Source organism: Crocuta crocuta, unplaced genomic scaffold, assembly GCF_008692635.1.
Source record: "Crocuta crocuta isolate KB4526 unplaced genomic scaffold, BGI_CrCroc_1.0 scaffold328, whole genome shotgun sequence".
Classification (NCBI taxonomy): domain Eukaryota; kingdom Metazoa; phylum Chordata; class Mammalia; order Carnivora; family Hyaenidae; genus Crocuta; species Crocuta crocuta.
In genome coordinates this window covers 992577-1064665 of record NW_027529645.1, presented here as the reverse complement: position 1 = coordinate 1064665, position 72089 = coordinate 992577, and the positions used below count along the sequence as shown (strand labels likewise).

General features: G+C 40.7%; 2 protein-coding genes and 1 pseudogene across 4 annotated transcripts in view; 2 read left to right on the top strand and 1 right to left on the bottom strand.

Moving 5' to 3' along the window:
• The window catches only part of MXI1 (MAX interactor 1, dimerization protein), a 78899-nt gene extending 66853 nt beyond the window's left edge, over window positions 1–12046 (top strand). For both annotated transcript variants that reach the window (XM_077762433.1, XM_077762434.1), the window contains exons 4-6: window positions 3971–4085; window positions 4700–4871; window positions 9488–12046. In XM_077762433.1, coding sequence (XP_077618559.1) covers window positions 3971–4085; window positions 4700–4871; window positions 9488–9651 — 451 coding nt within the window. In that variant the 3' untranslated portion in view covers window positions 9652–12046. The remainder of the gene's footprint in view (window positions 1–3970; window positions 4086–4699; window positions 4872–9487) is intronic.
• A 6205-nt stretch (window positions 12047–18251) lies between these two features.
• On the bottom strand, window positions 18252–51070 carry SMNDC1 (survival motor neuron domain containing 1). Of its 2 annotated transcripts, XM_077762431.1 has the most exons (8): window positions 50778–51070; window positions 31573–31887; window positions 29681–30131; window positions 28293–28412; window positions 23334–23476; window positions 22572–22733; window positions 20191–20344; window positions 18252–19515 (listed from the first exon to the last, which is right to left on the bottom strand). In XM_077762431.1, exons 4-8 carry the CDS (start codon window positions 28410–28412, stop codon window positions 19378–19380), a joined length of 717 nt encoding a protein of 238 aa, XP_077618557.1. In that variant the 5' UTR covers window positions 29681–30131; window positions 31573–31887; window positions 50778–51070; the 3' UTR covers window positions 18252–19377. The 2 variants fall into 2 exon arrangements, with proteins under 2 accessions (XP_077618557.1, XP_077618558.1); XM_077762432.1 differs by lacking the exons at window positions 29681–30131; window positions 31573–31887; window positions 50778–51070 and adding an exon at window positions 25460–25647 and having other exon boundaries at window positions 28293–28378.
• LOC144230225 (protein FAM136A pseudogene) lies at window positions 37306–37697 on the top strand (annotated as a pseudogene).
• Window positions 51071–72089: the final 21019 nt, after the last annotated feature.

Below are 72089 nucleotides of genomic sequence, written 5' to 3'. Positions count from 1 at the left end.
ATGACTTTCATGAATCCTCGTTCTCTATGTCAACTCTTCCACAACTTGGAGACTTGAAAAATACCATCTTAAGTTACTTGCAGTTTTTTTTTCTCAGTGCATAAAGATTTTCAAATCAAACCAAGGGCTTTTTTTCTTCTGTCTCTTGTCCTCTTTTCCTTCTCCAGTGTCTTACAGCCAGCCCATGATTTGGCAACCCCTTACAGGAGGCTCCTGAGCCACCAGTCACATGAGAATGAAGGCAAGAAAAGAAAGGACCAGATGGCATCAAAAGATATGCCTTTCTAGGTCGTTGGTGGTTAAGCTTACAATCTGGTTACCAGCAGGGAGACTATGGGGGAAAGGGTGAGAGCAGCATAGTACCACTGTAAGGGAAGAATTTTGCCATACAATTTGTTTCAATAATTTGCTCGGAGAGAAAAAATTTACACATAAAGGTGAATGAATTTTCTGATTTAACTTCCCAGCTTACAGTCACAGGGTATCACGTTGATTGCTCTTGGAAGGGTGAATTTACCTAAAACTGGCATAATTAGCGCATGTGGAAAACTGTGTGCGGTATTTGGATGGCAGCTTTGAAAAGTATGGCTCCCACTTGGTCAGTTGCTGGCCTTCAACTACCATTAAACCTTTTGTTACTCTATTCTCTAAATTCCTGACTGACTTATAAGTAAAAAAAAAAACTGAAGGAAATGACATTTGGCTCTCACAGATAGACCTTTCCCCTCAGAACGGAGGACATCATTTACCACTCATTCTTCATACTCTTCTCTATTTTGATGAATTGTATTTACAAAACATGGAAAATGGCCTCACTGGCCTTTGTGAGACATGAAACTCAGAGTATGTTTTCTTAAGCTATAACTTGGAGCACATTTGTAATTATTTGAAGAAATGTTTGATAGTGGCTAATAAAAAATATTTTAGAGGGCAGTCTGCCTTCCCTGTTCATCTAGCCATCTTACATATTGACTCCCTTGGCCTGGGCAAATTCTGATTTGACAGCGCTATTGCAGCAGATCAGACTGCTGAACTTGGCTGATATTTCCTTACAAAATTCCAACTTAGTTGTTTTTCCCTGAAAGAAAAAAAGTTAAGGTATTTTTATTTTTAGGTTTAAATTTGATTTCAGTATATGAACTCGAGTCCTTTACTCTTTTAATCTTGAAAAGTGTTGCTCTCTCAGAGACAAATTCAGTATCTCTCAAGTCCAAAGTCAAATTTTAGCTTCTCTTGTAAGTCTGCTTTCTCCAATACAATCTCTCCTTTTATTCAGATTCTCTTGCCCTTGATTTCTGTATGACTCATTTCATTATGAACCAAATGAAACAAAACAATATATGTTTCATTCGGTAATCTAGATTATAAATTCTTAAAGTACATTTTTTTTTTTTTTTTTTTACTTCTACCACTCAAGCGTGTGCCATATTGCTGAATACATGAAAGTCAGGTAGTAAATATACGTCTCAATGATAAGAAGAAAGAAAAAACATAGACATTTTAATATTATGTTAGTTGATTTCTGCCTAGATTTTAATGTGACTGTAAATCACAAAACAGAAAACTGACCCACCCATTTTTTTCCTTGATGTAAAGTAAGGAGTCATTCTGAAATTTCTTAAACTCAGTGTAAAAGATACTTTCTATATATTTCTGGGTTTAAGTAATTTAAACAAAATTGCCAAATTATTCTTGCCATATATGTTAACTTTACTAGTTAGTTGCTCTGTTAACTTTTTTAGATGACTGAATTCAGAGCCCCCTTTGTAGCCTCTTAATTATTAGCTGGACAACCACCAGTCTTTGTCTCCACCTTCCAGTAATTTCATGAGTGCAGTCCTTAAGGATATGCTATAATAATCCTAATGAAGAGGTTAAAGGATTTTTTAGTATGGATTTCTTTTGTGGGGGTTTTTTTTTTTGTTTGCTTTGTTTTTTTGTTGTTTTAGTCTGCTCAGCAAGAGCACTTTGTGATCATGTGAATCTTCATTTAAGAGGTTTTCCACTTAAAATTGAGAATTTTGCTAAAGGTTCTATGATTTGAGGTAGCACAGCAGGGGGGCAGAGTGACCTTTAAATTGTTAAATTTGAAATTGAAGTTGGGGCACCTGGGTAGCTCAGTCAGTTAAGCAACCAGGTCATGATCTCCTGTGTCATGGGCTAGAGCTCCTCATCAGGCTTTATCCTGACAGCTTGGAGCCTGAAGCCTCCTTCAGATTTTGTGTCTCCCTCTCTCTCTACCCCTCCCCCTCTAGCACTCTATTTCTCAAAAATAAATGTTAAAAATTTTAAAAATTGTTAAATCTCTTTAAAGGGAATCCATTGATACACCTTTAAATTAGGGAAATTTTTAAAATTCCTTTATATCAGGTATGTCAGATTTCAGCTTGGAGCCAAGTTGATAGGATATGGGGAAAGTAAATCCATGAGACTCTGTGCTAGCATTTTCAGGAGAAAATTTCCCTAACTTGCCCAAAGGATGGGCAGATTAAAGGTTTCAGTTATTGAACTCTGTAAAGAGATTTGGAATGGAAATACTAATGGACCTCTAACTATAGTGGAGGTAGTGGGTACTGTAAGAATCTTGACAGTTCATCACCAAACCTCTGATCTCATTCCCCTTAATCATTTTGCTTGTCTGTGACATAATTGGTTGCTTATTGCCTTTTCTTACCCCTCTTTCAAATTGCTAGCATTTGAGAATTTCACTTGGCATTATTTCTTGTATATTAAGACAGAAGCATAGTATGGTGAGTGAACTAGTAAAACCATTTTGGCCCCACTTGAGAAGGTGATGTGTTTTATTCCTGGTGCAATTGAAATAGTTGCTAAATGTTCAGTTATAGCTCTTTAAGGAATAAAGGTGAACTGTGAACACATTTGTGGATTTTATTTTCAGATATACTTTTAATTGCTGAATTATATTATGCCTGTGAAGCACAGAACCAGAGATTGTTTTAGGGTACAACTATGTACCCAGAACCCTCATCATGGGTCATCATGATCATAGTACCTTTAGGATGTGGGGAAAGTAAATCCATGAGACTCTGTGCTAGCATTTTCAGGAGAAAATTTCCCTAACTTGCCCAAAGGATGGGTGGATTAAAGAAATGCAGTGACTTTCAGTAAAGAATTTTGTCACCTTTTTCTCATGTGTAGCAGACTGGAGGTGGGGTAATGAGAGAGAGAGAGGAGAGGGACAAAGAAATAAAAATTAAAAACTAATGAGGTGGTACATTTAGATATTAGGAAGTAAAGGACTGTTTTATAGGTGGTTGTTTCAGTGGCTGAAATTGACCACAGAGCCACATATTTTGCCAACCCCTGTCCTAGCTGATAACAAAGTTTTGCTGTTCATGATGTGTTGGATCATATGAAGTTGCCATTTTTATAAGTGAGAATTGGCCGAATATCAGAAACTTTTTATGGTTCAACCTAATACATAATAACATGTAACATGGTAGGATGGCTACAGTTGTAGGGACAGGTATGTGTTTGGGTGTGTGCAAAAGATGGGAGGGAGGAAATGGAAATTTGTGAGCATTTTCAACCCTCTGGGGGTACTCCAGCTGAAGACCTAACTCTCTAGCCTGTGGTTCTAGGCATTCAAAATCAAATACAATTAATTGCCCCAGTCTGCTTTCCTAGTTACGCATTAATACAGCTGGAGACACTTTATGGGGTGGGTTAAAAATTAAATCATCTCTGACAGAGATTACCATTGGGGATAATAATCTAAAGTGAGTGTGTCTACAGAGTACAACAGAAATGGCAGAGACTGAAAACCAGTAGCCATGACTATATTTGCAGATATTTAGAAACTGAAGAATTAGGGACGTAACATGGGTATAGACTAAATAATGTATGAATTATTATTTGTCTTAAAATAGGTTTTAGAATGTTTCTAGTAGCAAATTCAGGCTGTGCTGATTTGATTTTTTTTTTTCTTTTCTTTTTTGGTCTGTCTTAGACGAGCTCATCTGCGCCTGTGTTTAGAACGCTTAAAAGTTCTGATTCCACTAGGACCAGACTGTACCAGGCACACAACACTTGGTTTGCTCAACAAAGCCAAAGCACACATCAAGGTGAGAATTTCTGCTTTCGTATTTGTACATGATTGTCTCGGCCCTTGTTTCATTTTGAGTAGTGATTCCTATTCATAAACATCAACTAGCCCACCGTTCCCTCCTTAATCACTGACCTCACGAGAAATCTTTCTGAAAACTTACCAGCTAATCTGATGGGAACGTAACCTGATTAAACTAAATTGTTGTGACAGCATGGCTATTTGAGGAGCTGGGAATACTAAGAAAATAACAATTACTCTGCTGATCTCCAGAAGGAAGGCAGTTGTGCCCTCTGGTGGAGATGAGTTTATTTGGCTCTGTGTCTCAGTATTTTTCCATCAAACTACAGCACAGAGCAAGTTTCTTTTTCATGGAGATAACTTTACAGACTTTGAGAATTCCATACTGTTCTTGTAATGTAGCATTCATTATACACAAAAAAGTGAAGAAAGAAGTATTCTTGATGTTTAAAAATAAGTATTTATGTATGTTTTTATATACACATACACACATATACTTGTGTATTCATATTTCTCTGCCAAAGAAGAAATGTTTTAAGATGTTAGGTAGAAATCAACTTTATTGTTTGTAATGGACTGTACACACACTGAAGTATAATTTTATCATTTTAGAAACTTGAAGAAGCCGAAAGGAAGAGCCAGCACCAGCTAGAGAACTTGGAACGAGAACAGAGATTTTTAAAGCGGCGACTGGAACAGCTGCAGGGTCCTCAGGAGATGGAACGAATACGAATGGACAGCATTGGATCAACTATTTCTTCAGATCGTTCTGATTCAGAGCGAGGTAGGCAGTGTACTTCTTCCCTAATGAAATACTAAGCATCCCTGTATCTAAATTTAGGCAGGGTAAGTTGGAAAGCACTGTATTTGCTTTCTTCGTTGTAGCTAATACTGCAGCATTCTAGATTTTGTGCAATCACAACATTGTCTAGTGATGCCTGTATGAACTATAGAACTCTTTTCCTTCATTATGTAGATTATTAACTTTCACTCTGAAACAATTTTAAACTTACATAAAAGTTTTTTCTGTAGAAAATTGTAGAGTTCTCATATGCCCTTTTCCCAGGTTTCCCTAATGTTAACACAGTCATAATACAACTATTATAACCAGAAAACTAATATTCATGTAATGCTTTTAATTAATCTGTATACCTTATTCAAATTTCACAAGTTTTCCCACTAGTGTCCTTTAGGATCCTGTGCAGGATTCAACATTGCAGTAGATAGTTCCTCAGTCTTTTATGACCATGACGCCTTTTTAAAAAAATTTTTTTTAACATTATTTTTTGAGAGACAGAGCATGATTGGGGGCGGGGGGAGGGAGAGAGAGAGAGAGACAGACAGACAGACAGACCAGAGCAAGCTCTAGACTCTGAGATGTCAGCACTGAGCCCAACTCAGGGCTTGAACCATGAACTGAGAGATCATGACCTGAGCCAAAGTCAGCCACTTAACCACCTGATCCACTTGGGTGCCCCAACCATGACACTTCTGAAGAGCATTGGTTAGTTATTTTATACAGAGTTTCTCTGGTGTCTGATGTTCTCTCATTATTAAATTGAGGTTATACATTTGGGGGGAAGAAATATCACAAAAGTGATGTTGTGCTCTTCACAATTCATTATGTCAGGAAGATACATGATGCTGATATGTTTTGTTACCGATGATATAAATTTTTATGTCTGTATTTTAAAGTACCACACCCTTCATTTATCTCTCCATCTGTCTCATAACATTTGTCTTTGGCAGAATGAAAGAACAAGAATTAACCAAAAAATTGTTTGAATATTACTGATCTATTCTCCCACCACATCAAGTTTCATAGTGCAATAAAGATCCCAGAGGTGAACTCTCATGATTTTAAGCTTTACATTTGGGAAAACAGCTCATGAGATCTTGAGGGTTCTAAAACAGAAAAAGAATTGTTTGTAAAATATCTTTTGACTTTTTATTATGGAAATTTTCAAACATATATAAAAGTAGAATTGAATATTGAATTGTCATGTGCCCATCATCCAGTTTGAACAGCTATCAACATTCTTGTTTCATCTGTTCTCTATCCCCTCATCCTCACCATTTTTTCTGGAATGTTTTAAATCAAACCCCAGATAACATTAATCATTTTGTCCCTAAATAGTTCAGTATGTATCTTTAATAAATAGGACTTAAAAAATAATCATAATGCTGTTATAGCCCACAAAATCAATGAAATCAGATAATCTTATTTAATGTCTGATAATCCAATTTCTGATAGATTTTCTCAAAGATGGCATTTTACGTTCATTAGGGTCCAAAGTCCATTTTGCATTTGTTTTTGTCTTTTAAGGTACTTTTAATCTGTAATAGTTTTCCCTTCCCCATTTCTTTTCCCTAGTGCTATTTATTTGTTGTAGAAACGGAGTTATTTTTCTTATAGAATTCTCACATTCTGGATTTGGCTGATTGAATCCTCATGGTGTCATTTAACGTGTTCTTCTGTCCTTATTTCTGGTAAACTGGTTGGTGGAATCTAGTGGCTTGATTAAATTCAGGTTCTTTTTTGAGGCAAGAATAATTTGTAGGTGACGCTGATACATTTATGCAAATATTCAACCTTTTACTTAATAGTTTTAGCAACCATTAGTGATTGCCCCAATTATTTTTTTTTAACTCATGCTTTGTCTTAGTGTACTGTTTCTTTCTTATTTTATTTCTGAGATAGAGAGAGAGAGAGAGAGACAGCGACAGCGACAGCATGAGCAGGGGAGGGTCAGGGAGAGAGGGAGACACAGAATCCGAAACAGGCTCCCGGCTCTGAGCTGTCAGCACAGAGCCCGATGCGTGCCCCAATTATTATTTTATTGATATTACAAATAGTATTTTCTAATTCTATGATTCTTCTTGCATTTACTAACTTTTTTTTATAAAGAAGAACTTTTTGGGGGTGCCCGAGTGGCTAGGTTGGTTAAGCATCTGACTTCAGTTCAGGTCATCATTTTGAGGTTCATGAGTTTGAGCCCTTTGTCAAGCTGTCTGCTGTCAGCACAGAGCCTGCTTCAGATCCTGTCTCTCTCTCTCTTTCTCTCTCTCTCTCTGCCCCTCCCCATCCTCTTTCTCGCTCTCAAAAAAAAAAAAAAAAACATTTCTTCATCAACTTTTTTGGTTACTCCAAAATAAAGTCCATATATGGAAGATGGGATAGCTTCTTTTTTTAAACTTCTGTGTTTTTGTTTTTTAGTCAGTTTTCTGAATAATGAATCAGTGTCTTAGCAACCTCCAGAGGTAACAGGGTTTTTTGTTTTGTCATTTGTTTTTGATTATCTTATGAACTCATAGATTTTCATGTATTGACTGTTCTAACCCATTGTAGTCATTCTTTTTATCCTTTTAAAAATTTTTTTTAGAAAGAGCATGAGCCAGGGAGAGGGGCAGAGAGAGACTCTTAAGCAGGCTCCGCACTCAGAGCAGAGCCCAACAGAGGGCTCAGTTCCACAACCCTGGGATCGTGACCTGAGCCAAAATCAAGAGTCAGATGCCCAACCAGCCGAGCCACCCAGGCGAACCTTTATTCTTTTTAATACTCAAATTTCCCATATTCCATAGAATGAATTCCATTTCAAATTGATTTTTGATCCCTTTTAACAGAACCCTAGGAGTCCTTGGGTTTGTTGTTTTTATTGTTATTTTGATGTGTTAAGTTTATTTTCACATGGCACTCAGTTTCAAAGAACAAAAGTTTATTAGAGGCAATAGCAAGAACCTCAACAACATGCTACATTTATGAATGATACTGAAGTGTAGCAGAAATAACCCTGAATTAGGAGGCAGACCTTGATCCTAGTCTTTCTTCTACTGGTTACTAGCTGTGTGGCTTTGTCAGGTCTTCTGCTTTAGCTACTCTTTCTGCTGTTAACTCCTCTTTGTACCTACCCCACCTCCAAATTTGACTAAAGGTGTATCTTCATTATAGTTCTCATTTTTTTAGTAATCCCAGTGTAGTACCTCTTTTCCCTATTCTTATCTGGAAGCCCTCTTTCCCAGTATTACAGGGGACTTGTAGTAATATCTCTAGTCCATTTGGCTAGAGCAGTCTCTCATTTTACTTTATTATGATTGAGTGCAGCATGCTCTGTTGGGTAGGGTGTCTTGATTTTATTTTCCAGTTGTAGGTTGGAGGAGTATTCTGTGATACCAGGAAACACTAAATAGCCTGTGAAGCATTATGGATGTAAAACAAATAGTTATGAATTCATAGGATTGTTTGGACAGCTTGTTTGGACAGATGCCTGCATTTTAGAAACAGATTTCTAAAACTTTTTGAAGCAACAAGCCCTTTTGAAAATTATACTCTTTGAAATAACTTACTCTGTCTTCTTGGGCTCAGCACGAATCCAGTTTTCCTAAAGCAGAGTTGTGATCAGTGTGAACCCTTAGAGTCAGTGCCAAATATGAAACATCAGACTTTGGGTTTAAAAGAATTGAATAATCTTGAGTTCATTCTAGCTGTTATGGAAGAGAACAATTTTTCAACTGCTCTGTTTTTTAAAATGCATGTTGCATTTTATGTATTATTGGTGACTGTATGTGTAGTATTTAACAAACTACTTGTTTGATTATTGGTCATATATGTATTTAGGGATTTTTTAAAAATCACATTTGATATTTGAAGTAAAGTTAAATACCACCATTGAAATGTCTTTACTATAATCTTTACTATAGATATCACTATAATCCAGAGACTTTTCAGGCTTATACCCTCATTTCAAGCTATGTTTGATACAAGAAAATTAAATTGAATTGAAGGCAGATACCTCAGAGTTCACTTTGTAATGACTGGCTTAGTTTGGTTATTGAATACACAGAGGTCTTTATGGTGAATCCTAGAAGTCTGCAGAATTGTCTGTAGAATGATACCACCAAAGACGAGAAGAAATGGATAATGGACAATGGATAACTTTTCTAGTTCACCTATACTGTTTATACTTTTTTCCCTCTCTAAGGCAACTCTGATTAATAAACAGCACTGAGAATTAGTTTCTAGTTTAATGCAAAACAGATGTTGTTAAACCACTTGGGGTTGGATCTTTTAATATTAAGTACTAATTCCCAAATAGGCCAAATGCTTTTGGTGGGAGGTCCAGACGGACTGGTGTCAAAGGCTTTAGAAAACTTGCTGCCTAAATTGAGACCACCACTGGATACCAGACATTCCCCTTTGCAAAAATACATCCCTGTGTCTCTTCACCTTTGATAACTTCTGTTCTCCAGGGTTCACTGATAATAGGCTTGTATAACAATTATTTTAAAAAATCATTTTACATTACAAAAAGTAACCACTTTTTCTTATATCCTTTTCTCATTAATTTTTGAAAGTGCCTGTATGCTAGATTACTAATGCTCTTCCTTTTTTCTCTTTGGCAGAGGAGATTGAAGTGGATGTTGAAAGCACAGAGTTCTCCCATGGAGAAGTGGACAATATCAGTACCACCAGCATCAGTGACATTGATGACCACAGCAGCCTGCAGAGTATTGGGAGTGACGAGGGTTACTCCAGTGCCAGTGTCAAACTTTCATTCACTTCCTAGAACCCAGCATGACATAACAGTGCAGGGCAAAATATTCACTGGGCCAATTCAATCCAAACAATCTCTTAAATTGGGTTCATGATGAAGTCTCCTCTTTAAAACTAAACAAAATGATACTTGAACAAAAGGGTCAAAAGACCTCTATTTAAGCAAATACTTAGCAAAAAGTGGGGCAGAGCCTCCCCAGCAGAACAAATACTCATTCGTATTTGAAAATCACAGTTTCTAATGGCAGCAGAAAACTTCTGTGAAATTTTCTTGATTTAGTTTATTTGAAAGAGGACATCAGAGATTCTGTCCTCTTTTCTTCTCTAGTTTGCTCATACTGCAATGGGTAGACACATTTAAGGACGGGGTTATGAACCCTTCCCGAGTTTTAATGGTCCTAAAAACAAACCTATATAGTAATGAGAAGACAAGATAATCAGGCATTAATCTTAGATAGCTAAAGAGCTATTAAAACTCAGCCTGGGACAGCTTATCATGAAGCCTGTGGATGATCAATTCTTGAAAAAACAAAAAACAAAAAAACAAGCTCATTTCATGCTCTGCAAAAGGAGAGACTCCCATGAAGCCTTTTGAAAGGGATCATCATGCAGCTCAGCTTTCTGTTGGATTCCATGCTAAGCAAGCTAACCTTATCCTGCATTGTTAGCAGTAGGGCACCCAACCGCCAGCTCAACAGTCAGCCGCCCTTAGGCCCTTGGGCAGCATGGGGGCCGTCTGTGTATGACAGCCTCTACACACAGGGCCTATAATTCGGATTGAGGGGCCAGAAGGAAAAAGCTCTCCATGCCTCTGTGTCTGCGTGGGCCAGAAGAGTTGTGCAACGCAGATTAGCAGGTCAGGGTCTGAGCCACGGCAGCATTTTTATTTCAGATTTTGATAACTGTTTGTATGTGTTGAAAACCAAAATGACATCTTTTTAAAGCTTGTCCATAAAAAACATAGATGTCTTTTATAGTGGAAAAACATGGGAAAAAAATCATCTATTTTGATGCAGCATTTGATAATGATAAAACACCTCACACCTCACTCTTTATAGTGCACAAAATGAATGAGGTCTGGGCTAGGTAGAAGAAAGGTCAATGCTGTTTTTATTTTCTTTTAGAATCATTACCTTTACCAGCTTTTAACCATCTGATATCTATAGTAGACACACTATAATACTTAACATAGTTAAGTTTGGCACTTGTCTCATTTTATTGTAAAGATTTACTTCCATTTTCCTACAGGCAGTCTCTCTCCTTCCTCACAGTCCCACTGTGCAGGTGCTATTGTTGCTCTTCTCAATATTTTCAGAAATGTTTTAAGTGAAATTTCTTTTCTAACCTGCACTTTGATGTCATGTGTTCCCTTTGTCTTTCAAAATCCAAGGTTCCCCCCTGGCCCTCTCCTTTACCCCAGGAAGCCTTCTTGGACACCTTACCCCTGGCTCTTTGGACTTTGTATACTTTAAATAATTTAACTACCCTTAATTACTTAAAAAAAAAAAAAAAGCTTTATGATTTTCATAACTTATTGCTGATTTTAATGGGTTGTTAATTTCAGTCCTGTAGTTTTATTTTGTTTAGATAGGGCTGGCCAAGGAAAAAGAAAATAAAGACAACCATATTTAGCAGTGCAGTTGAGTTGTGTGTGTAATGTTAGACTATCCTTTGTAAGTAGCACTTTAACAGCTTTCACTGCTTCTCTGTATGAAGTGTACCATCTTGGCCATACACAAGGCCTCCGCATATACTTACTTGTTTTTTGTGCTTTTCCTGTGCCTCCAAAAATATTTTATCCTTGACTGTGCTATGTTTGAGTGGAAGAAATTCTTTGAAGTAGATGTGTGAAAAACTGCATGCCTTTAGAAGCCCATTATTAGAACTTGCTAACTTCAGGTGCTGGGGACTTAATGAAAAACATGACAAATTCATTTCTCTGGGCCCAGGTAAATTATTTCTGGTTTTACTTATAATTACTCCTGGCTGGGTCAAAATGTTGCTCTATATATTTGCTTTCTTTTGACTTTCCCAAGGGAGACAGTTCAAAGACTCTGCTAACTACCATGGAAAGAAAATGGAAGCCAATGATTAAGTTTCCATTTTGTTACTCCCATGGCGTTCACATACATCACTTGCCTAGGGCTGGAATTTTGGACTTCATTCAGGAGAACTTGAGGTGCTGCCATTTTGTTGTATATGTACAGGTTGGTGGGCTGGGAAGCCTTTGTCATGAATCTATAGTACCTATTTCAACTGCCCCCTAAATTACTCCTTCCCTGGGTTTGTTTTCCTTGCGGGAGGGGAATGGATTGTATGATGAGTAAAAAGTATTAATTTTTTAAAAGACAAATCGACTTTGAAGATATAAAAGTTAATTGCAAGAAATAAAAATTGTGAATGAAGAATACCCGAGTGCTTTTTGTACCACCCTTCTCTATGAAGGAAAAAATATGAATGAGCATCCACACCTTGAGAAGCAATGATCTCCTAAGTTGATACTACTTCAGTAGTCCAGAATTAATGGCCATTTGAATCATTGCCATTTCCTGTTCTGTGATTTAAACAGGTGCCTTCTTGACTGATAGAACTCCATGTAACCTAACTACAGATGGTTTAATGTACCCAATAATCTTAACTGCTTCAGGTAGGACACCAAGTCATTTGTTATTATCTGTTCTTAATAACTTTTGAGGGAATCCCTTTGGCTACACTATCATTTAAATTGAAAATAAGTCTGCAAGTTCCCATTTAGTCCCCACACACTAACCTGCGTTAAGGTACCCTTTATATAAAATGCCTAAGTAGTATATTAATATATAGAGGTTAAGTCCTTTTTCAGTGCATATTTATTACCAAAGAAGATTCTAATGAAGTCAAACTGTAGTTTCTGATTAGAATAGGTATGAGAATTCTGGAAGAAATGCCTAGTCCCCATGACAATGACAGCTTTTAGCATTATGAAGGGATTCCAGAAGGCAGGATTATTGAGCCAAATCTCCTAACCTAAAACCACACTGCTTCCTGGGTTATTTCTCATGAGAAAATTGTTTAACCTCTTGGGGAAGGTTCTTTGGTAAGTTTGTTTTCTTCCACTTGAAGAAGCAACTAGCTGCCTTTTCCCTTTCTTCTATTATCCTTCCACTTCAGAAATTCCATACTCCCTACCAACAATAGCATAATGTGGGAAGAACAGGGTTTTTTGGGTCACATTTAAATCCTAGTTCTAATATTTGCTAAGAACTCCAGGCAAGTTACTTAACTTCTTCATGGAGGCTGTTTCCTCCTGAAAAGTTGTTATAAATACTACCTCTATCTTGAAAGGTTGTTAAGGATTAAAAGTGATTTATGTAAATCCCCACACATACTCAATCTAGGAGTTTGTAGCACCAAAAGGAAAATAAGAGGTATGTACTTCTCTACTTTGATAAATGCAACCTTCTCATTTTTTCATCTTTCATCTTGAATTTTAGTTATTCTGACTCTGGGTCTGACAGAAAAAGACTATTTCTATAAAATGGTTCATTTTCACAAAATTCCATGACAGGTTATACTTTGTAAGAAGTCAATTTTTGATGTCCTATAGAATTTTTTAAATAAAGACTTTATAAGATTGATGTATCAGCGGTTTTAGTGATTACCTACCTGGTCTTTCTAAAAAAAAAAAGACTAACCTGAGCTTGAGTATGTTAAACACTAATAGTAACCATTGCATAATGCCCTAGTTATTATTAAGTGTTGGCCTTGCCAAGAAAAAAAAATCTTGGTTCCTGTACTAGATCTAATAGGAAACTGGTTTTCTTGTGGAATACATCTGAGTCTTTTAAATAATAAGTGTAGCTCAAAATACATATACTGGCTGACAACCTCACTTCTTGGTTCTGTTCTACCTTTCTATACAGTCATAAATTATTAGGGGAAATGGCTTAGATGAAGCTTTTTTAAAGTATTGCCAACTACCCATAATTTTGAAATTTTTTCCATTTCCTCAAGCTCTTAACTGTTATGGAGGAATGCTTAAAGTCTTTATTGGTAGGGCAATAACGGGCATATTTATCTTAGATTTTCACACCAGGGAATCAAACAGCATTGTAGAATATAAAAGCCATTAAAATATCTCTAAAATACATGTAAAAAATACAGATAGATTTAAGAAGCCAGTCGCTTCTTATTTAGCAGCGCTATCACACTCTGAAAGCTATGTCAACTAAACCGGACAGTGCTTTTGGAGGGAAAACTTGACAAAAGAATCAAAGGGATATTTATTCCTTCCTGCATACTTCTGAGCAATGAATGAACAATTGGACAGTTACCGTCTATTAAAGACTAGCCTAGCTGCAGGTCTCAGGCTTCAACTCTAGTTTTCCCAGGATAGAGAATCAAGTGTTTCCTCCAAGCCTGAATTATTTTCTCTGGTTAGAAATGCACTGCATCTTGCTAAAGTCAGTACAGGGCTTGAAAGAGGAAAAATAAAAGCACCTCAGTTTTCACCAAGAAAAGGAAACCATGAGCCAGCCAAATAATAAATATGACTTTGGGCCTCAGGTTGACAAAGTAGCTCTTGAAAAAAAGGAACCTTTCCTCGTAATGTGTGTAACTATGTCTTCTTTAGTGATCTTAAAAAACTGGGAGAACAAATTACAATTGTAATAATTTCAGGAACTTGAGTCTGTACTGGTTTTGTAAAAATGAATTGGTGAAGTGCTTGGTGTAAGGAAATTGTCCATTTTTATTTCCTGGGAACTGGAAGATTATCCAAACTTCGGTATTTTTAGCTAGTTCAGCTGTCAACTACCAATATTATTCTCAGATCTACCCCCTCAAGTCTACAAAAGTACCACCTTTATACATAAGCTGAAAGGCAGAAAAGGCAATTGAAGAACCTCACAGAACTCTAACACCCTCATCCTGTTTTTTCTTTTGGTTAGTCCAAAACAAATTCCTAAAATGTAAATATTGGTCTCTGTGCCTCTTAAGGTATTTCTTAAGAACATGTCTATACATAAAAATCACAGTGTTAGGGGATTCAATTACTTGGGTTTTTCTTTGTTTAAACTATGGTATTACCTGTTCTTACTGCCTGCTAGGCTCTTCCTCTCCACTGTAATAAAAATTCAGTTTAACTTGCAACTCAAAAATCCTAGACATAAAGAATGTTTACATTTACTGTTGAACAGGTAAATTACCATTTATACTAACTGGTTGCTTCATAGTATGACACAAATACTACAATTCAGATATTTATTGAATTTTATATTCTAACAAATATAAAAACTTACTAGTTTTAAGTTTTTTCCCCCTTTGTCTTTCAGTTTATATCCAAATTGAGGCAAAATACCAAACCAGAGCTTTAAAAATATATTTTGGTTAAATCTGCACATCATTATCTTTCACCTTTTATAATTACAACCTACAGACACACGATTTATAAAACTATGATTTTTGTTTGTAAACCTGATGGTTTTCCCTTGTTATTTTTTGTTTAAAGTTCATTTATTTTGAGAGGGAGACAGCACATGCATGAGCGTGGGGGGGTAGGGGTGGAGGTGGGCGAGGGGGACAGATTCCGAGCAGGCCATGTGCTGTCAGCACAGAGGCCTACAAGAAACTCAAACCGAGGAACTGTGAGATCATGACCTGAGCCAACATGGAGTCTGTACACAACCTACCGAGCCACCCAGGCACCTCCCCCTATCCAGGGCACCTGAGTGGCTCAGTTGGTTAAGCTTACAACTTCAGCTCAGGTCATGATCTTCCTTCCAGTTTGTGAGGTCGAGTCCCATTTGGGGCTCTGTGCTGACAGCTCAGAGCCTGGAGCCTGCTTTGGATTGTATCTCCTTCTCTCTCTGCCCCTCCCCGACTCACACTCTCAAAAATTTAAAAAAGGCAGATTCACTCATCACTCAGCATTAACACTGCATTGTAATGGAACACACCCACAAGCACATACACATGCACACCTTTCATTGTGACAAAGCATTTAAAATAATGAGTTGTTACAATAAATGGATGCACTTCATTTGGTTTGATGCCTAACCTTTGTATCTTCGAAAACATCCAGTTACTAGTTTTTTTCCTTCATTTCAAAACTTTCTACATTTAATCTAAAACATGGTTATAGGACAGGGTTGCACATCATAATCACCTGTGGTGTTTATCTCAAAATACACTTTGGCCTAGATAGGTCTGGAATAGGTCCCAGATCCAGGAATTCCTCTTTAATTTTAAGCAAGCATTAGGGGTAACTATTATAAGTTTGTACCCTCTTCCCATTACAGATATGCCCTTGTAATATTCTAACGCAAAATCTTAAACTTCTAGTATGTACTTAATACAGAACTTTGGTAATTTGATAACATTTCAATAATACATTTTAATTCGGGGCTTCACATTATAAGCAATGGGCATTATAATTCATTATACTGTGAATTTTCATTGTTTCTTATAATATTTATTTTTTAGACGGGGGAGGGGCAGAGAGGGAGGGAGAATCCCAAGCAGACTCCAAGCTGTGCACATGGAGCCTGACTGTGAAGCTTGAACCATGGGATGATGATGACCTGAGCTGAAATCAAGAGTCAGATGCTTTAACCAACTGAGCCACCCAGGTGCCCCTGAATTGTCATTGTTAAGGTTAGGGAAAAAAGATAACGATTACTGCTTGCACAGTAATAGCAAACACTTTTACAGTATTTACCGTATGTCAGGTATCCTACCAACTAAGCACTTTACACATATTAACTCACTCATCTACAACCTAATGAAATATTTTCATTCTACAGCTGAGGAAACTAAGACAAAGAAGAGTTATGCACACAGGTTACAAATGAGGGGCCAGTCTGGCACCCAAGTCCTCTATGCCCCTTCTACATGTTAATTACAAAAGCATTTATTGGGGCACCTGGGTGGCTGTCAGTTAAGCGTCTCAGTTAAGATCATGAGCTGAGTCAGTTAAGCTCAGGTCATGATCTCACAGTTTGTGGGTTCAAGCCCCGCACTGGGCTCTGCTGACAGCTCAGAGCGTGGAGCCTGCTTCAGATTCCGTGTCTGCCTCTCTCTCTGTCCCTCCCCCACTCGTTCTGTTTCTCAAGAATGAATGTTTTTAAAAAAAAAAAAAAAAAAAATTTATCTGTGACATTAAAATCTTAAATGTAGTTATTTATTTTGGGAGGATTGGGACTGTTCTTTCCTTGAAATGGTCAGTAACAAAGTCAAATTTCAAGTTTTGAGAATATCCAAGACAGCTGCTTGGGGGCTGTACGTGACAAATGGTTTATTCAGTCAGGTTCAGAGCTTCAAAACTCCCTTCTTGACAGAGGGGAAACTACATTACATTTCATAACAGCTTCATAAGACCGTATCCTATCTAAGAGTAGTGAAATCAGGGGCGCCTGGGTGGCTCAGTCGGTTGGGCGGCCGACTGCAGCTCAGGTCATGAGCTCACAGTTCGTAGGTTCGAGCCCTGCGTCAGGCTCTTTGCTGACAGCTAGCTCAGAGCCTGGTGCTTGTTTCGGACTCTGTGTCTCCATCTCTGACCCTCCCCTGCTCATGCTGTGTCTCTCTCAGAAATAAAAAAAAAAAGTGAAATCAGCCACCTTCATTTATAAAATACCACTGGTATCATGCTTCTCATGAAAACCTCACACTAGAAGACAGGTACACCATCTCCCTAGAGATCCTTTTAGTTTAGTCCAGAAACACCATCATCATCTCGACACTAGGACTTTTCAAAGGGCCACTTACAGGTCCTTCACACAAAGACTCCTGTGTGCTGAATTTTTTAAATGTTTTATATGGTATGGTCGTTTTTATTCCTTTTCTCTCCTACAAAGCCCCTCCCAGGAGAATTAAATGTGCAGAAAGGAAGGCCCTTGGGTCAAAGGGGATACAAGTCTCAACACAAGGGTCTTGCCCACACAAACACCGGGTGAATTACTATTCCAACAAACATGCCAAGGTAATCTCAACAAAACATGTTTTGTGTGGTGACACAATTGTACCAAGTATCCTTCCAAGTGCTTTTTAATTTAAAGTTCCCTTGCAATCCATCCTTCAAAGATACTCTTCCTAGTTCTTAAGATGTTTGTTACACTGGTTACAAGAACAGTATATTTTTAGGAGTTCTTCAGGCTAAGTAGCCCTTTTCTGCTGTAATTATTGCCATGTATTTAAGGAAGGCTTCACCTTTCATTCGGTCCTACATGTTCTACCCTGTGGCCATAAATTATAGAAAGGAAAACAGTGATCCTCCTGGGTTGGGAGAGAGGTGAAGGAGCAAAATAAAGAACTCTACTTCTCACCACTGTCCTCCTAAGTTTCAGTTTGCCACAATAATTAAAATTCATTAAATTAAAATTTTTATTTTCCCCTTTTACCAAAAATTTACAAACACCTCTATATATAAACACAAGCCCTTAAATAAAAATAGTTTGTCCTTTAGGACCCAATTTTTTATGTCTAATGGATGTACGTAAGGATTTACTGAAACCTTTATCACAAACATACTCAATATTCTCTTCTCTGTGGAAATGATGAATGAAAATACACTGAAGCTTAATCACTAGATCAATGCTGCCAGGTAAGACTTCACCACCCTTCTGTTAACACATCCCGGAGATTTTAAAAACACTTTATTTAATAAAAGTTAAACATACAAAAAACTGAAATTAACACATATCCTAAAAATCACCATCTTCCATTAACAGGAAGACACTTTACTATGCATATATTTGGCTTAAACTCAGGATAACTGTGATGTTCACTTATACCAACAAATGCTGACAACTTGATCTAGTTAACAAAAATTACAAACTCAGCTACATGAACATAATATACAGGGAAATTATGGTCAGATTAATGCACAAGAAATACAGTAAATTTTTAATGATGAAACATTCAGTACTCTTGTTCATTAATTTAGCCTTGGTTTTTTTGTTTTTTGTTTTTTTACAAAAATAGTATCTACACTGTATACAGGGCTATACATCAGCTTTTTGTTTTCTTATATAAACATTACACATCCAAAAAATGGTACCACTACCGTAAGGGAAAAATCAACACAGAAAAAGAGCAAACATTTAAAAAAAAACAAAACAAAACAAAAAAAAACCACCCTAGAAAAGGTAGCAGGTCCTAAACATGGTTTCTTAGATAAAATTAAAACTCCGTGGAAAGACTAGAAGAGCTGAATCAATTTTAGAGATAGCCTAATAGGCTTAGCAAATTATTGAAGGAAAAACCTCAAAACAAAGTTTGACATTTACAAATTAACGTATGTCTAGGCTTAATTAGGCAACAGCCAGGTTTACACTGAAGATAAAAGAGCTCCTTAGCAGGTTGGTATTTTGCCTTGATGTTCCAGTGAATTGCTACAATATGTGGCAAGTTCAAAGCATCTGAGTATTCCAAGTTAGGACTGTACAAAATGTATACACCATCCATTAAGTAAGGGCCTGATATTAGGAAGATCAACAATTCATCTAAGTGCTGTATTGCAGCATCTATCTAGAAAAGTTGCTTTATTCAACAAACTTTGAGGAAACTGTGGTAGTAGTAACAAAAGGTAAATGAATAGCAGTTATCAAATGCAATTTCTTCAAGTTTCATTCTATTGAAGTCAAACAAGGACGACAATGGTATCTTCCTTACTCATCTAACAAATAATTTACCTTTAGAAAAATATAAGGATAAAAAGGTAAATGTAAAGCCCTGCAGAGATGAAATCCAACAGTTTTTCTGATTATTGAGGCATCAAATGCCTGACATTGTATTTAGAGGTATCTTGATATTGTGTCATAGGTTTATCAGCAATTCCACAAGTTCCTACTCCAACTTTGCCAGTTACACTCTCAGGTGAAGCAAAAATACTCCTTTTTACCTAGTGGAAATAAAAGAAAAACCACTTTGATTAGTTTTGGTGGGGGGAATTTCTATGATACACGTAAGAAGTACAGTACACATCAAGAGAACTGGAGTGCTCTTTTAAATAAAATCTACCAGGGACCCCCAGCAGATAAAGCAGGTTAACAGAAGAGGTAGGATTCATCACACTCCCTCTAAGTGGTAGGTAAGGTAGCAAACAGTTCTTCAAATTTTAGTTTATAGAAGGGTAAATGATCTAGATCTTCTCTAATTCCTGAGATAAACTCTCTCATAAGTGTTTCTATTGCAAAAACAGTGGCTAATGGGTATTGTGCAATAAGCTAAACAGAAGATTGAAGAGGATTATGAATTTAAGATCCAGCTATGATTTTTTTAAGCCTATGTACCACCTTTTTCATTTCATTTTTTTAATGCTTATTTCTGAGACAGAGACAGGGTGAGTGGGGGAGGGGCAGAGAGAGAGGGATACATAGAATCTGAAGCAGGCTCTAGGCTCTGAGCTGTCAGCAGAGCCTGATGCAGGGCTCAAACCCACAAATCATAAGATCATTACCTGATCTGAAATCGGATGCTTAACTGATCCAGCCACCCAGGCTCAATCATTTTAAAGTTATTTTAATGACAGTTTTACTTTTCACATTTATGAAGTATGATGGAAAGATTTACTAACCTGGCCTTTTTTGTTTTTAGAATAGGCTCTATTGTTGAACTGTTGCCATTTCACCTTCTGGTCCTCTCTTTCCTGCTCAAGTTCTTTTATTCTCTGTGCTTTTTTCAAAGCTTTCTTCTTTTTATATTCACGCTGCTGGGCAATCATTTCTTTTCTGTGTGGATATAACAGCTAAATGTCAACTCTTAAGATTTAGTAGATGATTTCCTTAGAGATATTTAGCAGTGCCAAACAAAACTAACAACAAAACCAGAACAACAAAAAACCCCATAATATACCTACACACTCCATGAACAGAAGCACTAAACATCAACAATGCCAATCACTCAGTATTACTATGAAGTGTTATTTGAAATACACAGCATCCTTGGAAGCTTTCAAGCCATATCTGTAATCTATTACCCATTCAAATCAAATATTTAAACAGGACTTTTTGACATTTACATTGCTTTTGCCAGGTGTGTTTTAGAAATAAGTTTTAACATTAACAGTGGTCTAAGCCTTTATCCTTTTCTAAATGGATAGATAGCAAGTTTACTATGACGCATTTAGCAAAAGTATATAAACTATTTCATCTAGACTAGAAGAGTACAGCAGCACAAAGGAAAATCACAGCTTAAAATTCTTAAAGACAAAAACTGGGGTTTTTCAAAAACACTCCTGCATCTAGGATCAGAGCCTAATGCTCTCAATAATTTCTGCTCAGTTTACGTACTGACTTCTCACCAAAAGAAGATAATGTCTTCTGTATCATATAATCACAACTACGAAGCTAAATGTGACTTTTTTTACACAGATGTCAAAGACTAAAAAGGGAGAGGTTATATTGTTCTACAATCTGATTTTTTAAAAAATTTTTGTCATGTTTATTTTTGAGAGAGAGAGACAGCACGAGCGGGGAAAGGGAAGGGGAGGGGGGGGAGACAGACAGAGAGAGAGAGAGAGACAGACAGACACACTCACACACAGACACACACACACAGACACACACACGCACGCACGCACGCACACACACACGCCCGCCCCCAACCCAAGCAGGCTCCAGGCTGAGCTGTTAGCAAAGAGCCCGATGTGGGGCTTGAACCAACAAACTGCATGATCATGACCTACGCCAAAGTCAGACGCTTAACAGACTGAGTCACTCAGGCACCCCTACAATCTGAATTTCTTATTGGGATACTCAAGTGATATAATTTCCCCAAGTTCAGATATATTTACTTCTGTAGCCACTTAAGTTACTTGTGAGGGGTGCCTGGGTGGCTCAGTCAGTTAAGTGTCCAACTCTTGATTTCAGCTCAGGTCTTAATTTCAGAGTCCTGAGTTCAAGCCTCACATTGAGGCTTAAACCAAACAACAACAAAAAACTGTTGAAAAATCCAAAAAGAGAGAAAATTGTGGCAAATATGCGTAAGTTTACTAAAATGTTAACTCTACCTCAAATACAGGTCCAGCCATATCCTTCTGTACCCTCCTACTGCTGCTCTCAGGGTTCAGGACACCGTTATCTCACATCTGGATCACTGCATTAGCTGTCCGGGATTATTCAAAAGCTCAACTATGATCACATTATCTCCTCTATTTGAAATACAACAGTGGCTGTCAAGCTCTTGGTGATTTGGCCTCAACCTCTCTCTAACCTCTTTTGTCAAAGCACTGATCTTCAAGCCCTAAATTTTCACTACAGGAATTTGTTTCTGTTACCTCCATGTCCCCACTTGTTTTCTTTTTTTGAAGTAAACATTTACTAAACTCTTACAACATTATAAAGAACTGGACCACATGCTTTATTAATGCTAATACTTATGCTTACAACCCTACAAAATAGATACTATCAACCCTGTTTACAAATGAGGAAAGAAGTTAAGAAGTTTAATCAAGGTCATACCTTCAAATTCATTTACCTGGCTAACTCCTTTTCTTTTCAAATCTCAGTTTGGATGTCATTTTCTCAAAGAAATTTGCCCTGATGACTAAAATATAGTTTAGGTATCTTTGTTCCCTTGAAGTACCCATTATGTTCCCTTAATAACTTCTATAATTTACTATTAAAGTTCTTTAATTTTGTGTTTTCTTCTCTAGACTATAAACTCAATCAGGACAAGGTCCAAGTTGGTTGTATTCACTACGGTATAACCCCAGCACCTGGTTTAGTGAGAGGTACATATTATCTTCTTAATAAGTGTTTACTGAATGCCTAAGTGGGAACCAAAATGTCTTCACTTTACCTAGGCGTACACATACATACACAGCTATCTTCAAAACAACGGTAAGGAGTATCATAACCTTCTCACCCTAATCTAGCCTGCATGAATTCCACAGACTACCTAAAATACCAAAATGGGGAAGATTACACTTAAACTGCTAACGTCAAAGTCACTTACTTTGACATGGGCTTGTTGCCACTGTCCTCCTTTGCCTTCCTTCCTTCTTCCACAGGCTTGAGGTTCAACAATGGAGTCACTTCAGCATTGCCATAGCCAGCAAAGGTGATTGCAGCGGTGCCGTTTTCTTCATCTATCTCCTCAATCTCGGCTTCATAACACCTGTAAAGATATCATGACTGTAAGCAGGTGAGTAAAGGTTTAGTACTCAGCCTATTAAGACTTTACACTGCAGTGATTCAACTATTACATGTGTCTAAAATGGAGCTTCTGTAATCAGTTGGCTCTTTGGTAAAGACAATACAAACAGTGGTTGGAGTTAGTCATCTACTATCAAAAAGGGGGTCCTAATTAAAATATTGTCAGGAAAGTCTCCTACATGTCTATTAAACATGCTTTAGTCAATCTCTTTGAGAAAAGATATTTCTAACAGGAATAATCTGAGTGTTTCTCATGTAAGTCTAAGACAGCCAACTATTCAATTTTCAACCTGAGGAAGAAATTTAGATTACTTTTTAACTATCCATTCATTTTCCTCTGCTTTTTCTTTCTACTAGGATGTAAGTCCACCAACTGCCCCAAAATTAATTCTAAAGCTAAAGACTTAACGGTCTTAGTGGTAACCACCCAAGAATCAAATTTACTTTACAAATCACACTAGCTATACATAAAGATTAAAACAGGTAGTTCAAACTGAATAAAAACTTCTTACCATTGTATTTTATTATTTCATGTTATAGTTAGAGTTTTTTCTACACTTACTGTCCATCTTCACTCCAGATTGCCATACACTTGTCTCCTACTTTCCATGAATGAGTGGGCTGAGTAGAAGCAAAACTGTCTGAACTTGCAAGAGTTTCAGAAGGCTGAGTTGACAGAAGGTCTTTGGTTAGTTCTATAACTTCCTAAAACAAAACAAAAAAACAACAAAATAAAACCATAGCATTATTTTTATAATTTGCTTATCACCTTTCAACAGGTTTTTATTTTGATGACTTTAGGTCTCATACCATAAAGCACCTATTAAGTATGCTACATAAGTCTGCTTGCAGTTCATAACAATACTATCACATAGGTACTCTGATTATCCTCATGTAGAAACTAAGATACAATATTTTATACAGTGGTGGAACCGGGATTTAAACCTAGACAGTTGCCTTTCAACTTTAATTAACCTCAAATACTAATAGAAAATGGCAGACTTAAGCTTATACCACGCATTATTTCTTTTTTCTTTTCTTTTTTTTTTTTTAAAGTAAGCTCTACACACAACATGGGGTTTGAACTCCTCACCCTATTATCAGGAGTCACTTGTTCTATTGACTAAGCCAGCAAGGTGCCCTGACCATGCATTATTTCTAAGCTCCTATTTTAGCTAAAGAGATCTAATATGAGAAAGAGTTGATTATGAGAGACTGAACTACATTCAAGATCACTTTTATCTCCTATCTTTGTCACATGTATTTCATGCAACTGGACTGTTATACAGGGCATTGCTTGGCAGTAGTATTAACTCTCTAGCCAACATGTTCCCCACCCCCAACAGAAGACAGACAAAACCCAAAACACCTGAAGCAACTTATTAGTAATTTCCTGCTCATACATATTACTAAAATATTATAAGCATACAGAAAAAGCCAATAGTCTTCCTAGTCATTTATTACATTTATTATATGACTTACCCCATCCAGGTAAGCAAATTACCAGGTTAGATTTAAAATATTCTAAAAAGCACATCAGCACAGCTTCAGTTTAAAAGGAAAAAATAAAATAAATGTAACACACAGAAAGGCAATACCTGCCTGTGTGGCAAGTGTTTTTTCTACTTCAGTCTTACACTTATTAGATTCATTCAAGGGTGTTTGGTAGGGTTAGTTAAAAAACATGATATAGTACAAACGGCCAGATTCTGCTACCTATCTGCTATTTTCACTCCAATGAAGATTTGTGTTATGTATTACCTTTTAAGATTTATTTTAAAAACTTACATACCTGTTCCCCCATTGTTGCATATAAAATACCTTAAAGCATCGCAGTGTGTTTTGGGAGAAAAAGTAACAAACCTAAACTCTATACTGAGTTTATGTCTCTCTCCCACTGAAGTTCTATAATAGTTCTGGATCAGTAGCCCAGAAGTTATATATTACCTCTCTCCTAAAGATTCTAAATCTTCCTGGCTATTTCTGAAAAACTAATATTTGAGCCTTCAAAAAAAAAGGGGGGGGGAGAGGGAGTAAGCCCTTGGACAAAGACCAATTTTGTAAACAGAAAAACTAGGCTAACTCAGATTTGAATTAAAAATTCAGTAGAGTAGTACCTTTAATGACGTTCTATTAGGTGCCAAATAGCCATTCAAATGACTTAATTAGACAATCCTTTGCAAATAAGGCAAAGAATTTCCAAATAAATAGATGAGGTACTGTAAAAGGAGGAGAGTAAACTGTCCAGTCTTGTTTTTAATCACCCACTTTTAGGGCCAGAATATACTACAGTAAGCCTTGACTCAAGAGCCAATACAATCCCTATCATTAAATAATTCCATTTAACTAAAACACAAACAAGACTTCTGCATTTGTAGGTCTCAGATTTAGAATTCTACCTCTCTTAGGATAGAGCATCTTGCCATTTTATTTTCCTAAGGAAATACATTTTCACCAAAGGGTCTTGAAAAGCTGTGCATGTTATAATTTTCAGAGCCCTGCACTGAAGTGATACTTTAAAAAAAAATCCAGGGCTTACCCCTAATTATCCTTCCATTTTGCCATGTTTTACAACACCCCTCCCAACAAACTATGAAGACCCTTCTCAATGTTTTCTTTACATGTGCATATGGACCAAAGTATTAGAGAAACTATTTTATGTATGAGGGGGTTCTTAAAGGTACATACCATTAATTACTTTTCCTCCCCCAAGTCTGAGTTCTGAAACTGCTCCTTCATCGACAGATGGGCAGCAGTTACAGTAATCGGCAATTCCAGGAAGCATCAGATGTTGTGATCTACATATCAGCAGGTCAAAGGGTGCACTCAAGCACTCTGCTTACTGAAGGAAGGCGTTTCGGGGATGCAGAGAGCCACTGTAATATATGAGACAAGTGACTTGACCCCTGCCTCCTTTAGAACCAGTTTATTCAGCACAACAGCCTAATAAATTGACTATTTTTGTGATTAGCACAGACTGCCTCGGGAGCTAGTAAAAGCTAGCCTAGATTTTACTATTCCTACTTTTTTAAGTGAAAAAAGCAATCAGGACTTCAGTAGATTAATGTGCTGCCAGGTGAGTAACTGTATTCTATATGAAAGACAGTACATATAAATGTGGAAGCCTTACTGGCAAAATGGAGTCAACGAAAAAAATGTAGGAAAGCATTTTGTCATAAATGAAAGGGCAAACAAATTCAAAACCAGGATAAAGACATTCCACTAATGGAACACAAAATAAAGGCCACAAACTCAGTCATCATCAGTCTGAACAACTTTTCAGCAAATACAAAAGGAAGAATTAAATATCCAATGCATGAGGCACATCCCAAAAATAGAGAAGAGGAAAAAAAGGAAAATTATTTTTAAAAAACCCATGACAAAACAGGAGCTGTAAGTGTAGTCAACGGAGACAACAATTACCACGTGGAAGCAGGTATCTAAACACTTTTCAGAACTTTAATCGTCAATAATGCCTTCCAACTTTGAGGAATTTTCAGTTCAAAACAGACCTGTATCTAGTAAACCAAAATGAAAAATTTGTTTTCATGACAAAATAAGAGGAAAAGAAATCGTGATCACGTCTGGTCAGGAAAAACATACTGTGTTACTACTATCTGAAGTTTTAGAACTTAAGCTTCTAAAGCTGTGCTATCCAATATGGTAGTCACACGTGGCTACTTAAATAAAATTAAAAATTCAGTTCTTCAGCTACCCTAGCTATAGTTCAAATAATCAACGGTCCCTAGTGGCTCCACTACTACAGTAGATACAGAACATTTCCATCATCATGGAAAGTTCTACAGTAAACAGTGCTGTTCTAAATGGATATTTTACAGATAAATGACCATTATTAACTGAACCCTAAGTAAGCCATTTATGTGCTTACCACAATGCCTACCACAATGGTCTCGCTCCCTACAATACTTCCACTACAGATCATGTCATAGCAAGGCAATTCTGCCTAGACGCTAACAATTTATTCCAGAAATTTTAAAAAGACCTCACAATAATGTTTCGACCTTCACTCCCAACTCCCCCTCCACCAGTTCCACATATATCCCTCCTCCCAACTGCTCAGGAAGCAATATACACAATATTGACAATGTTTTATTTTCTTCAAAGAAAAAAAGGACTGCTTTTAACTTGGTATAACAAGATGCATGCCAGGATCCTTCTTTGAAGTATGCAGAAAGCTGGCACGGGAATGGGAGAAACTGCTCCCAAAACATCTTTTTATTACTGACTGGCATTCTGAAATTCACCGGCCTGACTTCCATATACTGAAGAAGAGTCCTGTCTTCTGTGTTTTTAAAAACCACATACTATTGCAACTTAGGCAAGTTTATCCTAAATCTAGAATTTGAACCTGAAAATATTCAGCTTATTTTAATTATGCCCAGATAAACCCTTTCAAAGTCCTATACCTGGCCTCTATTTCAAATAAGTTTCATTCATTTGCAGTTCTAATATCCCTAAAATATTGATTTTAATGGGCAAGAAGATGATAAAGGGAGGAAAAGAATTTAGACAGGGATAAAGATGATTCAAGTTTTGTACCGAATCAGTAAAGACTATCTAACCAAAACACCATTTAAAACTTTCAAAAAAAAATCAGGTTCAAAATTTTAAGTTCTCAAATTTTCAAAAATGAAGTCATACATACATACACACACTCATACGGTATTTTTATTAATCAACCTAGTGTTCTGAGAAACAACAGATATTTACCATCATGGTTATTTTTGTCTTGAAACCCCAGTGCAAGTTTTAAAAAGCAAGTTTCGTACCTCTGAAACTCTCCCATGACCAAACAAATGAAGATCTTTCCACATCAATTCAACCTCAACAAGTGTCAACAACTACACTGTAAAACCTAGCTTTAAATTCAAACATTACATAACATTTATGCAGAAAACAAGTATCCCTTTACATATTTTTATAATGTGTTTTCAAGAAGATGTTTACATGCTAGCTTTGAAACACACATACACTCTTATTTCATGATCAAGAACTTTGTGGCATTAAAAAGAATCCTAATGTTACATATTTCTCATTTTTTAGGTCATTTATAAAATTCTTCCACATTTGTTTTAATTCCAGTACAGTTAACTTTTAATTCAATTATTATTTTTCTCTTTTTAGTTACCTTTCAAACTAAATTTCTTTTGCCAGATCTTTAAAAATAAAAGTACTTTCCACTGTAAAGGTATACATACCTCTTCTCTAGGTTTGACAGACTTCTAAAATCAACTCTGATTTTTAAAAATTATGAGCATGTAAAATTTACACAACACAGAACAATGCTTTGCTCATTTTGATGTATACAACTAAGGAAACAGCAACCCTACTTCAGTGAGCAATACATGCCTATGTGCATGCACACATTTACACACAAGGGAGGATAACAGGAGAAATACTCCTCCCAATTGTGCTTCGGATTCTAAGCAATAAATCATCTGAAAAACACAGAAATACTTTTTTCCAAACACTGTAACTATTAGCGTCCTCTCATACTTACTTGTAAATCTTTCTTTAATTTCAGCAAATCTTCATTTTCTCCATTTCCAGACAATGCAGCTTCAACTTGCTGGAGTTGAGCTTTGTAGCTTGCCAGCTGCTTTGCTAGATCTTCTGACATCTGGGGAAAATAAAAAGGTTAAGGCCATGAAAACTGAACGAAAAACACCATAAAAAATAATTTCCCTGTCTGTCTGACTTAATCTCTGCCAGTTTTGCTCCCAACTCCTTAATATAATTCACTGCTGCAGCTTCACTTATTTCCATTACCTTTACCCTTCATTCTGAGAAAAGCTGTGAGCCAAACCCAAACATCAAGGCAATGGATTCTGCAGATTATAAACTTGCCAAATAAATTCCACACAGAAACAAAAAACAGGAGCTAAGACAAAAGGGAAAGGGAGAATTTCTTTTTTTTTTTAAAGCTTGTGAAACAAGGAAGACACTGTATTTGGCTCAATTAACACAGTTGATGCACTTTCAAAAACAACAACAACAAAACGAAGCACTGATCTGTTCGAAGAGTCGAAGGCTGCCGGAAAAAATATTTTGAAGCACTAAAGAAACTTCCAAAACAAAATATAAATAGCTTTTGAATTAACTACATAAAAAATTCTCTGTACATGAGCTCTTCGGCTAGTGTTTGGAACATCTTCCTCTGAGGAAAAAAAAAAAAAGATTAAAAAACCCCAATCATTTAAATACTGCCTTCATCAGAGAAACGGCACCAATACTACCCCAGTTAGGCATTCTACGGAGCGTGCCTTTCACCAAATCTGGTTCGTCCTTCTGCGGAAAATAAGATACAAGACTCCGTTCTCCAGTTACACAGCAAACACGCCGGGTTCCGAGGACCCTTCGCTGTCTTCCCGATCCCTGTCCAACGCCAGCCTGGAAGCTTGGAAGGGCTCCAAGGGGGCCACCGCACGCCCGCTCGCTCGCTCTCCTCCCAGTCGCCCAACGCCTCAAAGCCCGCCACGACTGGTCGATTATGTCAGACCTCGAAATTCAAACCCAAGCTCCAGGGAAACCGAAAACACAAACGGAGCGGACCCCAGCGGTGCCGGAGCCTCACAGCTCACAGCCCCAAACACGCTCGGCCCCGAACGGCCGAGGGCGTCCTGAAGAGGCCTCCCGCGTCCCTATCCCACCCGACGACGGGTTTCCGGGGTTAGCCCCGTTCGCCGCCACAGCACCGAGGCCCGAGGCCGGCCCGGGGCAGCTCAGGGCCCAAAACGCTGGCTGGGAGAGGTGGCCGGGCTCCTAACACTCCTGCCGGCGCCCAGGCCTCTCCAGCGCGGCCCGCTCCTCGGCCTCAGGCCTCCGCTTCAACTCGACAGAGGCCGAGGCCTGGCGAGGCCCTGCTGTCTGCCTCGCCGGGTTCGTTACCTTGTGTGGGGTTGTGGGCAGGGCGGCAGGAAGGGGTCGGGGCGGCGACAGCTGTGGCAGAAGGGAAAAATCTCCGCGGCAACACCAAGGCGACTCCGTCTGAAACAGAACTTGGTCGGCGATGAGGGGGAGGGGAAGAAAACCGGGCACGGGAAGGAGGAAAAGACAGAAGCGGGTGAAATCTCGCGAAACGTTGAAAGCCTCGCGAGATGTCGCCTTACTCACGCGATTCCCAGCGTTCTCTGGGCGGCCCAGCCTTACTAGCGACAGGGACGCGGACTAGGCGGAGCTTCGTAGGAAGGAAATGGCGTAGGTGGGCCGCGCCGGATGTAGGCTTGTCTTTTGTCAATTTCTGCGGAGGGAGAGACCTTGCTTTCCGTAGGAGTTGGTGCCGTTGGACCGTTCCAGAAGTTCCCAAGGGAATAATCGCGTGTGCCTTAGACTAGCGGTGCTGGGAGGTGGGAGGAACGGAATTTAGTGCAGCATTCATACTAGGGTTGGTTCGCAAAGTGTGGTCCCCGCAACTCCCGCATCCGCAGTGCCTGGTCATTTATTACAAATGCAAGTTCCCAGCACCCATCCCACACCTTCTGAATCAGAATCTCCAGGTGATTCAGCAACCTAGTTTAACAAGCGCTCCAGGTGACATCAATGTCCGCCCAAGTTTGACAGCCATCGCTTTGTGTGATAACAAAAGCCTTGGTAGCAATAAAAAGCTAATTAAATTGTGGCAGAACCTGTCGGAGAAGAGGCTGATTTATTTAAATCCTATTTTGTTACAACCTACTTGGTTTTAATAAAGTGAATTGTATATAGGTTAATCTCGCCTGATAGGGAACAGTCTTCAAGTTACAGTCTTGAATGATGAGCAGAGTGATGTGAATACTTCTATTTATGTTTTAAAAGACATGTGCATTGTTTGTATTTATGATAATATATACTTCTAGACGGATACATAAACCTATCTGGAGATTTGGAATGGAAGCCAAATATTTTCATTGATGATCTTTTTTACTGTTTACCCTGTAAACATTTTTTCCATACGTATACCATTTTTTTCCCAGTTAAAAAGATAAAATCCTGTGACATAAAGAGGCCAGAAAAGAACCTTCCCAGGCGGATTGGGGTCTTTTGCTGGACCTTTAAGAAGGCCCTCCCCTCAGATGGGCTCTTTCCGACTGTGACAACATCTTGCTTTAATGCCTTCTTCCTTTTTTTAAAGGGGCCTTCCCTTTTCTTCTCTACATATACAAACATATATCCCTCTTATTGAGTCAGATAACCTTATAGAGATGGAAACTAGATCAGGTTTGTGATAATTGGGTGGCAATGTGTAATAATTGAAAATGCTGCAGAGGGCAGTAGTGTGTTGCTAGAATTAAGAGGGAAGACAGACCAGAAAGGATATAATTCCTTAACATAGTAGAAATTTGTTTAAAATATAACGTAATTTTTAACAACTGCTCTTATTCTAATTGTGTATTCTAAGAACTAATGCCAAGAGGATCTTCCCCAAGTATAAAGTAAACTTTACAGATGTGTAAAAATCTCTCAAAGAGAACTCTTAATGAACCCCCCCCGTCAGAAAATAGGAAAGTATTTATTATAAGAAATTCTATATGGATTTCTGGATCATCTTGATAGCTTTTGTTTGCAGTATTGCTTTTAATATCTCCCTCCTCTGTGCAACACAGATTATATTTGGTGGGGGGAAAAAGCAATATAGTTTTAATTTTAGTTCTCACAAAGAGATAACAGTTGTATGTACTAGGCATCAGTCTAAGCATTTTACATGTACCCATTTAATATTCACAATGGTTCAATTGAGACAAAACCGGAGCAAGTATAAACGTTGACTAAGAGTGATACTTCAAATAACTGTTCAGACTTACCTTCTCCATTGAAGTGTGAAAGTCTTTCAGTGTCTTAATATTCTCATTCAAATCTGATCATGTTTATTTTTCAAAAACAGCATCATCTAAAACTTCTAGTTCTTTAAACCCGATATTTATTTTACTGAAACCTGGTAAGTAGGGGCATCCAGATATTTCAGCTGGTTAAGTGTCCAGCTCTTGATTTTGTCTTAGGTCATGAACTTTTGGTTGGTGAGCTGGAGCCCCGAGTCAGGCTCTGTGCTGACAGTGTGGAAACCTACTTGGGATTCTCTCTCTTCCTCTCTCCCTCTCTCTGCCGCTTCCCCATGTGCTCTGTCTCAAAATAAACAAAAAAAAAAAAGCCCTAGTAAGTAAATAACATTTGAAGACTCCAAATTGTCATTAGGATATACAACTATTTCCTTTCACTGCTAAAAAGAATTAAAGTATAGCAGCTTTGGAAATGTATGAACCCATTGTAGAGCAATGTTGTTTGTGCAACAAATGGTTGGTTAACTGAGAGATTGCATTCTTTAGCTTAGCTTTTACTGCGTCCTTCCTGACTAAAAGTAGCCTCAGCTTTGCTCACATTTTTTGCTATCTTGACTAAAGCCTAAAGTGGTGAGTTAGAGACATGTACATAGTCATAATAGCTGCGTGTGCCCTTTGTCTTTAGTCATAATAGGTGTTTTGAATGTTTGCATGGGGATTTGCTGCAGGGCAAGCTACTGACTTTTTGTACTTCTTGAGTATTTTGGGGTACAGTGCATTGAAAATATATCTTGAGATGATTGCTAGGTGGCATCATTCATTTAAGGTTGAGAGAAAAACACCTTAAATGGATGCCAACCAATGCAGGTGCTCATCAGTCATAGCAATTCTGGTTTGTTCACTTAAAACTGCACTGACTTGCTTATCTTGGGAATCTGCATTCTCAGCCATTCCTGTGTTTTACATGTACCACTAAAGAAAGAAAACATGCCACTAAAAAGAGAAAATAGGATTCCTTCAGTTTGAAAAAGATTATAACCTAAGGCTTTACAAGGATCAGAAATGGAGGAGTCATTCAAAGTTCTTTAGACATACTTGAAAGTGTTGTTAAATAAAAATCTTACATATGTTCTTAGTGGGATATATTCTGAAGGCAGAAAGAACAAAGACAAAATCTCAACTGTCACAGATGTATTGCTAATATTATTGGCAAAACAGTTTTGAAACTCATGTCTATTATAAAGTGAATAACATGTTTATATTAAAACTCTAAGGGGAAAGAAAGAAAAATATAAAATAAGGTTTTAAGGTGGAAAGCCCTCTGATGTTAAATTTGAATTAGGGTTGTTTATGTATATATATATTTCTTAGAAGTATATGTAGGGGCGCCTGGGTGGCTCAGTCAGTTAGGCATCCAACTCTTGATTTTGGCTCAGGTCGTACATAATCTCACCATTTGTGAGTTCAAGCCCCAAGGCAGGCTTTTCACTAACCATGCAGAGCCTGCTTGGGATTCTCTCTCTCGCTCTGCTCCTCCCCCACCCCCAGCTCATTCTCTCTCTCTCAAAATAAATTTTAAAAACTTAAAAAAATACTAATTTTTTAAAAAAGGTATATAATTTCTCCCAATGGAGTGTGTCCGTATCTTGATATTTAGATCCTTTCCCCATGAAAGAGACAACATTTCTTGGAGAAATGGCTGTTTTTTGGTCTCAGGCCAGGAAAGTACAAAAGTATAAAGGTGAGCCTAGAACACCTTGCCAGAAAGCAAAGAAGTATCCCAGAACTAAGAAGATCCAGTCAAAAGCTCACAGAACCCAGTGTCACTCCACTGGCCAAATGTGAGTCAAGTTGGGCTAAACAGAATAAGGACTGTGATAGATTATCAGAGCAGTGAATGCATTTTTAGAATCCCTAAATCTGGGGCACCTGGGTGACTCAGGTGGTTAAGCATCTAACTTCAGCTCAGGTTATGATCTTGTGGTCTGTGAGTTCAAGCCCTCCATCAGACTCTGTGCTGTCAACTCATAGCCTGGAGCCTGCTTCAGATGTGTCCCCCCACCCCCCGTCCCTCTCCCACTTCTCCCACTCATGCTCTCTCTCTCTCTCTCTCTCAAAAATAAACAAACATTAAGATCCTTAAATCTAGAGTGATACTCAGAATCAAGGGTGAGGGAAAGGTCTTTTTTCTTTGTAGGAGAATGCTGGCCAGTACTTATAGATGGAATAATAGAATTGGAAAAATCGTTATGTGCAGTCCCCAATAATTAAGGCAAAGGTTATCAATAGAAGCCAAAGCCCATCTTGTAAAGAAGTGGGGAAAGGGGGATGTTTGCAAAGTTTCAGAATATCACCCCATAGATTACTTAATTACAAAGGGGTAAAGGCAGAAATTTAGCAGTCACCCACTTAATCTACTGATCACACTGAGCACAACCAATGGGGCAACAACCTGACTTCACAGTCCTCTTGATTTGATGCAACATGAAATAACAGCATCACCAATGAGAACTGCCCAAAGTGCTTAAGCTGAATATAATCAAGCCTTTTGACCCAAATTTCAGTTTACAGGAAATACAGAGATAGAGGAACAGATAAAATGAACCTGATTGAAGAATCAGAAACATTCCATAAGAAAATGCCCACATTCTTCAAAAGGTCAGTGTCATTAAAAAGAGTGGGGAACTGTTCTAGATTAAGAGACAAAATACCTAACAATAAATCCAATGGGTAAATCTTTATTGGGTCTTGGTTTGAAAAAGCCACAGAAATTTTGAAGGTACTTTGGAAAATTTGAATATGGACTAGGTATTAGATGATATTGAATTACTGTTAACTTTGAGTGTGAAACTTACTTTGGTTACTTAGGAAAATGACCCATTCAGGTATTTAGGGATGAAGTGCCATAACATCTGTAATTTATCTTTAAATGGTTTATTAAAAAAAACTTTATGAAATTTAATAAAATTCATGTGTATGTATATATATATACTTGTGTGTATTTCATAAAATTTATGTGTATATATGTGTATATATATATATATTTGTGTATTTACACAGTAGTTGCCACTTGTCTATAGGCAATATGTTCCAAGACCCCCAGAGGATGCCTGAAACCACAAATAATACCAAACCCTATATATACTGTGTTTTTTCCCATACATAACATACTATGATAAAGTTTAATTTATAAATGAGGCACAGTAAGAGATGAACAATAATATATAAATAAAATAGAACAATATTATAATATAACATATGTAGTATCATATATTATAATATTGTTCATGTATTATAAATAACATACTATATATATTACAGTATATAACAATATACTGTAATAAAAGTTACGTGCTGTGGTCTCTTTCTCTCTCTCTCTCTCAGAATATCTTCCTGTACTGTACTTCCCCTTCTTGTGATGATATGAGATGATAAAATGTCTTTGCAATGAGATGAAGTGAGGTGAATGACATAGGTGTTGTGACATAGTGTCAGGTTTCTATTAACCTTCTGACAGTACATCAGAAGATGATTATCTGCTTGTACACTGCAATTGACCATGGTTAACTGAAACCATGGAAAGTGAAACTGCAGATAAGGGGGGAAACGTGTGTGTACACACATATGTGTATACATATATGTATATATATATAGAGAGAGAAATAATTAAATTGTGGCAAGACGTTAAGATGTTAATAGTCATTGTGGAGGATATATGTGTTGATTGTACAAATCTTTCAACTTTTCTGTATATTTCAAATTTTTTTTAAAAAAAGAAAAGTATTTGTAAACTAGCTGGTATAGTTTTAGGTGATTGTGTGTGTGTGTGTGTGTGTATGTGTGTGTGTGCGCACGCGTGTGCACCAGTTTGGGGAATGGTGGGGGAATCTCGGCAGACTGAGAGAATCTCTAGGAGCTAGGAACAGTTTAGCAAGCTTAGAAGTAGTAAGAGAGATTACAAAAGCATATGTGATTGTCAGAAACAAAAGGCCATAGAAAGCCTATGGGTCAAGGTCTAGCAGGAAGATGTGGGCAGTGGAGGCTGAAGCAGTCACAGGAGCTCTTTGAAGGCCAGGAAGGAAAGCATGAGAATGAATTACTTTGACTTCCCCACATGCAGGAGACAGTCCACTGGGCCTTGCCCTCTGATGTGGTGACAGGAACTTTTTTCTTCTTTTTCTTTTCTTTTTTTTTTTTTTTTGGCCCTATCTGGCTTTCTCCTAGAACAACCTCCAGTGGTAGGTAGTCTTAAGATGGTCTTTTAAGCTCAGAGTTAATTGGATTCATCTGCATTACAGCCCCTAAAAATACCCTCTTTATCTGAGTGTTTCCCACCCCCATGTTTCATGTTGACTATTTATTTAACTTAGAAAAAGATTAGTTTTTACAGAAACAGCCTGGAACATTCCATATCACTATTACTGTACAATGGATAATAGAGCAGTCTTTCTTTTCTTTTCTTCTTCTTCTTTTTTTTTTTTTTTTNTTTTTTTTTTTTTTTTTTTTTTTTTTTTTTTTTTTTTTTTGGTGGTTGGGAGATACTTACACCAGACAACCTGGGTGGCCAGAGATATATGTACCCAAATGTAAAAAGGAAAAAGGAGACACTGAACACAACTTCTTTCCAGAAGCCAAAATGGCCCATAGTTTGATATGGTCACAGTGAGCCATTTTATTGATAATAGTGCCAGCAGTTGAAAAGAACTGTACAGTGGAGGACTCAATGCTCAAAGAACCCATTAGGTGGCAGTGGGGACGCAGGCATCTTTTGATGTCCAGTTACATACTTCCTCCAGTGACGGGGCCTTGGGGAAGTGACAATTTCTGGCAGCTTTTCAGGGGAGGAGACAGGAGAAGCAAACAACCAGAAAAAACAAAACAAACAAAAGTTAAGGCTTATGGTATCCAGTAGATGAAGAACTGCTGGTCATCTGGACTCAACTCCTGTTCTTGATTTTAATATGTTTTTATTTGTCCTTGCTATGATTCTTCCAGTAAAATAATTTTATATTTAAAGTCCTTTAGATGACTTGTGTGGTATTTACAACATCTCTCTGGTGTCAGTTTTAGAACATAAGCTAGAACATGAGTAGGGAGTATGGCTCATTTTGCTTGAGACCCAGTACGTTAATACATACTTTTATAGTGACAGTCTCATTCTCTGTAATGAGTGCTCATGAAAGGCTTTTTGTGGTCCTGGCACATGGCGTGCATTGGGGTTCCTGGGAAAAGGACTCTGACATTTCTGTGCAAGAAGTTTATTGGGGAGTGCCCTTAGGAACATCCCCTGTGAGAGAGACAGGAGCAGGGCTGCGCAGAGGGAGAAGCTGCCACACATGTGCAGCCGAGACTTCAGCCAGTCCTGGAGGAGCTCTGGAGCTGGATGGCCCCTCAGAGACCCCCCTGCCCCTTAAGTCAAGGGGGCCAGGACTTTATACCCACCCAACCCCAAATGATCAGGCAATACATGTGGGCTACCCTTTGAAGGGGGCTCAAAATAATTCGGCTGGATGTTGTCAGCACCAGCACTCCCTCATTCTGTGTGAATGAGCACCTCGTCCTGAAAGGAGAATCCGGACTGCACACCACAGCACCCACAGTGGGGGAGAAGGCCTACTTTCTCGGCATCACCCTTATTTTTAGCCACCTCTGATGCCACCTCTCCCACCGAACTACTTATATTAGGAACTGTGAAACAGGCGGGCTCAAGCGCCAGAGTTCAGGTGGGCACCGTCTGGAGCGACGCAGGGCAGGGTCACCATGGCAGACCTGCAGTAGCTCCAGGTACAAAGGCAGTAGACTCCAAGATGAAGAGTCTGGAGAGAGAGAACATCGGGAAGATGTTCATGTTCTGGTACAGCTTTTGTAAGGACAGCTAGGTGTCCATGTGGCAGGTGCACCAGGGCATTGAGCACTGCCATGCGCCTCTGGCTCAAGCCCAGTTGAAGAAATTCCAAGACTGCCTGGCCCACATGCACTGCAATGACAAAGCCAAAGATTCAACAGATGCAGGAAATAGAGAGCTTCAGCTGAAGTGGCAGCTGGAGACTTGTGTGACCAAGTGTGTGGATGACCACACGCACCTCATCCCAACCAGGACAGAGAAGATGAAGAAGTCTCTCTTTTCCATTGGGAAATTGAAGTCTTTGTAATTGGCCATCAAGGCTGACAGCAGTAATCCATTTAATTTTTTTAATGTTTTTTTTTTTTATTTTTGAGAGAGAGACAGAGACAGAGCATGAATGGGGGAGGAAAGAGAGCAAGAGGGAGACACAGAATCTGTAGCAGGCTCCAGGCTCCGAGCTGTCAGCACAGAGCCCGACATGGGGCTCAAACCCACAAACCCTGAGATTGTGACCTGAGCCAATGCCAGAGGCCTAACCAACTGAACCACCCAGTGCCCCAGCAGGAATCCATTTAAAAAGAGAAATGGGTTTTGGGCTTTGAAGTTTATGAAGAAATTAAGGATGGAAGGCAGGTTTGAGGTGTGTGTCACTTTCATCTAGACACTGGGTCCTTTGTGTTTCAACCCTAGAAAGTGAAATGGAAAAAAACTGGTGCTAAAATTTGGGTCCGAGATAGCACAGGACAGTTTTGATAACCTAAATTTCACATGCACTGGCACTAGGGATCTCCCTTGTACCAAGCCAGAGGCCTCCAAGGTACGAGATTCTTCTTAGTATACAGATAGTGACAGGTTTCCACCAGCTTCCTCTAACCTGCCTATGATCTGGTGAAGTACAAGCAGAGGTGTTTCTGTTCTGCCAACCTTCTGTTTACCAGAAGGATCACCAAATCACTTTCTATAAGCTGTAAAACAAAATCCACAAGGTCACTAATTTAGAAGGGAAAAAAGGTTTCCAGGTCTTTGTTTTGTTTTGTTTTGTTTTATATACAAGATTTTGTTTTATATATATGAAGTTGATTTAAGATGTGGAGTTGGGAAAGGTAGTTTGGATAAGAACTTTGAACAGTTCCTCATGGATATCTATTTCTGGCCATCAAGATGTGGATATGCATTTCTTGAAATACACATTACATCATTCAGCTAAGAGACCCTATAGAAACAGGAGAAGGGATGTTACACTGGGTATGGGAAGCAGATCTTCCCTCACGGGCTGTCGGGCTGTTGTGGTGGGCCCTGAGCCTACCTGCAGCAGAGCCACTGACCCATCTTGCAGTAACACTCTCCTTGAAGGGAAAGGGGATTTGATTGCACTACATACCAGTATCCAGGAGGGAACACTGAAGGAGAAACTGTTGCCTTCTTAATTAAGAGAGTTATTAAGTACTGGATTTGGGAAAACCTGTTTTTTATAGAACAGAATGGAATGAAAGCCTGAACTCAGTATTGCTTATTTAGCCCCCTGAAATAACAGAGCCCTATTGAGACAATCCCTTGGCAAAAGGAAGGCTAAAGGAGAAAGAGTAAGCAACTCAGGGGTGAGCTGTGATTCCTTTAAAGCAAAAGAGGGATAACCATCCCCTCATTACCAAATGACACTTTTGCCTGGGGCCTTTGCAGAAGCAGTGCTCTGCCCCTTATCATTTCATTATTTTTTTTTTTACCAGTTTATTATTTGAAATGATAATATAGCCAATGTTTGGTGTTTCAAGGCTGTAATATATTTTCCTAGTGGTTCAGCTTAAAATAAAAAAGGTGTAGTTTTTTCTCAAAACAAAACAAAACAAAAAAACTGTGAAACAATGTCACCGTATTTTTTTTCCCCAACATTAAAAGCTAATGGGAAAATGTCTTGGTACTTCCTGTAGATGATATCATGTTTGTTTTAAATTGATTTCTGATTGTGTGTGTGTGTGTGTGTGTGTGTGTGTGTGTGTGTGTAGGGAAAGAGATTAATATATAAATGCTATTATATATGTATTATGCTATGAGAGAGCTTGCATCTTAGATATGCAGATTAAACATTTCTTCTGTTAAAAAATGTTCCAAAAATTTTTGGCACAATTGGTAACTATTTACTCTAGCAATCAAAACCATTAGGATAAAATTTATAAAAAGAAAGGCCATTAGGATAAATATTATTTTTTACCAAAAAAAGGAATACATAACTTTTTTCCCTTAAAATAGCCTCCTCATAGGTATAAAATGATTAGCTATTTATAAAGCAGCTTTAAATTTTTTTAAATTTTATATTTTTGCCTGATTTTGTCTTCTTTTGTATTCTATGACACTAATGCTTATTAATATTTTTTTCCAGTTTCAGCTAAAACAATTACTTTCTGTCCCTTATAGTCATTTGATGAATTTGACCCCAAAATGTCTTTTGGATGTATTTCTCCTCCATCCTAGTGCTATACAGACCAAGCTGTCATCATTTTCTCTCCTAGCCTGATGCAATAGTCCTAAGAATGGGGTTCCTTCCCTGAGATTCATCTTCCACACTTAGCTGCCAGATGGATCGTCTGGAAACATCAATCTAAGTAAACATACCCACACCTACCTATAAAATCCCAACCTGTTAGCCCACCATATAAGGCCATTGGTGATGTGGTCACAGCCTGCTTCTTGAGCACTGACCACACATTCCAGGTACATACCTACACTGCTCTTTCATGCCTTACTGCTTCGCTACTAGGCTCTGTTCTATGTCACATGCTTTTGCTCACTTCCCTGTCTGGAAGAATATCTTTAATTAAAAAAAAATTTTTTTTTAATGTTTATTCTTGAGAGAGAGACAGAGACAGAGCTCAAGCAGGGGAGGGGCCCAGAGAGAGGGAGACGCAGAATCCAAAAGCAGGCTCCAGGCTCTGGGTAGTCAGTCAGTTGAACGTCTGACTTCAGCTCAAGTCATGATCTCGAGGTCCATGAGTTCAAGCCCAATTTCGGGCTCTGTTCTGATAGCTCAGAGCCTGCAGCCTGCTTCAGATTCTGTGTCTCCCCCTCTCTCTCCCCCTCTCCTGCTCATGTCTCTCAAAAATAAATAAACATTAAAAAAATTATATATATAAAAAAAGACCCAGTTCTGAAGGGGCATTTGTGACTGCTCACCAGCTTTCTTAGGTGGAGCTTCTTGCCTCCATCTTCTGCTTTCTTTAGTATTTTTACATGTAGTAAGAACACCCTAGTGTTTAGAACAAAGCTCCTCAGGGCACCTGGGTGGCTCAGTTGGTTAAACATCCAACTCTTACTTTCAACTCAGGTCATGGTCTCACAGCTCTGTGGATCCGAGTCCCACATTGGGCTCTGTGCTAGCAGTGTGGAGTCTGCTTGGGATTCTCTCTCTCACCCTCTATCTCTCTGTCCCTTCCCCACTTGTGTTGTCTCTGTCTCTCTCAAAATAAATAAATAAAACTTAAAAAAAAAAAGAGATTATGGGGGGAGGGGGGGATGGGCATGGAGGAGGACACTTGTGGGGATGAGCACTGAGTGTTATGTGGAAACTAATTTGACAATAAACTATTAAAAAAAAATAAATAAAACCTTAAAAAAAAAAAAGAGAGATTAGCTCCTTTAAGCATCATATGCAAGGGGCAAAGTGTGCTGGCAATCATAGAATTCCATCTCCTTGAGAACATAGGAAAAGCAAACTTTTGACAGCAGTAACATTATATTTGACTTTGGAGAATATTCTAAAGATTTCTTGTAATTAGCATGATATTTTTCTGACATGGGCACATGACCACATGACAGTAGTTTCTTCATAAGGCTATTACTATAGTGAGATCTAAGGAGTAAAGATAATGAAGCATTTTATGGTTGGAGAGAACTTTTAATTGATCTTAATTAATGGTGTGTCTGCAGGCAACTGAAAGTGATTTTTACATTCACATTTGCTGATAAGGATATAGATAGGAAAAACACAGGACTGTAACAGCTTGATGATGAGCAATTTAATCAATGTACCTAGGTATTTTTTGTTTTTTGGTTTTTTTTTTCAGCATTACTGATTAACGCCCAATTTGATGCTTTCTCCACAGGCAGAGAAACTAAGAACCAGTTAACCTGATAGTCAATGGAAAAACAAAACTAACGTAAGTGCAACAAGAAAAGTACTATAATTTATAGAGATATGTGGCCATTCATCTTGTGGTTTAGGAAGACAAAAGTATTGAACGTGAAGCCCATGTTTTTTGACTTTTTTGCTATGACTTGTAAAGTGCCCTGGGTTAGGTCACTTTACCTTTTTTTGTCTCAACTGGAAAAAAAAAATGAGAATAACATAGCTCCCTGCATCATCATAAGATGAACAAGTTGATGTGACTATAATAGCTGCCTGTAACAGTTTGTGAGCCCAGATTAAATGGTCTTGGGCCTTTTCTGGTTGTAATTGAATTTCTGTTTCGTCTTACTTGGCTTTTGCTTTACAGCACTCTTTGACCTCTGTTTTATGATCCAAAGAAGACATGTCAACTTGCTTGACTGGCAGGTTGAACAGTACATCGGACCCAGGATCTGTAGTTCTAGTGTGCGTTCTGCCTCTCACTAGCTCGGAGGGCTTAACCTGGGTCAGCCTGCATTTCCTTATCATGTTTCCTTGTGGCCCTGAGACTTTGTGCTGCTTAGTTTATGGGGAGTCAAGAAATTTGATGTATATGGGGTACCTAAGTGGATCAGTCAGTTGAGCGTCCAACTTCAGCTCAGGTCATGATCACACAGTTCATGAGTTTGAGCCCTGTGTCGGGCCCTGTGCTGACAGTTACAGTTCAGAGCCTGGAGCCTGCCCCTTACTGACTCTTTCTCAATCTCTCTCTCTCTCTCTCTCTCTCTCTCTCTCAAAAATAAACATAAAAAAAAGAAGTCGATGTATGGTCTTCCCTGATTAATCCAGTCCATAGACAATTAACTTGATCCTACCCCCATCTCTCCTTCCTCTCAGTTTTTAAGGAAGTATACCTGGGTTACACAGTCTAACCTGTATTAGTCCTCTGATGGAAGGCTCTAGTAAAACAGGGTTCCATGCATGCAATCCCATCTCATCCCCTCCATCCACCCCACCTCAGTCAACTCCTAGATCTAGGCATTTATTGTAGACATGATTAATACATGTCAGCTACAGGAGGAACCTCAGGGACTCCACCATTTTATCTCTTCAAAATTGACTTATTTTACTTTGCAGGGAAAAGAAAGGTCATCTGGCAAAAATTTCCTTTGATTAGTGGCCCCCTCCAGCACACACACTTAAAAACTATTTGTGTTGATTCATCCTTGAAAAGATTGAAAAAATATGACTATAGGGGCACTTGGGTGGCTCAGTCGGTTGAGCGTCCGACTTTGGCTCAGGTCATGATCTCACTGATTGTGGGTTCAAGCCCCACATCGGGCTCTGTGCTAACAGCTAGCTCAGAGCCTGGAACCTACTTCAGATTCTGTATCTCCCTCTCTCTCTGACCCTCCCCTGCTCATGCTGTCTCTCGCTCTCCTCTCTCTCAGAAATAAATTTAAAAAACATTAAAACTTTTTTTAAAAAATATGACTCTATTAAAATATAAATCATGTATATGACCAAAAGCATCATTAAAAAATTAGGCGAGCCACAAATCACAAGAAGATATTTGCATTAAAGAATCAGTAACCAGAATTTTTAAAAAACAAAAACAAAAAACCACCCTGTATATCATTAAAAAAACAGCCCAATGGAAAGGTAAAAATAATGAGGAAGAGAAGAGAAGAAGAAAAAGATACGAAAAAACAATTTACAAAAGAAAGAACTCCAAGTGGCCAATAAACGTATGGGAAATACTAAAACTTATGCATAATCAGGGGTATGTCAACAAAAATTGTAACCCATGAAATGGGAGAAAATTTAGAAGTCTGGGAAAAAGCCAGAAAATGGTAACAGTCATGCACAGCTGACAGCAGTAAATGCTGTTATATCCATGTGGAGAGCAAATGGGCACCATCTAGAAAGTAGAAGATGGGCACCTCTCACAAGCTGGCAATTCCACTCCATGAGAAGCTCTTGATGCATAATAAGGAGACACATAAAATGTATTACAGCTTTGATTTTAAAAACAGAAACCTTAAAAATAACAATCTGAATGTCCACCAACAAGGAAATGGAGAAAAAATTTAGTGGATGAATAAATATTCATGAAATTAGTAAAAGCAAACTAGAGGTACATGTATCAACATGGATAAATCTCAAAAACAATGTTCAGCAAAAATAAATTACAGAGTAGTATGTATAGCAGGAGGCCATTTAAACAAATTTTAAAGTCATGCAAAATATGTTGTTTATGGGAACATATCTATAGTAAAAGTGTAAGACCATGCATGGGAATGAAAACTACCAAATTCAGGTTGGTGTTTTTATCTGGGGAAGAAGAGTAATATGCAGGAGGCTTTCCATTACATCTGTAATATTTAATATATAAGTTTAATATGTATATTTATTGTAGTATATGTAAGTTCTATACAAGGCCTCCTTTGTAAACCTTAGGAAAATGTACCCGACACCTCACAAGCATGGCTTGGATACTACATTAATAGAAGGTGCCAACACAGCCCAGCATCAGGGCTTATAACTTCAGAGCCAAATGCCCCCTCCCCCAGCCAGTGGTCATACGGGACCTATACAACCATATGTATGTACCAGCCTGACTCTACATCAAACAAGCAAACCCATCTTCTTCTCCTCCTTCCTTGCATCTCAGAGCCAAAAGGTGAGATCTTTCTTCTGACCAAGGCAAACCCCTCCAGCTGTGCTGAGCTGGGCTCATTTCTCCTCCCCTTTCCTCTATCATTAACCCCTCACTTCTGCGCCGGGCTTCCCTACTTGCCCTTTCTCCCAGCCTTTGACGCTGTGTTTCTATTTGCTGCGACTCCATCCCGCTGTGGTCTGGCTTTCTCTTTCACCATGTCACTGAAATCACCGTCATCCGTAAAGTCACCAAGGCCCTCTAGCTCTCAGACAAGGAGCCGCTCTGCAGTTCTTGCCTCACTTGATCTTTGCAATATTTGGCACTTGGAGAACTCCTCTTTTGGCTTCTGTGACTTTATTCTCTCTTGCATTTCCTTCCTTTGGCTGCTAGTCTGTTTTAATGGCTCTTGTTCTACCTCCCAGCTTGTGAATGCTAGTGCTCCAAACTCACCCCTGCTTCTTCTCACTCTCTTCTAGTCAAGTAGCTTCAACATTTACTTAACAAATATTTATTGAGCACCTATTGCATGCTAGGCACTTTTCTCAGTATTAGGGATTCAGCAGTGATAAGGTCTTGCCCACATGGAGCTAACATTCCTGTGAGGGGAGACTGACAGCAACAGTTTAAAAAATAGATCTATAAAAAATAGATCTATAATACTTACATGGTGATAAATTCCATGGAAAAAAATAAATGAAAGTAAGGGGATACATGTGCAAGAGGAAGGAACCAGTTGTATTCGTTGTATAGCAAAAGGTCAGGAAAGTGTTATTTAAAAATTGACTTCGGGGCTGATACCTGAAGGGACTAAGACTTGTGAGCCATGTGGATATTTGGTAGAAGATCATTCCATGCAGAAGGAACAGCAAGTACAGAGACTCTGGAGAGAAAGTGTTCCAGTTTGGGACATGCTGAGTTTGAAAGGTCTATATACATTTAAGTGGAAATGCCAAGAAGGAGATATATAGATATATCTATATNATTAAAAATAGAACTACCCTATGACCCAGCAATTGCACTACTAAGTATTTATCCAAAGGATACAGAAGTGCTGTCTCAGAGGGGCACATGCACCCCAATATTTATAGCAGAACTATCGATAATGGCCAAAGTATGGAAGTATGGAAAGAGCCCAAATGTCCATAGACTGATGAATGGATAAAGAAGATGTGGTGTGTGTGTGTGTGTGTGTGTGTGTGTGTGTATATACATATATATATGCAATAGATATTACTCAGGGATCAAAAAGAATGAAATCTTGCCATTTGCAACAATGTTGATGGAACTAGAGTGTATTATGCTAAGTGAAATAAGACATCATATGATTTCACTCATATGTGGAATTTAAGATACAAAACAGATGAACATAAGGGAAGGAAGAGGGAGACAAACATAGACAGAGAGAGAGAGAAACCATAAGAGACTCTTAAATACAGAGAACAAACAAGGTTGCTGGAGGGGTGTTGGGTGTTGGGAAGGACTAAAGGGGTGAGGGACATTAAGGGTGACCCTTGTTGGGATGAGCACTGGGTGTTATATGTAAGTGATGAATCACTGAATTCTATTCCTGAAATTATTATTACACTCTATGTTAACTAACTTGGATTTTACATTTTAAAAAATAAAATAAAATAAAAATCAAATCAAATCAAATAGCTATTATAGGTGTGCCCGGGTGGCTCAGTCAGTTAAGCATCTGAATTTGGCTCAGGTCATGATTTCATGGCTCCCAAGTTCGAGCCCCACATTAGGTTCTCTGCTGTCAGCATGGAGCCTGCTTCAAATTCTCTGTTCCCCTCTCTCTGTCTTCCCCTCCCCTGCTTGTGTGCACTTGTTCTTTCAAAAATAAATATTAAAAAAATAAACTAGCTATTATAACTGCTCGATGACACAAATGAAAATATGCTCATATTGAACAGACAGGAAACTGCAGCAGAGGGAACAAAAAAAAAAACTACAAAAAGGAAACAAATTCTAGAAGTGAAGAATATAATATCTGGAATAAAAACCTCACTTAATAAGGTTAACAGATGATTGGAGATATTGGATGGAAGAGTTGTTAAGCCTGAAGGCAGATCAATAGAAATGATAAAGGATGAGAAAAAAAGTTGAAGAAAAATTAATAGTGCCTCAGTGGCTTGAGTCAGTATCAAAAGTGCTAACATAGGTGTAATATTGTAATCCCCAAAGGAAGTAAGAGAGAAAATAGTTCAAACAAAATGTTTTAGAAAATAGTGGCTAAATTTTTTCCAAATTTGGTGAAAGACTCAAAATTACAGATTGAAGATGCTTAGTAAACCCCAAGCAGGATAGGTGAAAAAACAAAACAAACCTAGACATATTATACTCAAACTGCTAAGAATGAAAGGTCCTTGGAAATACTTATGGAGAACCTACTATGTGTCAGGCAGTTCTGAGCAGTGGAATAAAATAATGTACAAGACAGTTGTAATTCCTCTACTCATAGTCAATACAGATGTATACATTTTTTACTGAGAAAACATGCTCTTTGTCTTTTAAAAAATTTTAATGTTTTTTAATTTATTTCTGAGAGAGAGAGACACACACACAGCGTGAGCAGGGGAGGGTCAGAGAGAGGGAGATACAGAATCTGAAACAGGCTTCAGGCTCTGAGCTGGCTGTCAGCACAGAGCCCAATGCGGGGCTCAAACCCATGAACTGTGAGATCATGACCTGAGCCGAAGTTGGGCGCTTAACTGACTAAGCCACCCAGGCGCCCTGAAAACATGTTTTTTAAATATCAACTGATCTTTACCTAGATGGCCCATAGATCATACACTGTCTAAAATGGAATTTATCTTTTTGCCATTCCTTATATTTTCTTTTTCAAGAAATAATGCTACCTGCCACATTCACATATAAGAGAGAAGACTGGAGTCCCATTGGACTCAGCCTTTCTTTTCTTCTCCACCTCAGTGAGACATCAATTCCAGCTATTACACCATTACATAGCTCAAACTCTTCCCTCCTCACAGCCACTGTCTTGGTTCAGTCCTCTAGCATTTATGGCCTGGAAGCCTCCTAAGGTGTCATCCTGCTCTTCTTTTAGCTGCCAGATTTGTTATTTTAAGCCCCAATTCTTATCATGTCATTTTCCAGTATAAAACCTTCCAGTAGTTTTCCATCTCTTTGGAAATAAACTTTCTTCACCTTAGCATGACCTAGAAGTTCCTTTAAGATCTGAGTTCTGCGGAAATCTCTAGCTTTAGTCCTGTCAAATCATATGAAGGTCTCTGAATGAGCCATGGTATCACACCTCTATGGCTTTGCCAATGTTGATCTTTTGTATTTGATCAGGGGGAGGTTTTTCTTCTCTCATTTCTTGGTTAATCTGTACTCATCCTTCAATCCTCAGCTCAAGGATCACCTCCTCTTGTAGGCTTTCTCTTATTCCTTTCTCCAGTAGAATTGGATGTTTCCATGATCCTCCTTTATGATGTCATGACATCCTGTGCTTATTTACCTCTGTTATATCCGGTGTTCCACTCTACTCTCACCATTGATTTCCTATAGGATCAGGTCTTATTCATCTGTAGGTTCCAAGAACGTGGCATAGAGTAGATGCCTTGATGTTTGTTGAATGAATGTCTGAGTAAAACAGAGTTTGAACTGATTACCTAGATGGATCCTATCCATTTCTTAGCCACTAAGATCTTCTTTGCCCTGATAAACTTTCCCAAGATAAAACATGAAGATTCATGTGAAAAAAAGTAGAAAAGCACTTGGGGCAAAAGCCCAAGGAGAGGGATTTTGTACACATGCGTAGGTAAGGAGACGTAAGGATACTGGAGCATATGGGGCTTATTTTCCCACCACAAGGTTGACTTGAGCACCTCCTTAGGTCACCACCGTCTCGTATGATCATTAGCACATGGGTAGACCAACTGGCTTAAATTGGGAGCACAGCCTTTTTCAGTGAAATTATTTTTGTACTCTTTTCAACTGTAGGTGGTAGACTACCCTTATTTGCTTTTTATATTCTATTATTTGTAGAATAGTACTCATGCCCACCACTCATATTCCTGGGGCATTTGCTTCTAAGCTAGATTTAGTAGGTCCTTTTATGAATTTCTCCTAAATGGGTTTTAGCAACTCATTTGCCAAAACAAAGTCTAAATTTCTCCAAAATATTATCCTTTGTTTGCAGTCATTTTCAGCTCATTAGCATTTATTGATTTCAGATCCACCATGTAGGGAAATCATTCTCTGAATTCAGAGACCAGCTCAAACCAAGAAAGGTGGGACCCACAGAATGGTTTGACTCTCACAGCTGAACAGGTGTGAGTCATCTGTAACTTTGGAGAGAGGCCTCTGCTACTGCATCACCCCCACGTCAGCTGCCCTGGCTTCTGCGCAGCTTCCATTTGCCAGAGCTGGTGGGTATAGGACTGGAGGCCAGGCAAGCCAGCACTTACCTCTGCTCTCATTGGTGTACACCAGTCCTCTTCTCTGTGGCCTACTGTTCTCCTTCTAGGAGCTTCCAGTCAAAATTATTCCCTTATAAAGTTTATCGTATGTCCCCTAGTTGAAAAATATGCACATATTTTGGGGTTTTTTCATTGCCAGATGAAAAATTACCAGATCAGTATTTTCTGTAGATATCTCTTGATTTACGTAGTGTTCTTGCTCTGAATCCACTTAATAGATTATAAAGGAAGGGCTCTTGAGACCTGGGAGAGGCAATATTCCTCCAAAATGTCCAACCCAAGCCACACACGGCAAGTCTGTTGCCAAGTCTCTACCTCTCGGAAACTCCTTTAGGATAAGAGAGATCCCTTTAAATTTCACTAAAAAGCAATTCAAATGCAGCAGAAGTATCAACAACAAAGATATACCAAAGAAGGAAAATAAGTTGTCAAGAACAGTGAGTAATGGCAGAGTTAAAAAAATCAATATCTGTCCACATATTTCTATGCATGGGGTGCATCCATCAAAGTGAGTGGGTGACATTTGTCCCAGCCTTGCTTGAGCCAGCCAGTGCTGCATGACTCACCTTCTGTGCTATCAGCAAACCACCAAGCCTCTTGTTTGGGAGTTAACAGACTCTCTAAAGGAAACACTATTCTGAATCTGTCATTAATTGCGTCTTTAAATGTAATTCAATTGCCAACCAATTTACAAATTTCCTCCATATTCTCCAGGTTGTTTCTAACTTTCTTCCCAATCACTTTTGCAGCCTAGCTGGATTTGATTGGGCTTATCTTAGTTTGCTTTGAGGAGGAATTGACATATCTCTGTCTCTAAGATCATTGTGTCTCCCTCACAGAGGTCAGGTAGAGCAGAGAGGTGATCTCATAGGGTTTTTCCACCCAGTGATTCTGATTTTTAAAACAAATATGTGAAAGCCCCAATCATTGCCTCTTAAAATCCCCTTTGTACTCAAAGAGGAAGCTTGGTGAATAGTTCCAGCAAAAGTATCAGGAATATCAGATAGCACTGATTCACCAAGTTTTGGAAACAAACCTCAGTTTCTCCAATTATTGGTTCCAGGATGAGAATACTTCCCTTTCTCATGTGCCAATGAGGTAACAATACAGAGATCAGCCTGTCCTCTGACAAACATGACACATGAGTTGACAAGTGTACCAGCTTTTTCCACCCCAGCTCATGCTGTGCCCTTCTGGCTACATTGCTTCCCTGGGTTCTCTACCAAGTCTTAATCATCCTTGGAGGTCCCCCTCTCTCTCAGGAACATTTCCCAACTTACTGGCTCAGAAGGAGCTTTTCTTCCCCTGAACTCCTCTGGCACATATGCCAAAATCTCTTATACAACATTTAGTGTAGGCTTTCCAGGGTAGGGACTGTGCTGAATTCTTATTTGTGCACTTATGGGATGGTAGTGCTTAGCTTACAGTGGTGGTGGATCAACCAAACCTAAGCTGATCGAAATTTGGACTACCACTTACTTGCACTAATAAGTGCCTCATTGTTTAGACAATTCTGTTATTTGTGGCTGAAATATCCTCCTAGATACACTTGTTTTTATTCCTCCAATCCCAAGTATCACCTGGCACAATGTCCAGTTTAGTAAATGCTCAATAAGCACTTGTTCAATGAATGAATTCATAGTCACTGAGCACCTATATATGCCAAATACTGGAGATGAAGTAGTAACTAAACATAGTTCCTGTCATTATGGATTTTATTCTCTGGTGAGAATAAACTGCCTTTTGTGGGTCAAGTTAGAAGCCTCTGTAGAGAAATAAGCTTTGGTTTCTGTTTGTACAAGTAGATGGGTTCAACCAACGTAAGTGCTTAGAATGGGAACACTTGTGCCAAAGGCTCACTGCTTAGGAATTCACCTGACCACCAGAGTGACTTTCTGCAGTTAAAGAAAAAGGAAATAACAAGGAGGATCATGAAGAATGCTTTGTCCCCAAGTTCATGACTCAGAGGAAAAACTACAGTGCTCTTATTACCATATCTCAGCCACAGAGCATAAGACACGTAATTGCAGAGAACCAAATGGGTGTAACAATCTGAAGGGGTTAGGAAAACTTGATTTTACTAAATAAATGGAATTTTAAGAAGGGAAAACATGACCTACTGAGTGTCAATCTGTGAGTGTATGAAAGGAATCATGAGGTAGGTAGGGATCAACTCACGTCTAGCTCTTCTCTCTGTGTGATGCCCATCACTGAAGATTAAGGGAGGAATCACCTGCTGAGGGAAATGCCTGATGTGAAGGCAGACTTTGGGTAGCAACACGCCTGGCCAGAAAGCAAATTCAGATGGGTGGGGTAGAAAGGAGCAATCCAACAAAATGAGTTGAGAGGCAAAATCCAGAAGACTAACAGTGATGCAAGGCAAAGAAACATTAGACCTAGAAAGATGAGGGCTTCATGGACTAGGGCTCAGGAGCTTTGAGGCCAGAGTCAAGGACATTGACCCTCCTGTTCTGAGGTCAGGCCTTAATAATAAACTCAGTACCAGCTGACAGAAGACTGACAAAGCATGACCCCTTCCAGGGTAGGAGGTGTCACAAAGGCCTTGTGAGATAAGGTACTCAGTGTAGTGTAAATACTCAATGGATGAATGAACTCATCAGCCTGCCCTGTAAGATGGCAGCAGCCAGACCGTTCTTCATCTTTAAGTATTCATAATATAGGTTCTTCTGGAACTGGCAAAAATTTCAGCTCTGTGAAACAAAAAGAATTGTAATGGACATCTTTTTTTTTTCTCCCACAACTTTCATCCCTGCCCCCTGGTGATGGCATTGAAGTTTTTTTAAGGAGGATGGGGGGAGGCCATACCTCTTCTGCCCCCAAACCATGTGACCCAAGTGATGCCAGTTCCCAATCACTCTCTCCCATCTAGGAGTGGGTAACTTGACTAATTAGTATATTACTTCTCTCTAGACACAGTGATTGGTTCAGGGATGGGCATACCATCCGGGTTGGTCCAATGAAAATTAACTCTGAGATTTTTGCTGGGAAGACTAGAAGAGTCAGCTCTCTTTCTGCTGGGGCTGCTGAACTGTACAGTGTAGAACATAAGCACAGAGCTGGCAGGAGCCACTGCATGAAGAGGACTTGCAAGCAAGTGGAATCAATCCAATGGAGAGCAGGGCTAAGAGAGAGAGAAGGGGAGATTGAAAGGCAATAATTCTGGCAATATAATTTTGAGTCTCTGGTACCAGCTGTGCCTAAAGACAGGCCTACTCCTAGTCTTCTCTGTTACTATTGTTTAAGATAGTCCAAACTAGTTTCTGTTACTTGCAACTTGGCATCCTGAAATGGTAAATAATGGAGGCCATATTATGATAACTTGCTTTCCCATCTTCTCAGATAAATTGATAAGATCCAGCCAATCAACTTATATAGTGCTATTGCCAAATTCTATTCTAAGCAATGGGGATAAAACCATGAATATAACAGAGTCTTTGCCCTGAAGGAACTTAGCTTCCAGCAGGAGGAGACTATTACACAAATCAGTAATAAATACATAAGAAAAGTTCAGGTATAGATAAAAAGAATCAAGAATATACATAGGATTATGCTGAGCGAAATAAGTCAGGCAGAAAAGGACAAATATCATATGTTTGCACATATAGGAGGATTGGGAGGAACTTAACGGAGGACCATGGGGGAGAAGAAGGGGGGAAATAGTGGGGGAAAGGGAGAGAGGCAAACCTTGAGAGACTCTTGAATGCTGAGAACAAACTGAGGACTCATGGGTGTGGGGGGGGAGGGGGGAGATGGGCATGGAGGAGGGCACGTGTGGGGATGAGCGCCGGGTGTTATATGGAAACCAACTTGACAATAAACTATTTGTAAAAAAAAAAAAAAAAAGAAAAAAGAATATACATAGGATCATGAGCAGGAGAGCCAGGGAAGTTCTCTTGAGGGAGGTGGTGACATCTGAGATGAGGTCATAATAATAAGAGGCAGCCATTCAAAGACTAGGAAAGAATCCTCCCACATAAAGAAGAGCAGGGAAGCTGGGTAGCTCAGTCAGTTATGCATCCAACTCTTGATTTCAGCTCACGTCATGGTCTCATGGTTCTTGAGTTTGAGGCCTGTGTCAGGCTCTGCGCTGACAACATGGAGCCCATTTGGGATTCTCTGTCTCCCTCTCTCTCTGCCCCTCCCCTACTTGCTGTATCTCAAAAATAAACATTTTTTTTAAAAAAGCAAATATAAAGTCCCTAATACATGAATAAGACTGGCTATGGATAGACAGTGAGTGTGGCTGGAGTGTCCTGAGTGAGGGACAAGTGGAGAGAGATGAGACTGGGCAGGTAAGCTGGGGCAGCTTAACCTGAGAGTTTGAGTTTTATTCTGAATGCCATGGGCACTCAGTGGAGTGTTAAGAGGATCTAACTTACCTTTTAAGACATTATTCTCATTGTAGGGTGAAGGTTGGACCAAAGGAAGACAAGAGGGAAGGAAGAAAGACCTATTAGGAGGTAATGCAATAGTCCAGGCAAGAAATGAAGGAGGGACACTGGGCCAGGGTTGGAATATCCAAGATGGAAATGGAGACAGGTGGTAGATTTTGGATACATTTTGGAGGCAGAGCCTATAGGATATACTGATGGGTTAGAAGTGAGGTGTGAGGAAAGGGATGATTCAAGCAGTAGATGATGGTGTCATTTACAAAAAGGAGAAATCTGAATTGGGGTAGGAAAGAGTCCATACTTCTATCTTAACTGTGTGAGACATCCAGGTAGAGGTCAAGTGGGCAGTTGGTTAGCTTCACCTGGAATTCAGCAGAGATGTTTAGGCTAGAGAGAGTTATTTGCAGGCCATAGACATATGGAGGGACTGGGGGAGAACACTCAACTAAAGAAGAAAAGATTGATGACCAAAAACAGCCCTGGGCCTGCACCAGTGGGAGAAGGAGCAAAGGAAAATGAGGCATGGCTGGTGAAGTAAGAAGAAAACCAGACAAACATGATGACACAGAAGCCTAGACAAGTGTTTCGAGAACAAAAGAGTTGTCATCTAGGTTGAATGCTGACACTGAGATTAAGTAAGAGGAGGACAGACAACTGACCATTGGCTTTGGGTAGATGACCCAGATAAGGGACTGTTTAGTGGCAAGATTAGGACAAAAGCCACATGGCAGTGCAATGAAGAGAAGAGAGCCAAGGAACACCCAGGTGGTGACACAAAGCTTGTAGGGCAGACACATGGAATGTATTGACAAGCCTTTGTTAGGGAGATGCCGTCTTTAAGAGTCAGATATTTTTACAATTTATTTTTAGTTTAGATTTACATATAGTGAAATGTCTAGGCCTTAAGTGATGAGATTTTTTTACTGAGGTAAAATTTCACATCACATTTTCATCACTCCCAAGGAAGACCCCATACTCCTTAGTAGTATGGAGTTTCCTTTTGGGATATGCTTTCTTAATATATAATTTAATACGCTCCAAGTAAACATTTATTTTTTAGGTCTGAGTAGCTAAATGCCACATAATAAAACAGCTCTTTATTGAAAGAAGATGGGCCAAGCCAAAGTAATCTGTGACGTTAGAAGTCAGCATCATGATTATCTTTGGGAAGAAGTTTATGGTGAATGGAAGAACAGTGAGGGGGGTGGGGAGGTTCTGAAGTGGTCTGTTCCTGGACCTAGGTGGTTGTTTCATGGATGTGTTCACTTAAAGATACTTACTCAAGTTGTACATTCATGATAGACACACTTTTCTGTTAGTATGCTTCAACTTAAATGTTTTAAAAAAATAGCTAAGGAATCAGGAGGCCTGGGCTTCAGTTCCAGTGCAGGAGGTGAGTATCTGTGTGATCCTATGCAAGCCACTTAAGCTCTCTGGACCTCAAACTCCCTCAACTGGAAATTCATTGAACCACATGCCCTTCAAGGTTCCTTCCACCCAACATGGATCCACGTGCAGTTTCCTCCATTTGAAGTCGGGCACTTGTGCTACTGAAATCAGCCTGCAGCCCTCACTGACCTTGACAGAGGGAGAGTCAGGCTTTTTTCATGTTCTTCCTTTCAGAAACTAAGAGTTGCAGCTGATGTCTCTGTGGTGCCACTTGTCACCGGCAAGGCAGCTGTGAAGTTAATGATAGTGCAAATAAAAAGCTGCTAGTAATTAGGCGGCTGGATGTTTGAGCATTATTGTTATTTTAAAAAATCAATTAGCTGAATAAGAAAATGCCATTGAGACAAACATTTATTTTTCTCCCTAGCACAGCTCCAGCTGGGTAGGAGGATAATGTGGTCAATTCCAGAAGGGGAAAATATGGTTCTGATATATTGGAAATTAATATATGTTTTCAGAGCTGCATAGAGGAAGATAGAGGCTTTTAATTTTTTTGTTTAAGTTTTTGTAAGGGAAGAAGAAGCTTCACATGATTACCTGTGATTTACACCCACTACTGCTTTATTAGCAAGCCTCCAGCTCTGGCAATGACCGCATCTCCATTTTCTCCTTTTAGAAGGCCTTTTGTAAGAAAAAATGCTTTTAGGACATCTGGGGTTATTGATCAGTATTACAATCTCTGGGATAAGATCTGGGGACTCTGTGAAACAAACGAATGAAGCAATAGAAATTTTTTCCTGTACTTCTCTTGTTCATTGTTCAAATAACGCATTTAGCCAAGCAGGTAATGTAATATGGTTGTGTTTGTTTAGAGATCTCTTCTGAAGGCTACCTGGGTCTGTGTCCTGCATTAACCAGGTAACTCTGGGGCCAGTTATGGAAATTTCCTGTAAAAGATATTCTGTTAGTACCTACCTCAGGGTGTATGTGTGTGTATGTGTATGTACACGTGTGTGCACACGCAAACATAAATTAGTTTGCATAATGCAAGGACTTTACTCAGTGCCTGACGTGTAACAGACACTCAGTAAATATTAGCTATTTTTACTCTGGGGGAAAAAGAGACAGTTCTTATGCCTGTGGGGAAGGGACAGAGAAGTATCAAGCAGCATAAAGTAGATCCAACTGTTTTCCTTTTGTGTGGCCTGTGGACTCCTGCATATAAAGGCTCTCATGAGACCCCTAGGAGGGCTTTTAGACCTCTCCATGCTGATCAATTTTTAGTCCCTGTTTGTTGCACTTTTAGAACCACAAATAGCCCTGGAGAGAGGGAGTCAGAAGATGTGACAGTTCCCTTGCAATGGATGGTGACCACACCCCCTGCCGAAGCAGCTGGTGACACAGGCCTTGAGCATAATGGAAGGCATTTGGGGATCTATTTTTCCCTCACTGCGTAGAGGATTACTCACCTCACTCTTCTGTGTCACAAGGAAGGAGGTGGGGGGGGGGACACAATAAACTGCCAAGGATGAGTCAAGTTTTAATAGAGCATCTTTGCTCTGAAGGCAGTGACTGCTACTTCTTATGCACTCCTGAGATGCAAATGGCAGAGCAAGTCTCGAACTCAAGCTCTTTTTCTTCTTTCTTTTTAGGGAATGGTGACAACTAGAACTGTACTTTTTCCCCCCTTCCTTCCTCCCTCCCTCCCTCTCTCTCTCTCTCTCTCTCTCTGTCTCTCTCTCTCTTTCTTTCCTGTATTTTGTGTTCTTTCTGGGTTAGAGAATGAGGGAAAGTGATACTCCCAGAGCTGGCTCCTCTAGGGCCTCTGTGAGTCTTGATCATGAACCCTGACTGGCTTGGGTGCTTCAGCTCTTACCTTCTGAAATGTCTGCCCCCACCTGAGTATTTCTGCCCTTCCCTTCCAGGAGTGGCCACGGTCAGCTGGCTCTGAATTAAAAATAAGTATGGACAGCTTCTTCCCTGCCCAGTACACTGCTGTGGCTTCTTGGCACGTGTGCCCCCATCCACTGCTACGTTTAGTTCAGTCAAGAAGCTGGTTAATTGCCACATGAGTGTACGTGCCACTGTCTACGGCTCTGACCTTCCTATAAAGCTCTCTCCTCAGGGTGACATGGAGTCTTTCCCAGAGGTATCAAGGGAGAAGGATGCTAATGGGAGAGGAGACAAGATCAGTTTTATAATCATTTAGTGTTTAAGCTAAACACCGTGTGTTTGCATGTATTTTCTTATTCCATAGTATGAAGTAGTAGAAAGATCAGAAAGAAAGTAAAGGGTAGGGCCAAGCTCAGGGTACAGGGCAGGAGAGAATAGACAACATTGTTGAATTGATTAGTCAACTGGCAGGAGGCATATTTTGAACATCTCCAAAGACCAGAGGAAACAACACTGCAGAAAATATTGATTTTAACTGAACCTAGTGTGCTTGAGGCGAGCAATTCCCAAACTTAGCCGACCATTAGAGTCACAGGGAGCTTTCCGATGATACATGTTCTGGGCTGTGTGCCGGGGAATTCTGAGTCCCTGGGCTTGGATGAGAATCCTCATTTTAGAAGTTTTCCCAGGTGGTTTTGGTGACCAGTAGGTTGTTTAATTACTAAGTTGGGGCACATTTTGAGGAGAGATGGTCACATATTATCTACCATCAACAAGGCAGCTCAGGCTTATTTCTAAATCTTTTGTTGTGAAATGTAACACACAAACAAAAAAACATACAAAACAGAAATGGCTCAAAACAACACCCAAGCGTCAACATAGAACACTGCAAACAGGTATGTTTGTTTGTTTTTGTTTTGTTTTTGCAATATACAAAGTCTTGAAAATCTCCATATTTATAAACCACTGAAGCTGTTCCATTTCTCCAGCACCTGAATTGCAAGCCTTGGGCTTTTGGTGTATCCTGTTAACTCTCAGGCTTTTCTCTGACTTTTCACCCTCCATAATCTTTGCACTTGGATCCTGTGATGAGCCAGGGGTCAGAATCTTGTATCAAGTCACCATTAGATCCTCTACCTGCCCGAATATGACCTTGGACAAGGTACTTCACACCCCTGATCCTTAGATTTCCCATCTATGAAATAAGAAAAATAGCAGTATCTACCCCATAGGATTTTTGTGAGCATTAAATTATTGAGCGAACTCAATATTGCCTGGCAATCTGCAATTTTCTTATCAGATCCTGTTTTCACTTGGCTCCTCTCCAAAACATCTCTTCCTGGAAATTATCCCTATGCGCCAGAGGTTTGTGTCATTTCCATCCGTATAAAGACACGCTCTCTTATCTCTTGTTTTAAAAGGAAACAAGCAAGCACAAAACCTTCCTTGGCCCCACATCTCTCTCCTGCCATTACCTTATTTTTCTGCCTCCGGTCTCGGCAACATTTTTGTCATTACCGTCTCTGCTTGTTCATTCTATGTGGTCTCCTCTGTGCTCTGCAGTTGAGGCTTCTGTTGTCCCTAAGCCACCGAGACCACACCTGTCAAGAGGGCCAGGAGTATCTCCATTGTCTTAGTCCAGCAATTACTGCTTTGTTCTGAACTTAGTTGGTCTTTCAGCAGCATTTGACAGAGTCAACCATGCTGAGGGCTGGAGAGAGAAGCTTCAGGACAAGAGGGGACTGCAAGCCCAGAGGCTCTCAGAGGGGAACAAGCTTAGTGGGCTCAAGAAACAAACAAAGTTTGGGGCACCTGGGTGGCTTAGTCGGTTAAGTGTCCAACTTTCGCTTAGGTCATGATCTCGCAGTTCGTGGGTTTGAGCCCTGCGTCGGGCTCTGTGCTGACTGCCAGCTCAGAGCCTGGAGCCTATTTCGGAGTCTGTGTCTCCCTCTCTCTCTGACCCTCCCCTGCTCACGCTGTCTCTCTCTCTCTCCTAGAAATAAATTTTAAAAAGATTTAAAAAAAAGATTAAAAAAAAAAAAAGAAACAAACAAAGGTTGGTATGACTGGAGCCCAGAGAGGGAGGAGAAGGAGCTGAGAAAGCGAAGCCTCAGGAGCCAAAGCATATGGCACCTTGTCAACTGGAGTGAAGCTTCCGTGCGTGCGGCACCTGGCACAGAGCAAGTGCTCAGTATTAGCTATTATCACTGTTATTATTAGGGTCTTCATAGTGCTGAGTATGAGAAAGAGGCAGAAGGAGCTGGGTAGGGAAGTGAATGAAAAGTCCCAGGTCTTGAAGATCTTTCACCCTATTGAGGGTCTAGATCATACCTGTCACATAGGTAGCCGGGAGAGAGCCCACNCCTCCCCCCTGCCTCTTTCTTGGTGAATTGCATCCCTTTCTGTGATTCTCTCTGGATAATTAAGGTTTAGCTTTTCACTTGAAAGGGAGCAGAAGTGGGCTGTAAGTCCCGTTGAAGAAAGAGATGACTAAGAAGCTTCCAACCATGAGATTACCATGTGGGCTGAGGACAGACACCGTCCCTGTGTCCTCTGTGATTTTCCAGACTACTCAAAGTAGTCCCCTCCACATAAATAATAGCTGGTCTGTTGTTTCATTTGGACCAAGTTCCAAACTGCACAAAGGAAATCAATCTCTGGAAGCAGCCCTTTGGTTTCATGATGCAATACATGTGACCTGAAGCAGGTGCGTTTTTCTTCTCCTGATGTCCTTGCCACACACCTTCCTACTCTGGGCACACCTGCAGGCATGCACACACACTCAGCACACATTCAACATATAAACACACACACCACACTCAACGCACCTCCAGATATTTAATACACACACTCAACACACATCTCTGTCATATCTAAAATTAATTTGCTTTCATTTCCAAACTCTGACGCTAGCAGAGTTCTTCCTCAAAATGATAAACCCATAGAACATTCTTGGTAATAGCATGTAAATGAGTAAGATCACTGTGTTCCCTGTTTTTGATTCTGGTAGACCACTCATATGGCAAGAAATATGCTGAGGAAGAATGTATTCCATTCTTAATCTGAATGTTTTCAGACTTTTGTGCTTGAGGACATTTTGTCATTGTATTGGTTTTCTTGTGTTCCTCTTTGTCATGTCTAGAAGTTCAATATTCTTTCCTGTCACGTGTCATTTCCAGCATCCCTGGCCTGTGAGATGTCTTTATCCTCTCCTTGGATTTGAAAACATCTGTCGAGTGTCTGAATGTGTCTGGCTCAATACAGGTGCCTCACTTGAAGAAAATTTAGTAGAGTATTAAGAGTCAAAGTATTTTTCTTATTTTTAACAAATTTTCCTTTACATTAATAACCATATTTTGAACCTATCTGCCACTGATGGAAACAGAAAAAAAAATTGCTCCATCACCCACAGATAGTTTGAGAAAAAATTAAATACACAACATTAAAGCCAAGAAATTCTATTCATGAAAAGACACACAAAGGATGAAAAAGCCACATGATGGGGGGGGGCAGAAATATATGCAGCACATTAATGGTTAAGGGAGCTTTAAGAAGTGGGCAAAGAAGTGAACACTTTACACGAGAAATCCAAATGCCTGGGGAACAGCTGAGGTGTCCCACCTCACTACCACCAGGGAAATGAATATTAAAACCACAGCAAAAGCCACAGTTTATTAATAGGGACTAAAATTTCTGATCGACAGAAGTGTCATAATTCCAAATGCTGGTGAGGATGCCGAGCACCGAAGGCTCTCTGGTGGGAGGACAAACTGCTCAGAGCCTTGCCTTTGGAACACTGTTAGGTGCTTACAGCCTTCATTCCTCTGTTCCTGCCTCTTAAGCTTAGTACATTTTTTTTAAAGATTTTTATTTTTAAGTGATCTCTATATGCAGCATGGGGCTCGAAGTCACAACCCTGAGATTGCTTGCTCCACCAACTGAGCCAGCCAGGTGCCTCGAGCTTAAAAAACATTTTTCATTGTTTTTTCTCACATAGGATTTCAAGCCATATAACCATTGTCCAAAATAAGGGTAATCCCAGAAGCATTAGCGAATGAGGCCATCCCGGCCCTGGCCTCCACAGACATAGCCCAGATTGGTGACTGGGTAGAAAAAACAATGAAAATGTTAAGACATTGAGAGAATGAAGAGAACCAGGGACCCACCTTTTCCTCCAGAAAATAACCAGCCACCTCTTTTCCTTCCCATCTGCAGGCCCCTAAGTGCCACTCCTTAACCATGTCTTTCAGCCCCCCCAAAATTGACTCCCAATCTGCCTCCCCATTGGCAATTTTTTAAAACCTCAAACGTAGCATACTACACACAAAGTTGGCCTTTTCAGTTGTATTTTTTGGCAATTGGACATTTAGTTCTGTCTTGTCAAACTTTCATACTGCTCAAAATATAGAGGTGCTAATGGCTAGACACTTGGGATTTTTCCTGGTTTTTGTCTATGATGAGGCTACAGTGAAAAAGAACCTCCCTGTTTAATCATTCTTCCCAAGACTGAGTTTCCTTGGGTAGTTATTAATGTGTTTAACTTTTTCTTTCAAGAAAAGAGGATGTGGGAAGAGAGGATCTTCTGTGGGCCTGCTGGGAAATCAGGGCTCTTCTTTGTACTAGCAGCTCATCTTGGGAGAGAGGCTTAGTCCATGGAGGTGATGTGGGAAAATTCCCATAAGAGTGTTCTGAATGTAATGCAGTACCACATTGGTCAAGATGCTTCAAGAAGTTGAAAACATTATACAGCAACAATAAGATGTGACTATAAAGTAATGGGACAGATTTCACTGGATTCATATACTGGAAATAGCCATATTGCCCTATGTTTGGATAGATGATACCCAGAAGATTGAGAACACCTAATTCGGACAGACTCCAGGAAAAAACAAAAATGTATTGTGTTGTGCAGAAGTCCATGGGGTAGGCTGGCTTTGGGCACTATGAGATTCAAATGCTCAAGTGGTGTCACAAAGACAGGATTTCTTTTCTTGACTCTGTCTTCTGACGTATTGGCTCTCATAAGTCTTCTTGCTGTAGAGACAAGATGGCCATAGCAGCTCACGCCTCATGTCCTCTCAGTCTTTGGTATAGCAGGAAAGGGAAAGAGTCTTCTTCCCCGGTAGCTGAAACCTGTCCCAAATTGAGTCTTCTTGACCCTAATTGGCCAGTCTTTGGACAGGTGGCCATCCCTGGACCAGCCAGAGAAAGTGATTCTCCAGTTGTCTCAGCTCAGATGTAACACCTTTTTAGGGACTCAAGGCAAAGTCAACTCCACTAGAATCCTATGGACTGAGAAAAAGAGTAAACACCTGAACATAAACTCAGTGCTGTTCTGGCATTAAGCAAAATGACATTGGGCCATCGAGAAGCCACAAATTTTCACCGCATTTAGGGACTTGCTGTTCATGAGCCTGTCATTTCAAAATTCTGGCTCAGCTGAAATGTTTGCATATTGAAATGGCCTTTAAAAGTGTTTCTCTTTCAGTGAAACAGCTCTTCCTCCTCTCATGAAAAGAGGTTTGCCTCATAGAGGTCTAGCAAAATTAAAGCAGTTCTTTTTTATTTTTTTTAATGTTTTATATATTTTTGAGAGAGAGAGAGACAGCATGAGCAGGAGAGGGTCAGAGAGAGAGGGAGATACAGAATCTGAAACAGGCTCCAGGCTCTGAGCTTGTTTCAGATTCTGTATCTCCCTCTCTGTTAGCACAGAGCCCAATGTGGGGCTCGAACCCACAAGCCATGAGATCATGACCTGAGCCAAAGTCGGATGCTTAACCGACTGAGCCGCCCAGGCGCCCCTAAAGCAGGTCTTAATCAGAATTGTAGGGGAACCAAACACAAAACCGAGTATCTTCCCTTTGCACAACGGAGAAGAGATTAAGTGCAGAAAAACCCCCAATACGTGCAGGGTCATTTAAATCAGAGCAAAGAAGGGGAAAACCAATCATTGGTGGGTCTTTTTTGATCAAGTGTGATTACATTTAAAATAAGCTTGGCCATGCCTTGACCGACACAAAGGGAAAGTGGAGGAGGTACCCAAATAAGCTCCCCTGCCTTCAAGGTTTGAAAGAGCCAGTAATGAGATGCAAATGACCCAGAATTGGGCTAGGAAATTAATGCTGGAATAACTGATAAGTGTGTCAGTTCTCTGGTCTTATCTTCTCAGGTGATGCATCTGCTTCAACTCCTTTCTGCATCATCTGTTTCTTTTCCCTACTCTGCCTCCTCCTCAAATCTTCATGTCGTGTAGCTTGCCTGGCTCGCTATGCCCAGGGGAACCCATCAGGGCTGGTAACCCATGGGCAGGCCCTCCTGAGCTACGGCTAGCTGCCTGAGGCCTTTTCCCCAACCCCGCCATTCATAAGTCCGTGGTTAACTATCCTGTTCTGGACTCTGCTTCTGGAGAGAATGGGGGTGACTGTGGGATAGGTGAGCCCCGGGAGGCAAGCTGGAGGGGGCCACAAGGAGTGTGGGTGCAGAGAAGACCATCTGACAGCCACAGGGGAGTCACAGGACCAGAGGGGCTCTTTTGGCTCTTGGCCAAGCAGTCCCCAGTCCTTCCTCCACATTCCTTATTCCCAGGCAACATGCACCCAAAACTGTTGACCCTCAGATTTTGCTTTGTTTGGCCAGTAACAGGTTTTAACATATTTTAAATGCCTTTGAGTACAGCCTACGTGTACATATGTGTATGTATGTGTGTGTATGTGTCTGTATGTAATCCTGGAGTTTCCCACAGTCCCTACTGCTCCCTGTTGCCTCTCACAGGCCTGCCTCATTATACCTTATCTGACTGACCTTCAGCTAATGGATAACACATTAACCCTTTCGCTTTTATCACCTTAATTCTCTCTTTCCTTTCTGTCTCGGAAGTAAACAGTCACTGAGGAATGACTCAGTCTTGAGTGCATGCCCCCTCCCACGCTTCCACCACTTCCCTGAGCCACACACTCTCCCAGTCTGCTTCCACGTCCCCAGGTAAGCAACTCACTCTGAGCCTGCACACATTTTGGCCCCTCTTCCTGCCATGCCCTCCAGCTCCCTCATCATCAACTCACACTCTACCTCCAGAGCTCTGCCCAAATGTGACTTCCTCAGGAGACCCCTTCCTGATGGCCCCAGACTAGGATGGATCCCATTGCATGCTCAGGGCACCCTGTACTTCATTTTTAAACTTTCTTTTAAAAGAAATATTTATTGGGGCGCCTGGGTGGCTTAGTCGGTTAAGAGTCCGACTNTGACAGAGGATCCAAAGCAGGCTCTGTGCTGACAGAAGAGAGCCTGATGCGGGGCTTGAGCCCACGACCAGGAGATCATGACCTGAGCCAAAGTCAGACACTTTACCGACTGAGCCCGACCACCTTGTATTTCTGTTTCACAGCATTTATCTTGATTGTCTTGTAATAATTACCTGTCTGCTTTGGTCCCTCTCCAACACCTGCCCAACTGCACCTCCTCCTAAACATGAGCTCAGGGAGGGCAATTACTTATTCATAGTTTATCTCTAGCTCCAAAGGAGCACAATTTGAGTGCTCGTTACCTGTTGATCAGTGAGTGAGTGAGTGAATGAGTGAAAAGACTGAGATGGCGGAGAGAAGAATTTCAGGGGAGAGACACAGGGTCCAAGGGAACACCGCAAGGGGCGCATGACGGTGCCATTTGGAATCTAGTTCATCCATAAATCATAGCCTCCGAGAATGAGCTGGGCTTTCTGACGTCACCTCGGAACAGGTTCTTTCCCTACCACTGTGTCCCAACAGACCAGCATGTGCGGGTGGAAGAGGATTTCACAGCTGTTGTGGGCCCTTTAACTCGACCCCAATAAGTACCCTTTTGCACCCCCTCTGGTAAGCTTTCCTCACCATCCCCGCTCTGTGCAAACTCCTCATTCCATTCCCTCTTGGAATAAAAGCCATTCAGTGACATCGTCCTTGCTCTCTCTCTTTGTTCTATCTCAACTCGGGCCTTCGGCAGCACTTCTACTTAGTGGTATAGGGTGAGCAGCCTTCCCAGGAAAAGTTTTTCTAAATGTTTGTGGTTTTACCTGAATTGTTTTTGTTTGAGGTTTAAATGCATCTATTGATTTTCTGACCCATTCAGGAACTTTGCTATTTTTAAATAAAAGAGGGATGTGCCAAGTGATAGCAAATCGAAACCATCTTCATTGGTGCGAATCACCTTCAAGAAGGACAGACCACCTTCTGGAGGCCTGACGTAGTGGGGGAGGTGCTCCGTTCTGAGTGCTCAGCCTGCTCTGGCCCCAGCCCCTCATTGGTTGCCCCATGCCAACTCTGTCTGCACTTTGAGGGTGTCTTTCAAGGGATGATCTCAAACCCCTCTAATGGTGATGACTCACCTGGGTCCCTGAGCTCAGGGTCAGTGGATGTCACTCCTTCCCTCTTCACTGAAGCCCAGGAAAGCCCCAGGGCGTGGGTCATCAGGTGGCAGCGTCTGGTAGGCTTATCTGTGTCCCAGGACGGTCACTGTGCCTGTCTGGGTAGTGGAGTGCATTCTGAGGTCCAATTTACAGGAATGGGAGGAGATTGATTAGAGAAATGGCTCTTCCCATGTTCTGTGAAGACCTTATGAGCCAACCTCTTACTTCCACCCCCTGAATCTGTGAGTGACACAGGAGTGGGCCTCATAGTTGGTGTTAAAGGATTACATGTTTGTGTCCCCCCCCCCAAATTCATATTTGACAATACGAACCAAGAGCCTTAAAAATGTCTACATCCTTGACTTGGGACTAGTGCTTCTATAAATCCATCCTCAGTAAATTAACTGACATGTCATCAATATTAATAAAACAAGAGTGGCTGCAATTTACTAAACTGCGAAGCACTTACATGTGCCAAACCCTCAGCTGCTGACCACATTACATACATTCATTCCCATGATCCTCTGAGTCACCCCATGAGATAAGTATTATGATTCTCATTTCACAAATGAGACACTGAGGCCAGAAAATTTTATGGAAATTGATTATCATTACATCCTTTGTAAGTGAGAGAACCAGAATCTGACTCCAAGGCCTGTGCGCTGCATCCTTATTATACCAGTGGAAAATCATGAGCAATATAAACGCCTAGCAAGAGGAAATGAGTTAATTACACTATACCCACAATATGGGATATTATTAGCCATCAAAATAATGTTTTTGGAAGACTGTTCAATGACATGGGAAATACTTTAGATACAAAGTTAAGTGAAAATAATAAGATTCTATAGTGGGTTGAATGGTGGCCCTCAAAGATATGTCACATTGAAATCCTTGGAGCTTTATGAGTGTGACCTCATTTAGAAAAAAAAAAATCTTCACAGATGTAATTAAGGATCTTGAGGTAAGATCATCCTAGATTACCTAGACAGGTTCTGAATCAAATGACACACATCCTTATAAGAAACAAGAGAAAGAAAAGACACAAAGAAACATGGGAGGCAGTGTGAAGGTGGAAGCAAAGATTGGAAATGATGTGTCTGTCTATAAGCCAAGGAATGTCAGCAACCATGAGAGACAGCAAGAAACAAATTCATCCCTACAACCTTTGTAGGCAGCACAGCCCTGTAGACACATTGATTTCAGACTTCTGGCCTCTAGCACTGTGGGAAAATACATTTCTGTTGCCTTAAGCTACCAAGCTTGTGATGATTTGTTGCATCAGCCCCAAGACGCTAACACAGATTTCTAGCCATAGATGCCCTGAGAAGCCTTCCTCCCCATCATGGCAATCCAGACCTGCTGCACTCTGACCCCAACCTGTGTCTCAAGTTGACAGGCATTCTGTAGATTCTACCCCAAGAATACTGTCCTTTCTCTCCTGGGCCTATGTCCCAGGAGAGTTCTCCGTCTGCCTGAGAAGATCAATACAGACATAGACACATACCAATATGTCTGTTATAAAAATCTATACTTGATACCACTGCTGGGGTCTGGTGCAGTCAACACAGACCAAGTGCCAAGCACTGTCCTAAGTGCAAGGGACACCATGAAGACCCACATCTATTATGTAGTGTTTTACCGTTGGCAAGTCACATCCACATGCACTATTTGATCTTCACACCACACTGTGAGGTAAACAAGGCAAAATATTTTTAACCTGTTTTGCAGGTGAGTAAACTGAGGCTTCACAGATATTAAGTGCCTTGTTTGCTCAAAGTCATGCAGTAGGGCACAGCTTAAACCCAGATTTCCTGTTTATGCTGCTTATTCTTTCCCTGATACTAAGCTCCCTTCAGACCCAATGTTTTGGAAATTCAGGGAAAGTGAAATCTCATAGCAGGGATCCAGGCAGTTTTCTTACAAGAGGTAGAATTCAAGAAGATTCCTGTAAAATGATAGGATCCCAGTAGATTGGGGGTTGGCAATTTGTGGTCTGTGGGCTAAGCCTGGCTTGCCTTCTATCTTTGTAAATAAAGTTTTATTAGAACACAGCATTGCTTATTCATTGACATATTGTCTATGGCTGTTTCCATGCTATAACAGCACAGGTGAGTAGTTGCGACATAAACTGTGTGACCTGCAAAGTCTAAAATATTATTTGACCCTTTACAGAAGAAGCTTGCTGACCCCTGCAATATATGGTTCTGTGCGGGGGGGAGGAGCTTGTGGGGACAGAGATCGCCTACAGGATAAGGACATCCATAGCTTCTGGTTAAAAGTAATATTTGGGGCACCTGCTTGGGATTCCTCTCTCCCTCTTTCTCTGTCCCTTACCCCCCCCCCATAAATGGACTTTTTAAAAAAGTAAAAGTCTTATTCAATTCCTTGGAATAACTAAATTTCTAGTCTTAATAATGATAGCAAACACTTATATGGTACCTATTATGAGCCAGGCAGTATTTTAACTGCTTTACACCTAACAATGGTTATTATTATCACCGTCATCATCATCATCATCGTCCCCATTTTATAGGTGAGGAACTAGGACAGAGAGATCAAGTAGCATGCCCAAGGGTGCACAGCTAGCAAATGGCAGAGCTGGTGCTCAGTGCTGGGTAGTACCTGCCAGAGGCTGTGTGTGAGACCTCCCCCATATTGCTTCGCACACCCTCTGGGATCCTGGGCATTCCTTAATTCATTTGACAAGAATGTATGGAGCCCTACCGTGATGTAGGCCCGGTGCTAGGTGCTGCAATAAGAGCCCACTGTTTCTTTCTGCTCAGGCATTTCTGACCATTTTCCTGACAGCCTACACACTGTGCCACTCACCTAGGAGCAGAAACACTATTTGCAGGCTGTGGTGACTCTCTTTTGATGCACTGGCCTGGGGAGGTCAGGGAAGCTATGACAGAGCAAATATAAAGGCTTTTCCGGAACACAGACAAAGTGCTAAAGCCACGATGCAGTGATCAAATTCAGAGTCACCAGCTGAGTAAGGAAGGGAGGAAGGCTGCAGGACCCTGTCATGATGCCCAGAGCCTAGTCACCTTGGCCATGAGGATGTCTTACATCCACCGAGCCTTCAGGACCCTGCTGCAAGCCGCACCGTGATTAACCTGAGAAGGACGGCAAGTCAGCTAGCTCCAACACTGCACCCTGACCCATCTGCACCGATCAGCTTCGCTCAGCAGCCTAAACATCCTATTGTGGCTTATTTCTCACCCCAACCCCCACAAAGGTGATTGGTGCAAGAAAATGGAAGTATCTGGCATCTTATTGGGAGACACAGACTTTCATACTGATTATTTCATCAGAAAGGAGGCCAAGGAGAAGGCTGCTCTGTCGGGGACTGTTGAAGAGCAAGCAAGGGGCACACTGGGGCAGGTACCCATCTGCAGAGGTGAATGCATCCGTCCCTGACCGCCTGCCACTCCACCCCCAGTGGGTGGGGAGATGGGAGTGGGAAGAGAACTGTCTAGAGTCACTATCAGCCCTCTCCCCCCACAACCCCTGCTCCCCAGGCAGCAAGCCTGATGGGAAAGGACCAGCTTGTGCCTCAGTGCCTCTCTGTCACATAAATCCCTCCCCTGCTCACCCCATAACCCCATACTGAGAAGAGAGAATTAGTCAAGACTCCCAGCCCTTGGGAGCTATGGCACACAACATCAGTCATGAACTCGTAGGTGTCGAGATGAAAATTAAAAAAAACAAAAACAAAAAAAAAACACTTGAAAGACACTCAATCCCAAACAAAATGGAATGAAAGAAAAAAATACTTGAGTGCGAGTAACAGGCTGCCCTCTCAAGATAGCTCCATTATCTGGAGGCGAGCCGAGAAGACAGGAGAGAAAACTGCTTCTGAGTTCCTTAATCATTCCCAGAGTGGTGTTGCCCTCAATGGATGTCCATCCCAGTCATCTGCCCATGACCTCAGCTGACAGTCCCTGGCACAACTGTGGGTGAGCTGGCTGGCTGGAGGTCAGGAGACCCGCAGAGGTGGAAAAGATGGACCCTTGAGAAAAAGGCAGAGGACCAGGATCTACTTTGGAGACACACAGAGCCTGGCTTGTATGTCAGTCCCGTGTGCCTCTGCTTGGCTGGTGCCTCTGCTTTGACGAGCTGGGCACCATTCACGGTACTGACCACTCACTCTTGTTCCCTTTGTGCCTGGAGCTGAAGCTCCCAGCTGCGTGCCGGCTTGGCCAGGATCTCAGGACTGAGCTGCCCCACGGGCATTTGTTGCAGATGCCCAGGTCCAAACCAGCAGATGCCACCACCCCCATTGAAATCTGCCTGTGATTATGGAGAGCCTTCAAAGTCCAGTGCCCAGGGCCCAGAGACACCCAAGGCCCACACCCTGAGCGCTCACAGCTTAATGACTGGTTGCAGGGGACATAGCCCTGAAACAGATAAATACAGAACCGTAAATGCCACTATGTGCTCTGAAAGAGACGAGCCAGGTGCAGAGAGGGGAGGTGCTGGGAGACATAAGTTAGCTGGAGGCTCAGAGGAAGTGTCAGTGGTGAGTGGGCTGCTGTGGCGGGCAGAGAGGAAAGCGACGCAGGCAGAAGAAACCACACCTGCAAAGAACAGAGCTCAGGCCACCAAGAGGCCACCAATGACCCAAGATGGGTCAACACAGAAGGGGACAGGGCTCAGGCAGGACCCAGTCTGATGTGACTCCTGCTGGGATTTCCCCCAGGGCTCAGGTCTCCAGACACCGAACAGAGCAGCACACACAGTGCTTTCTCTCAGGAGATTCAAGTAAAGTGTTGTTTACTTACTGTTTCTCCCTCTCCCTCAACTTTCAATTCCTCACTGTATTTAAACCCAGACTCTGCAGCATTTTTCCTCCCGTCCGTGTTTGTTTCAAAGTCATCATTCCTGCCTTCTCTGAACTACACTGGGCAAAAATACATGTCTAGGATAGACAGCAGAAGACAAGGGAAGGACACTTCCCTGGAGACTCCATTCTGTCCAGTGCTGGGGACAAGGCTGTGACAGTGCAGGAGGGGAGAGAGTGGGGGTAGGGGTCTGGGTTTGAGCCCTGACTGTGTGTGACCGCGTGTGACCGTGAGCAAGTCACTCCCCACTCTGGGTATTCATTGCCCCTTCTGTTGAATGAATGGATTACACTAGGTCAGGGGATCTCTAACTGGGGTAAGATTTAAGGGGGTCCAAGAATCCCTGGCATTATATGTAAAATTTAGTGGGCATGAGTATTCTGCGTTTTTCTGGGGAGGGTCCGCAGCTGTCATTCAATTCTCAGAGGAAACCAGGATGCCCAAAATGGTCAGGAACACCTGTGCTGGGGGCTCTCTGTGCCTGTAGCTCTTATAATCCCCGGATTGTCAAGTGAGGTCTCATGAGAGGTGCGTTTACTGTAAAGCTGACAAGACTCTGGCTTCTGGGGCCCTCAGACCAGGGAAAGGCTGGGAACGTTCCAGGCGGGGAAGGGGTGCAGGTTACAAACAGGAAGCGTTTCTACGTCTGCATTTCTGGTAACCTAGCTAAGGAGGTCTCTGAGGAAACAGACCCAAATCTGCAGGGTGTCAGCAATTTCCTGTGATCCCCAGCCCTCCATCTAAATAAGTATTCACTTTTGTACTTAACTTTGTTTTCAGAATCCTGTATTCTTTCTATTAAGGAATGCCCCCAAATTTTAAGTCTTTGGACACCACACAACCGAGATTGGCTCCTGGGTCCCCGACGTGATCAAGGCTAAGAGGACCCAGTGCGAGGTGGGGTCTGGGGTCCCACCCTCAGGTGGGACTCTGACTGGCCAGCCCTCCCCTTCCTCGGCTCACTTAGCTATCCTGGTTTCTGCCCCTTTTTCTTTCCTTCTCTTCCCTTTAACGTGATTCCAAGGAGTGGGTCGGAAGTGACCTGCGTGAGGGGCCAAGCTCCCTGGGACAATGGCCCGGTATTGACGTGGGAGTGGCATCTGCCGTGACTCAGCCCCGTACGGGCCCGGGGACAGGGATGACACCTCCTTCAGGGTAGCCACTGTGTTTCATTTCAGGCAGCCCAGCTGCGTTCTGCATGACCGAATCGGACACCTCTCACTTCCTCTGTGAACGGAACTCGGTGTTTGGATGACGTGCAGGCACGTCGGTTGTGCAAAACAGCCTATCTCCACCTTCGGTCTCCCACCCCAGACCCCCGGGTCTAAATAAAGGGGGGTGGTGAGGGGGAAGGAGAAAGAAAAAACAACCCCTGAGAGGAATTGGGCTTGAAATAAACAAAGACTTTGCTAAGAGGCCCAAGCTCCGCTGTCAGGACTGGTGAGTGACAAGTGTGAGACCATGTGGCCTCGGCCAGTAGGTCACTGAAGGAACCCTGCGCTCAACCTGCCAGGCAAGTAGCACTTGCTCTTCGCCCCTGTTCTTCATCCTCACAGCAACAGTGGCGTGCACGTTCCGTGGGGTGTACCCCGGGTGGGACAGGGGCCAGCACCCGCAGCCACCTGCTCCCCAAGGGGCGAGAAGCTCTGGGAATGTGGTGCAGTCACTGGTCCTGCTGAGCTACCGGAGCACCTTCCTGCCGTGGCTGTACCTCCCGCCAGCCCTTCCCCCCACGCCCCCCACCCCGGGACGAAGGGCAGCCAAGGCCCCAGCCAAGGGCTGCTGGGTTCTCTGCTGCCCACCTTCACAAGACCCACAGGGGACAGATGTTCGGGCCTCTGAACCTGCCCATTTCCTTCCTGTTCATGCCCTCGGTAGCTAGACTGTGACACATCGATGAACAAATCCTCCAGGAATGATGCTCCCTTGAAGTTCTTGGCTGAGTTAAAATAAGCAAATCAATGAAAATATCTACAAGTCATGTGAGGCAGCGTCGGTCTGCATCATGTCACCCTCCAGAGGCATCTCTGCAAGGCTGCTGCCCTGGCGCTGCAGAGGCTGGGGGCTCTCCTCCTGCTTGGCCCGGGGACAGAGACTGCAGGGGGGGTGGGGGGGCGGTGGGAGACTTGCAGCCTCAGAACTGGGGCGAGTCACAGATGCCCTCTGGGCCTCACCTCCTTGTTTGGGGGTGGGGGGCAAGACTCTAAGCCCCAGCTTGGAGAGATGTTTGCAGGATTAAAGGAACACTCAAAAGAGCACAGTGCCTGGCTAAGGTGCCCGGGGCACATTCATCACCTCCCTCCGAGTGCCCTTCTTTCTGGGCCCCTTCCTCGTCTCTGCTTGGCTGTCGCCCTCTGGGTCCTACCAGCTCCCCATCAACATCATGTTCAACAGCCACAAAGGCCTGGGGCTCATCCTGCTTTTGCATGTCACTCCCCCATTTCGTCCCCAGACGTACTTCTCTCCAGGTCCTAGGTCTCCGGGCCGCGCTTTAGCAACCACTTCCCACCTGCTTGGCGTGGCTCTGCGCCTGTGGGCATGATACCGTTCCATCAGCTCGTGGACTTTG

What these genes read in the sequence shown, in the direction of transcription:
- SMNDC1 (XM_077762431.1), bottom strand. Translation starts at nt 28,412, where the DNA reads ATGTCAGAAGATCTAGCAAAGCAGCTGGCAAGCTACAAAGCTCAACTC. An exon ending in AATTAAAGAAAGATTTACAA is followed by an intron (nt 23,477 to 28,292) that starts GTAAGTATGAGA and finishes GTTTTGTTTTAG; the next exon opens with GAAGTTATAGAACTAACCAA. An exon ending in GGCAACAAGCCCATGTCAAA is followed by an intron (nt 20,345 to 22,571) that starts GTAAGTGACTTT and finishes ATATCCACACAG; the next exon opens with AAAAGAAATGATTGCCCAGC.